This window comes from Helianthus annuus, chromosome 2 (assembly GCF_002127325.2).
Source record: "Helianthus annuus cultivar XRQ/B chromosome 2, HanXRQr2.0-SUNRISE, whole genome shotgun sequence".
Lineage (NCBI taxonomy): Eukaryota > Viridiplantae > Streptophyta > Magnoliopsida > Asterales > Asteraceae > Helianthus > Helianthus annuus.
The window spans coordinates 32,660,576-32,732,664 of NC_035434.2; the positions used below are offsets into that span (position 1 = coordinate 32,660,576).

Here is a 72,089-nt window from a genome sequence, read left to right on the forward strand (position 1 = left end):
TTTTACATTGTTCCCGTCTCGTTATTCTTATCACTATAGGTCTTAACACATGATAAAACTTGCTGTGGTTTTTGTGCACTGAATTCCATAATTACGTATGCATCCATAATTACGTAATTCCTTGCACAGTCCGCACAGTTCATCTCATAATGTGTAGGGTAAAATCAATTGAATTACCATGAAATGACTTGACTAGACCACCAAAGGATATTTTTAACTAGATCAATGAACGATCCTTTTAACCAGATCAACACATGATCTTCCTTAACTAGACCGTTGTATGATCTCTTTAAATAGACCACTTAAGGGATCTTTATAACTCGGAACCAAATAATCGTTTTGAATCAGCACTTTGGAATCCAAGGTTCTTACTATTTGCATAGAAGCCCCTTAAGGATTTAAGACAGTACTTTGAGTATCCTTCTGAGAATCTAACATATGAAAATACGGAAGATTCCACCAGGACTTAGATAACGAGCTTTGGAGTTACACATAAACACAAAATCACCAAATTATGTATTCGTTAATTTAGTTATTAGCTCGTTTGTGAATTTGAAGTACACTAGAAATCCAATCACGGACTTCAATTAGTACTTTAAAATATCCTCAAGAATCTAACTATGAAGATAGGAAGATCTTATAAGGATTTGGAATTTGTTTCTGTCGTGTTATAACATTCGTATTAGGATAAATAAAGAATCCAATTAAGGACTTACGACAGTACCTTTATCAAATCAAAGATTTGAAATGGTACTTCAAGTATCTGATTAAGAATTGCACCCGTACTTTGTTTCTTAAAAGAAACTAGTACTTAGGATTTTTGGGGAGATCACAAATGATCATAGAATGAAGGAACCACACGAGTAGTTTGTTCTGGAAAGAACATGGTTCTTTGGTGTCAATATTGTAGAGGTATGCCAACACATACATAATCATATCAGTTTTGGAAATAAAATTGGAATAACCATTTTATTTATAATAACTGAATTGTCTCAAATGTCAAAAGATAACAAACAAAGGAAATACAAAAGACTAATTGTTCACTGCTGCATTGTCATTTGCATTTGCCTCGTTTATGTTAAATGCTCGTCCGCGCTCTGGATTTGCATTAACAAGTCTCGGGCAATTGTTCCGGTAGTGAGTAAGATCACCACAGTTATAGCACGATCCAGGTGGAAATTGTGCTTGAACAGCAGCAGGATTTGCAGCATTCTGGTTTTGGATAACATGACGGCAGGTTTCAACCAAATGTCCCAATCGCCCACAGTGGGTACACTTGAGACACGGTGTTTGATTCACATGATGACGGTTGCATTTGTTGCACAAGGGTGCAGTACCAATATAGTTCTTCCTAGCACGAGGCTGTGCTGGCTGATTTGGTGCAACCTGATCATTCTGAGCGACCACTGCGAAGTTTTGTGAAGCCTTACGCTTCTTCGACTTCTTAGAGGACTCGATCTGTTTATCCTTTGGTTTTTCTTGTGCCAACTTGTCAGAGGGTTTCAGATCGCCTTTTCGGAAAAGCTTACCCTTCCTGATTTGAGATTCAGTCAGGGTAGCAGATAGTTCAATGGCTTGTCTGACGGTAGTAGGGTTGCTACCAGTAACAATATCCTAAACTGGGTCAGGAAGACCATCGATGTATCTTTCAATCGCCTTATCCAAGGGCGTAACCATGGTAGGACATAACAGACTCAATTCCTCGTAACGATCAGTGTAGGGTCGATGTTCACCGCTGTCTTGTTTGAGATCATCAAATTCCCGTTCCAAAGCCCTAAGCTCATGACGAGGACAGAATTCCTTCATCATTAGAGCCCGAAGCTCTTCCCAGGTTTATGCCATTGCTACATCGGCACCTCGATCCCTCATTATTCCATTCCACCATGTGAGTGCTCTTTTCTGGAATACACTCAACGCAAACTCAACTTTTCGCTCGTTTGGGCATTGCACATGACGAAATGTGCTTTCGAGACTCTCAAACCACTGTAGGAGCCCCGTGGCCCCTTCAGACCCAGTAAATGTGAGTGGCTTAGCTGAGTTGAATGTTTTAAAGGTGCACTGAACATTGTTATTGTTATTGTTTGCCTGATTTATCTGGGTGATAAGGTTCGGGAGCACAGCAGCGAATTGCTGAGCGATTAAGGCTGCCAAGGCGGCATCCTGAGCTTGATCACGTCGAGGAGGCATATTCTAAAAGGGCAAAGAAACATGAGGGAAAAACGAGTGAGATGTCATTGGATATTCAAAACTGGATGTTTAAGAATATCGACAGAGCATAAGGATTGTGATCATTCGTTCGTTACTTAAAACAAACAAACGACACTGTGACAAATCAAAGTAAATGGGTCAACATAATGTATCACTGAAGACATGCTCGCCTATAAGTGAACACTCACCCCAAGAGTTCCCAGGTAAGAGTGACTGGTCCGATACTGCGGATTTGTACGAACACTCTAGCCTTAGACAGAAAACTCAGGGTACAGGAATTCACCCTTCCAGTTTGCACGTGTTCACATTATTTAGACCCAAATTTTGACGAGATTTTAAAAACACCAAAGGCTTAAAAGTCTAAAAACAAATCATCTAAGGATAGATGACTTCTTGTGATGTTTTGAAAAATTTTGACTCGAGAGAACGAATTGTGTTTTGTTTTTGTTAATCACCTAAGGATAGGTGAAGTGTATTGTCTTTAGACTAAACACAAGATACTTGTGTTAGGGTCCTAGGAAGGTTATAGTCTAGGTCAAAGCATTGCTAATAACCTAATTCCCTATAACCATTGGCTCTGATACCAACTTTTCTGTCACACCCCGACCACGTAAAACAACAAAACGTGGCGGAAACGTCGGGGAGTGTTGTAACAGAATCATTGTTTCACAACCATGGATTAAATAGTTTTGTTTTATTGAATTATTGAATTCGATGTTTTGGTACAATTTATAATAAAACAAATAATTGTTTCTCAGTTTTAAGTCGCTAAGGCACAAGTCCATCCTATATGTAGCGTGTATCAACAATCATCACATAGCAGTACCTGAAACATATATGAAAATATGGTACGTCAGCATAAAAATGCCTGTGAGTAACATAGGATTTTGTGTATTAGATTCATGGCTTTAGATAATATGAGAAAAGGTTTTATGTTTTCAAAATAGCCATGAATCTAATGTAAAAGTTTTGTTTCTGAAAATGTGTCGTTTTGGAAAACGGGTTTATAGTATAGACAAAAATATACTTTGGTTTTGAAAAGTTTGTACAAATAGTATATCATAGTATACTTTAGTTTTGAAATAGTTAAATGGATAGTATATCAAAATATACTTTAGTAATTAAAATAATAGTTTCGGTAGTATATCCCAAGTATACTTTGGTTTAAGAATAAAAGTATTGGTAGTATATCAAATTATACTTTGGTTTGTAAATAGCATATCAACTATGCTTTGGTTAAAAGTAGCATATCAACTATGCTTTAGTTTAAATAACAAAGTAGGGGTGTTAAAACATATGTTGGATTTTTGTACATAGTATATCAAAATATACTTTGGTAGATCACATTTGAGAGCACATCAAACTGTACTTTTGTAGTATATCAACATATACAAAGAGAGTGTGATTTGGTATTCAACCAAGCCTTAGTGTATCAAACTACACTTTGGAGACTATAGAAATACCACGAAGGCAATTTCTATTTGGCTTAAATTTGGTTTCTGACATTCCATACAACAGGAATGGGGTGTCTAGTCCTATAGCGCTATATCATACTACCAATCGGCTGGGTGAATGTATAAAAATGGTACAATCCAACAATTTGTTTATTAAGTTTTGGAAAATCAGTGTTTAAACCATAGGTAATTGTTTAATTTGTCAAAAGAATATGTATTAAGCATGTGTAATCATATAGTTTAAAATCAGGAAAATAACAGATAGGCATATATGTTTCACCCCAAAACAATTGAAAACAGTAAAAGAGGGGACTATGTACTCACTTGAGATTGCAAGTATCCTTGATTAAGTGTCCTAACAAAGCTCGGGAAATCAAGGAATCAAGTGGCACCTAGTATGGATCACTATGTTAAACAATCGGATCCTAAATCGGAAGATAGGATAGAATGAAGTTCTATAAATCAAATGAGTATTGCAACTCATATGGCATGATTTAATAGACCTAACATTCTGATTTGGAAGTTTACCTAAGTGCTTTTGACCCGTTTCGACCCATTATGGTAGTATAAGCCACTATAATGCGTCGTTTGCGTAAAACTTATGTTCGGATGCTTAACTATGTGCTATGTCAAGTCTTACATGCCCAATTATCCCTAAACATGTTACTAATTCAGATTATATGTCAAAAATATGTTCACATAATCAAAATATGGATTTTAGCTTCAAAAGGGCATTTTGGTCATTTCCCATGGGCATACAAGCTAACTAGCATACGACTAACCAATCCTATGTGATCATAAGGTATAACCTTAGTGGTTATTCCCTATGCAACTATGATCACTAACTAAGCTTGGTCGGATCTTAAAGATCGACCAAATGGGTCGGGTTCGAAAGGCTAAGCGGTTGTTTAGACCGCTTACCTTACGACCCTAAACAAGCACTAATCTAATAGTGTCGAGTTAAACATGTCAAAACATGTCTAACCTACTGATTTGGTATCAAAACAAAGTGTTTTGATACCCTAAAGTAGTTCCGAGGCAAAATGCGTGCTAAAACGCATTTTGACCGAAACTTTGACTCGACACTATAACTAGCTAACGTGGTAATCAGCAGCTATAATCACGAAGAATTATAACTATCGTGACTACAATCACGTTTCAAAGTTCAATTGAACTTTGACTTGACCAATTGATGGTCAAAACCGAAAGTCAAACTGTTGGCCAAACGTTTGACTTTCTGCACTACATAAGGAAAAAGCAATAAAAAGAATGAAAGAAGCTCACTTAGGGTCCTTGCTATCTTTTCAACAAAGAAGACAAAGTCCCAATTCAGCTTAGAGAGCTTCCAAGCAGATGAGAAGGAGAGAAATGATGAATGAGCAAGGAATTGAGGAGGTTTGGCATGCTATTTATAGTTGTGGTGAGGCTCTAGGATCATTCCAAGTGGTTTGTTTAGCTATTAAGCAAGAAATCTTGACCCTCCAATTGTCACAAGCAGGTACAAAGCCTTGGTGACCACTTAAACTTGCTTAACACACCAAGAATTTACCAAAACAGCCCCTGAATTTGCAAACTGTTGCTGAAAACAGACTTTCTGCCCAGATGTGATCGTCGCGTAGCGCGACGAAATAGGCAGGGGATGGTCGCGCTACGCTACCATGTGTCTGATTCAGCAAAGTTTCAAAAATGACAGAAATGGTCCCTGCACGTGTTTAAGCTTGTTTTTGACGTTTTTAACCTCCGTAAAGTCATTTTCAAGGCTCCACAAGGTCGTTAAAGTGTAGGGGACCTGAAATATGCTCGAAAACATCTCGGATGTCGGTTCGTTTGGTCTTACGGTCACGTTGTTCGGTTATTTACGATGAAACTCGAACGGACGCGAAAACGATCCAAATTACGCGACGAATGGAATTTTTGCATGCCGATCACTAAAATAAAAATATTTTAGTGTGTACAAAAATTTTGGATGTCCAGATGTGTCCAGAACGTAAGATATGCGCGAAAATGCAAACTTACGTCGTTTTTGACACTTTTAGTCCCTGTAAGATCATGTAAGCATGTTTTTGCACACCGAACCTATCAAAGCTTATTTCTAAGCCATGTTTAGGTTATTTATGGTATGTTTAACTTATGATCAAGTTCTGGACTATTCGTTACCTTACGAATCGGTATAGTTTCGTAGTTTGACGCAAATAGTCCCTGCGATCGAATAAACTTGTTTTCGCCATACCAAACCTTCCAAAACTTATTTCTAAGTTATGTAAAGGTCATTTAAGGTATGTTAAGCCTATTTCACTATTCCGGTGTGTTTGTCGTGCTAAACTGATTACGTTTACGCACCAGTGCGCGTATAACTTTCCAGAAAGCGATTTAAAGCTCGGAATTGAACGAGAAATGATATGTGCAAAAGATACACATATTTATACAAATCCCAAGTATGAAACACAATGTTTCATAGGTTTGGCATTTGTTTGGTGTTCGTGGTGACACAGGTGTCACACCGCTCATATGTCATCTATAGGACCGCTTATAAGTCATTTTGGACCGCTCATAGAACCATGTCAGGTCCGCTTTTAAGGCAGTAATCTATTGATTCGCTTATGTGGCTAGGGATGGTTCGCTTTTTGTGCATTTTCTAAGTAAGTTCGCTTTTTAGTCACTACAGTGGTTCGCCTATAGGGTTGTGAAGTGTTTGGTTCGCTTTTAATGTACTATGCAGGTTCGCTTTTTAGTCAGTGTTAAAAATGTGAAATTTTTCTAAGTCTTGATTTCTGTTGTTGTTGTGCAGGCATCGCCAAACGTGTTATTTGATCCAGTACACAACAGTTGTATTGATTTAGATGTGGAGAAGTGTCCTTTATTGTCAGAATTCAGCAGCATTTTGGATTATATGAAGCGTTATCAAGTGAAGAAAAAGTATTTTAAGTGTGAATCTTCTGTTTCTACTCCATTCTATTACGTTTTTCTTTGTATCATGCTGAAAATGTGTTTTCGCCACATTTTCAGTAAGCACTAGCTCTGATTGACTCACTCGAGAGGTCAAAACTGATCCTACAATTGGTATCAGAGCCAGTAGCGAGTTAGTTTGCTAGATACGAAGCGTTTTACATGGACTTTTGTAGATTTGGACTGTTTGAACGGTGGAAATGGACTGAAACTTGGACAACAGGTGTGAAATACACTAATAACAAACCCTCGAAAGACTCAGGTCAAAATACGGTCTAAAAGTGACCCAAAAACTCTCGTGAAGTAGGACCGCGCATTTGTCAGTCTTGTGGTTCGCTTTTCTGGTTCGCTCCAACGTACAAGTTATGCTGGTTCGCTCATGTTTTTAGTTCTGGTCCGCTCGAAATGTCTATTTTAGTTGCTGGTTCGCTCGTCTGGTCCGCTTGAACGAAAGTTCCTGGTCCGCTCCAAAGATAATTTGTGGTTCGCTCGAAAGTCAGCTGTCTGGTCCGCTCTTAGTGCAACATCCTGGTCCGCTCGAAGTGCTTATTTCTGGTTCGCTCTTAGGGTGATTTCTGGTTCGCTTTTGGTTACAGTTGTGGTTCGCTCAAAAGTCATTGTGGTTCGCTTATTCAGCCACTGTGGTTCGCTCATTCAGACTGTTTGAAAAAATTTTTCGTTACGACTGAAAATGGAAAGCCAAGATTTTTACAACATGTTTGCGGGTAGTGGTGGAGTTACTCAGAGTCCTGCTAGCATCATTCAGAATGTGAATCTGGAATACGAGCTTGGAACGATGCAGAAACCTCCTAAGTTGATGAGTTTGGATGAATATTCAGGATGGTCCGGGAGATTCAAAAACTGGGTGCAGGCCAACCATCTAGAGTGCTGGATAAAAATCGAAAGAAAGTATGTTCCTCCGGTAGACGGGTTGAATATGTTGAAGACCATCGCAAGTCTTACAGAGGCAGAGCAGATTGAATTCAAAGCAGAAAAGAAGATGGTTAGCATCCTACAGCAAGCGATAAAAGAGGATATTCTAGTTCTGCTACAGCACGATGATAGTGCACAGTCGATATGGCAAGCTTTGGAACAGAAATTCAAAGGCAGTGCGTCGATGATCAAGAGTAAGAAAGCACTGATAAAGAAAGAATTTGATATATTCACGGGAATTAAAGGTGAATCGACAAAGCAGCTTATCGAGAGGTATTGTCACCTGGTGGTAGAGATGAGAAGGTTGAATATCGAAAAGACGAATGAAGAGTGGATAGACAAGTTGTGTGATGCACTTCCCTATGAGGAATGGGGAACGTACTTGATGATGTTGAAAAATAGTTCAGATTTCGTGAACTATAGTTTGAGCGTGTTTATAGAGAAAATTGAAGCTCATGAGTTGGAGTTGGTAAAAATCAAGAAGATGAATTCAGCGAATATGCCACAGGATGTGTCTTTGTACTACAAGAACAGTCCGGCAGCTACTAATGTTCAGAGTCCGAAGATTCAAACCGGGTTTAGTGCAGACAACACTTCATCTGTTGCTCTGATACCAATTGTAGGACCGGTTTCGACGCCGTTCGATTGCGTAACGAACGTTTCACGTGCGGAATCCGTGAACGTACGTGACCGAACACACAATATCGTACTACTAACGTGATTCCATTGAGAAATATGACTTGAACGGTACAAGAATCACGATTACAACTACTTTCTCTCTCTAGACTTTCTCTCTCTAGAAAGTCTTTCTCCAAGTCTTCTACTTCACCAAAAGTCTCTCCAAAATCTTACTAAAATCATGACATAACCTCCTATTTATATGGTCAAGGCAACTTAATGAAAGTTCTCATTAATTACAAGTTTGCCACCTTGCCATTTCTAACTAAATATGACATTATGCGCTTGATTTCTTCCGGCTTCTCACTACGACTCGGATTGACGAAGGCGATAGACAATAAATGCATCAACACTACATAACTAATATAATTCACAATGATTAAAAATATATTTTTATTGTACATTATTTTTCTTGTAACTTATAAAAAGTTTGTTTATTCTAAAAAAGCATAACATATATGGGGGTATAAATACATAAATGATGTGCAATGTTTAAACGGGTAAATTAAACTATCATGCATGATGCACGTTATATGCATGATCCAACGGGTAAATTAAAACATCATGCAAGATGCATGTTTAAACTGGTAAATTAAACCATCACCATTCTATTGATGTGCCTATAAATACGTTTATTTTGTCCATTAAAACACTACTTATCTTAAATATTCATAGAATAATACAAACATAAAGTTATACCGCACAATGATGCAGCATGTGAAATCACATACGATGGTAGTTCTCCTGTTACTACTGATTTGTTACACCGGTAAGCTCTAGTTATCGTAATATTTTTGCATGTCACATGTTTTAAATAAACATCTAAATCAACATCTTGGCTTTTGGATTTTAAGGTGGGAAAAGGGATCTCAATGACGTCAAAACCCTTGAGGGTCTACTACAACAAAAATGTGATTTTCAATGTGATGGAAATGGACTTGTTAGTAAAAACTTTTGTTGTCAATCGGTGAAAAATGAAATTTGTTGCTTCATAAAAGTAAAAATGTATTTAGAAATATGTCCTAAAACCAAAAACAATTGTTGTCCAAAGTAAATAATATTGATATTTTGATGCTATAATCATACTGTAATAAAGAAAATAATGTATACTTAATCAACATATAGCTATTTGAAAAATCATGTTGTTGCAAATGATATTATTTTATAGAAAGTGTAGAAAGATATAACATTCAACAAGGATAAATGCATTGTGATATAATTTTTATTAAAAACATTTTTTGTTGTTTTTTTTTTATAAAGATTCATCATATTGCTACCATTCCGTAACATACCGAACAACATCAGTAGCAGTATTTGTATTATTTTTATGCAACATTGTGACATATTTTTTTATTCAATAAAAAAATAATACAAATACTGGTACTGATGTTGTTCGGTATGTTACGGAATGGTAGCAATATTGTTGGACCGTTGTATGACCCTAAATAGTCAGTTAAGGCAGTTCATCTTTGTGTACAAAGGCGGAATCAGTGTAAACAAAGTAACAACAGCTTTTCCTCTTAATTTCCTCTTATATTACTGAAATCCAAGCTTTTACAATGTATTCTGACAAAAATACGGCACCACCTCAGCTTAGATTTCGCTCCAACGGATACCAAATGAGATCACACATGAGGGTATTTATAGTAAACCTGATTTCACTCCAAACACTATGAGCAAAACCCCATGTGAACCATTCGGGCGAAATCACAAACTAACATGCACAGGAGCGAAATTACAACTTCCGAAATGACACAGATGTCATTTGGGGAGAAATTAACTCCTAACTTTACAAAACCTGTTTTTCGACTCGTACAACCTATCTAGACCCAAGACTCGATATAGACGTAGTTAACAGACATTCAGTGCACCAACAGACTCCCCCTTGGATGTTGACGAAGTCTTCGGCTCCGAGTCTTCAGTCTTGGTCTTTTCTCCAACTCTGTCTTTTCATCGTAAAAACTTTATCTTCACAGGTTCAGGTTCTTGTCCTAGCTCCATCTTCAAACTCCCCTTTGACTGTTGATCCAGACTCCCCCTTTCACAGACTCCCCCTCTCAATATGCTAGAATCTGAGGTCTTGATCTGGTTCAAGCTTTGACAATTAGTTGCCGTGGGAATGATGAAGTTCAAAACCTGTGTCTCAAACATCAAACATTAAACAATTAGAAAATATTTTTCTAAACAAGTGTTACCAATATATCTTATAACTTGTGTTTCAAATACAAACTTCGCCATAAATTTTGTTACGAAATACAAAGTATCGGAGGTTGGTTTTCGCCAAATAAAAATGGGTAAACATATATTTAGAATATATATTTTATGCTGAGACACTTGTGTGATTGTTTGTTATTTTGTGTACTAGATATATTATTTTTAGGGTAAAAATAATATAACTTGAAAATACCATGAAAGTACGATTCCAAAATAATACCAACGCTCTCACAAAAATGATTATTTAAGTTACACAAATAATGTTATATTACGAAACGTTGGAAAGTAACTTACGTAATTTTTCAGAAAGTCCCTTTACACATATGTTTTTGGTGGAATATTATTTTGGAAATCAAGGAAGTAAAAATATATAACATTTGGGAAAAATACATATATTTTGGAAATAAGTTATTTTGGACAAAAAGGTTAAGTATATTTTCTAAGTGGGACTTTTAATATATTTTCGGAATTATAAAGCATACATGTATTAAAAACCCCCATCCTTGGGAAGGGAACACAAATACGAATACTCGAGAAGTACTAATACAGAAATATTGTATAAACAATTATTCCAAAACTAAATACAATTATTATAACTTCGAATAATACTGGAATCGTAACTCAAAAACATACATACTAAGACAAGGCATGACCCTTTCGTCTAATAGACGTTAGACCATTGTAGGTAGTCGTGTTTGCCGCGGAGATTTGGGTTACAAGTACGAAGACGCAATACAGTGAGTTCATGTCCCCCTTTTCTCTTAACTGTTTTCAGTTTTTATACTTCGGGGGTGAAATACATGTTACAATGATTACGGATACTTTTATACATGGTATGGTTATCTTAAGGAGGGTTACTACTTAGATCATGTGAGTGGGTAGGCGGAAACTAGAGGCCATTAATCCTCGTCGTAGGACCGAGGGATATTAGTGATAGATCTATTTGGGTGTAGCGAGCCCCACTCCTGAGTCCACTGAGTGAACCAGGTGGTGACTAAGTGTCCAACACACAAATCCGCTAGGTTTGAGTCTTCCTGCATCACTTCACACATATCATTGGCTTTGCAACCCAATGGTGATCTCTTTTTCCTTAATTGCTACATACCAGGGATTTTCATATATACAGACTTTTTCAAAGGTTTATACATATTCACTTACACATGAACTCGCTCAACTTTATGTTGTTTCAGGGAACTAATGGATCTGGCACGGTATGCACATATTTTCAAGTTGCGTTTGAATAAAGAAGTCATCCAGGGTTTAGAAGGTGTAACCTCTTCCTGGACGGGTTACATAACTCTAAACCTAGTATTGTTTAAAGTCTTTTGCTAAGTTTTTGCGAACTCATTAAATCAAGTCAAGGTTTGTAACTTATTTTGGGATTGATGTTTTAAGACAAGTATAATATGGTATTTTTCTAAACTCTATTAACGGGTGAATATCTCATGTTTTTATCATATAGCATTGTTATGATTGTTGCTATGGTATTAAGAAGTCACACCAAATAAACCCACACTTCCGCAAAGCCAGGGTGTGACACAGATTCTTCAAAAAACTACTATTAATGATCAAATTCTGAACAATTGTTTTATCTTTGCACTCATCTGTTCACCATCAAACCAACCCTTGATACTATTAAACCTCTGTTGACTTACCAAACAGATGTTTAGACACAATTCAACATCAACATAATTTGCTCACCATCAAACCAACCCTTGATACTATTAAACCTCTGTTGACTTACCAAACAGATGTTCAGACACAATTCAACATCAACATAATCTGTTCACCATCAAACCAACCCTTGATACTATTAAACTTCTGTTGACTTACCAAATAGATGTTCAGACACAATTCAACATCAACATAATCTAAATCAAACTCAAGCACTAAATAAGTAAAACTAAAACGCAAAATAGATTCATAAGATTAAAATTTATTCATTTATTCATGACATTAAAAGTCTAATAATTACATAACATACTGAACAACATTAAAGTTCAAATCTAACAATAACAGCAAGAATTAAGAAACTTTAGCTTCAACTCCATCGATTGCTGAACCACTCGATGTATGTCCTTCAGCATCGCCATGAACCCCACGTCTCTATCACCGCACTCTATATTACTGACAACACAAAGCTCACGAACGGAAGTTGAAGGCATCCGCATAAGATTTCTGGAAACCTGCTCTCTCGTGAACAGGCCAACTTGCAATACATCAAAACATCTCTTCAGCTCTTGAAGAGTAGCCCTATCTTCATACAGCTGTTCCTCGATTTGCCTGACAAAATTTAAATCATCTGATTTTATAGAAGTGAATGACGCCATTTGAATAAACTATATTACTTGACTTTCCTGAAAGTATGATATCTTCATAGGAAAACGTGACGAAAAACAGGTGAAGTGACTATGAGTTTATATACTGAAATATCTAACAGTGAAAACGTGTAGATTTAATATAAACATATTAATGTATAAATCAAAACAACAGTCTTTTAATGCAAAAACCTTTTCAAACCGCAACTTTTATGGGAAAACTGTAAAATTAAATACCAAAAAACCCAAGGGACAAAATTTCGAAGTTCAAAGAACAAAAGCAGATTATCACAATTACAATTAACCTCTTCATTTACCATGTAGACGCGTTTTTAAACTCTATAAAAGACTGATGATTACTTTTGATTCAAAACATTAACAAATTGTCCTACAAATCACTTTCTGTCAAAAATTGTTCCAAGTCAGAAAAACCAACAAAAATCTACTGGCAAACTTCAGCTTCTACCACTGGTCAGACACCAGCGATGTTAAAACACAATTCTCGATGTGGCCACTCAAAGAACAAAGACCAGACGAAGAACTAAACAGGAAAGTAGACATAATCAATAACACTAATTACAACAAAACCTGGAATAACATAGCATTGCTCGATGAAGTCCTCCACTCTCCTCCATTAGATTTCCAGAAGAATGCAGAAGAGTTTCTGACACAACTTCTAAAACAGGATCAGAAAATCTGCAACATGCTAACTGACCTGAAATTCAAAAGAGAGCAAGAAATCACATGGAGAAAGGCCAGAGTCTACGAAATCCTAGCAAGTGTTAACTCTAGCGTGTAATACTTTATAAATATTTCATTAAATTTCTATTTTTCTATATAGTAGTTCATTTTAATAATATCAACATGCATCTTAACATATTCTAAAATGTCAGTGTCAATAAAAACTCTCAACATCATCAACAGTTAATCAAAATAAGAAACAAACCTAAAATGCAAAGGTCTCCTCTTAACTATTGTAGCACACCTGACTTTTCACAATATTGCACGAATCTCTACTTTCTATAAAAGGAGAAAATCTTACTGACGCAAGAAAATGTTGGTGCAGTAATGTCTATCGCCTTCGTCAATACGAGTCGTAGCAGAAACAGTTTAATTCAAGTCTTTATATTGTAATATGTAGGAAAAGGCAAGGTGGCATTTATGTAATTAATGAGATCTCTCATTAAGCCCCTTGGCCTATAAATAGGAATCTAATGTGTTAGATTTAAGACTTTTGCACATTTGGAGACTTGGAGAGCTAGAGGCTAGAGAGAGAAAGTCTAGAGAGAGAAAGTGCTCCAAGGTGACTCACAGTGCTTTGTAATTGTCGTACGATCAATGGAATCACGTTTATAGTAAAAAAATCTGTTTGTGCATTAATGTCTATCGCCTCCGTCAATCCAATTCGTAGTTGAAATAGATTAATTCTAGTGTTGTTATTGTTATAATTAGATAGAATTAGCAAGGTGACATTTTGGTAATTAACGAGAAGTATCATTAATTCCAAGGCCTATAAATAGGAGGCTTATGCCTTAGACTTGAAACTTTTTGCCATTTGGAGACTTGGAGAGCTAGAGGCTAGAGAGAGAAAGTCTAGATAAAGAAAGTGCTCCAAGGTGATTCACGGTGCTTTGTAATTGTCGTACGATCAATAGAATCATGTTTATAGTACGGTATTGTGTTCGGTCACGTTCGTGTACGGATTCTGCACGTCACACGGTTGGTTCGCAATCGTTTCGGAGTCTAAAACCGGTCCTACAGAAAAACTGACTTTCGATTTAACGAAAATCGAGTAATGCAACTCTCCCATCAAAGAAGGTAGCACATGCAACTTTTCACGATGTTGCAACAATGATACTGCAACATCGATATTGAAAGGTTGATGTGTGATGGGAAGCTTCATTGAAACGACGATGTTGGAACAATGATACTGGAACGATAACATGTAAACAGAATCATCAAACATTCGAACAAAGAAGCAGTGGCGAAGCTTGGCGTTTTCGACTGGGGGGTCGGAAAACGTATATACCTAAAATTTCTATAGAATCGGGGGGTCGAAAACGTATATACCTAAAAATTTCTATATGAAAACTACATATATAACACTACTGAGTGAAAAGTTCGGGGGGGTCGGGCGCCCCTCCCGGCCCCTTCAAAGCTTCGCCAATGCAAAGAAGTGTAATCGGAGATTAGCGGCTGAATCACGAGAAAGATGCATTTGAGAGTGAGAGATACGCTCGCAGATATGAGCGAGAGAGATTTGAATGTGGAGCAAGATAATTATATATTATTTATAGGATTAGAATATATGGTTTGAATTTTGAATTTTGAATGTGGAGCCAAAATTTTGAATTTGGACAGATGTTTGATTATAAAATGTTGAGGGCAGATGTTTAGACAAAATTTTAAATGATATTTTATATTAGGCTTTATGATGTTTATTGTGCTGTTTTGGTCGAGATTGGGCATTAGTTTTCCAGATTGAGACATTTTTAGTGGTGATATGAGATCGATCAGACTCCTGTTGTTCAAAACCCTAAACCTTGAAGATGAGACATTTTTAGTGGTGATATGAGATGAGAGAAAATTGAAGCTCTGAGTTTTAGAGAGAGAGAGAGAGAGAGAGAGAGAGTTGAGAGTTGATAAGCTCAGAGGAATAAAAAAGAACGTCTTATACGTAGGTTTGAATTTTGAATCTGGAGCCAAAATTTTGAATTTTGAATGTGAGCAGGCGTTTTTTGAATTTTGAATGAACATCTGTGCTTTAAATTATGAATGAGGGCAGAGGTTTGCCCATTTGTATGTGGGCAGACCTTTGAAAAGGTGAATGTGGGCCACCTTTGATTTTTAAAGTCTTTTAATATTAAGGTTTATGATTTAAATATGACATAAGAAAAGCCTTGTTGGACAGCCTCTCCAGCTGACACATCAACTTTTCTTACTTCATTGAAGTTTCTTCTTTTATAGAAAGTATAGATATAGATAGATGGTTATTTTGATATTCAATTATTTTATATCGACATATATATATATAAGAATGTCATTATATTCATATATACCTATGCATATGAGTGTGTCTACTACAATTTCGATTGAAATGGATATTTGGATTCAAAAATAAAACCCAATAAAATTCAAAACGGGTCGGGTTTTGGAAGCCCATTTTGTCAGATGTTACAACGTGCGATTTTAATTTTTTTTTTGTAACATAAGGTGCGATTTTGCCATTGCGTATGCTTAGTACGTTAAACATATTGTACGATACACTTTTTCTATATATATATATATATATAGTAGGGATCATGCGGAAAGTGTGTTTTCCTTGAAAGTGTAGGAAGCAATATGTGCCATCAGATGAGTGTGTTTAATGGTTGAGATTATTTTGATGGCATTTTTGTAATATACGAGTCTTTAAAATAGGTTAATTTAATTGATTGGGGGTAAATGTGTCATTTAAGTTGTTTTAAATAAGGAAATAACTACCAATCATAAAACCACCTCCAAAAATGCCGCAATTTTTTTTTCTCTCTCTCTAATCCCTCACATTTGAAAACACCAAATCATACAAAAAATAACGATAAATCAGATCTAGATGTGTTCATAGTAGTGTGTTTTAGCGATAAAACACAATGTGACGAACTAGTGACTGACTGCTAAAACACAACATCAAAAATGCCAAAATCATATCAACCAGTAACTGATAAAACACATTGAGATGAAACAGTAACTGAAACCATTAACTAATAAAACACATTATGATGAAACCAGTAACTGATAAAACACAACGAAAAAAATCCTCTAATTAATCCAATCATAAACTATTAAAACACAATGGTATTAGTCCGTTTGCTGATAAAACACAATGTCAAGAAATCCTCTAGCAAGTCAAACCAAAAATCAAGTTAATACTCAATGGTAATAGTTTGTTTTCTGGTAAAACACAATGTCAAGAAATCAAGAAATCCTCCAGCAAAAATCATTAAATGGATTGTATGATTTAAATTAAAACTATTAAAACATAATGGTATTAGTCTGTTTGCTGGTAAAACACAATGCCAAGAAATCCTCCAGCAAATCAAACAAAAAACTAAGTTAATACTCAATAGTAATAGTCTGTTTCTGGTAAGACACAATGTCAAGAAATCCTCCAGCAAAATCAAAAAAAAATCAAGTTTAATACTTAATGGTATTAGCCTGTTTGCTGGTAAAACACAATGTCAAGAATTCCTCCAGCAAATCAAACAAAAAATCAAGTTTAATACTTAATGGTATTAGCCTGTTTACTGGTAAAACATAATGTCAAGAAATCAAGAAATCCTCCAGCAAAAATCATTGTTGGTAAAGATGTTGTGAAAGACCAGATTTATGAATTCCCTGTGAATATGTTGTATGGATTGTATGATTTATATTAAAACTGTCAATTTGAATTAAATGGATATTTAGTTTCCATAATTACCTGGTAAGTTAGTTATCTTAATAATATAATCCATAATTAAAATAATATTCAATTTACACAAATGCTCTTTTTATTAAAAACCCTCCATGTCACATGTCACCTTCCTATTGCTTCCTAGACTTTCTAGGAAACTTAGGCTTTCTAGCCAACTCTCACTTTATATATATATAGGGTGGGGTTCCTCTACAAAGTATGTTTTTCCTACAAAGTGTAGGAAGTGTTCTGTGCCATTAGATGAGTGGTTTTAATGGTTGAGATTAGATGAGTGGCATTTTTGTAATATATGTATTTTAATTAATGATTGATTTAATTGATGAATGGCATTTTGGTAATTAAGCATGTTTTAAATAAAGAAACAACCATCATTAATTCTTTCTTTGATAACTCTCCACACATTCTCTCTCCTCATTAAACAAAATCCCCTAAAATCATGGATGGAGTTGAAAATAAAAGATTTAATTGTGTTTAAAAACTAAAATATACTAAATTGGAGTGTGATTTGCTTTTTTATCGACGAGAATCAGAGTTCAAACTTTTTTAAAAAGTATTGTGTTTTATATTAGTGATAAAACACACTGTGAAGAAACTGTGAATTAAAATTTTATGGAACTAGAAAACCAGAAATTGATAAAATACACCGGAAGAAAAACACACTGTGAAGAAAAACACATAGATAAAACACATTTGTGACGAAACTGTGAAGAAAAACACAATGATAAAACACATTATGAAGAAACAGTGAATAAATACATATTGATAAAAACACATGGTCAGTAAATACAAAGACATGTCCTTCATGAAACATAAACTACTATAACATATTTTGAGTAAACCTATAACTCATAAAACACAACGTCAAGAAATTGTTCAAGATCGATAAACTTATGTGTTACATGTGAAGAAACCATAAAACACAGCGTCAAAAATACATGTACATGCAAAATGATAGCTTAATCAACTACTTGGACGCCGAACAACTAAAACCGGATGCATTTTTCCATTACCACAATCAATCATTACATTAGACATCGACATTTTTTATTTGTAATAGAAAAAAAAAATCATCTCAAGGATAAGAGAATGATGCGTTTTGAATTCTACGTAAATCGTAACTGATACAAATCCATGAATAAGATATATGGTTTCCTTAAAAGTCTCATTTTATTGTTTTAGATTTATCTTTTCCAAAAATAACTTATTTAAGAATTACTATTATACCCTTTTGTTAAAATTCTCTACATGACACATGTCATAACCATATCACTTCCTACACTTTGTAGAAAAATATGACTTTGTAGCCAACTCCTTCCCTATATATATATATATATATATATATATAGAAACAGGATTAGGAGAAAACGCCTAAAAGTGTGAAAATGGTGAGAAAGATTTTTAGCCATAAGATCTTTATGATTTGTGGCTAAGATGATGCGGTGACATTTTTGTAAATAATGAGAACCTTAGAACAGCAGGAGTGGTAAGATTGGAAAATCCAAACAAGGGTGCACATGCTAACCACATGCCATTTTCTCCCCATCATATTTAAACGACAATAATTTTTTTTATACGTGATTATTTTTCTAAAAAAATTACACCATAAGACTCAACGTTTTTTTTATCTTTCCATCGAGTATACTATTGATATATTTTTCGAAAATATGAACTGGTTTTTTATGGCGTTTTGAACTTTGTTTCTTTATGGAGTTTTCAACTGGGTTTTTATGACGTTTTTTCTGAAGTGGGTGTTTTTATGACGTTTTCAACTAGTTTTTTTTATGACGTTTTCCGTACTGAGTGTTTTTATGGCGTTTTCAACTGGGTTTTTTTCTGAACTATGTGTTTTATGGCATTTTCAAGTGGGTATTTTCATGACGTTTTTCTGAACTGGGTGTTCTATGGCGTTTTTATTTGAACACCCAGTTCATGTCATTTTTTATTTTAAAAGTATAGCAATAGTATACTCGTTGGAAAGATAATAAAACACTCGATTTTATGGTGTATTTTTTTTAAATAATCACGTATAAAAAAGTTACGGGAGTTAAAAAGGACGGTGGAATATGCATGTGACATGTATGTGGATGGTTTTTTGAATTTGAGTGGCATCTGCATCAACTTTTTGACAATATTATTCTTACTGTACGTTAGCACCAAAGCCACATGTCAACACCAAAATCGTTTTCACCGTTTTCACACTTTTAGGCGTTTTCCCTAAATCCCACCCCTATACACACACAGTGTGTGAAGTTTATTGGGGGACACTAAAAAGGGAGAACCGGCGAACACTCTTAAAAGTTCAACTTAACTTGTTAAAAATCATGGTTTATATGTAGGTTATAATGGTTTAGTGGGTTGGGCCCAGGCCCGTTAGCGTTTTTTAAGCGACACAATCACATTCCCGAAGCACGTTTTCGAACCCGATTGCCATAATATGTCGTAAAATATAACGTTAGTCCAGAATGCTAAAAAAATACGTCGGAAATTCAGGTTTGACACGTATTTTGTCGGTTACATTAAAACGCGTGAAATGTTCCGTATGTCATTTTTAAATCCATTTTTCAATCCGTTTTCAACTACGATCATTAAAATTCAAAAACGAAGCTAAATATATCGTAATATATTAATATCGAGATGAAATTCGAGTCTGGTGCTTTGTTTCGTCGTTGACTGTCGGTGCGTTACTGTTTCCGTGTTTTTCGTTCACGTTTGCGTTTTGTGTCGTTCAAAAGCATGAAAATTTCTCAAAATAAAATCCTTATATATAAAATATATGTGCAAAATTTGTATTTGTCGCCGTTGTCAGTATTTTGTACGGTGTCAGTTCGTATTCGTTTAACGCTCAGCAGGTTTCCCGAAAATCCTCATACGCGCACTGTAACGTCCGATAAGCGTTCTAGGCATACCAAGAGACTAATTAAATTAAATTCGCCTTAAACACTTGTTACGCGTAATTAAAAACTGCTAATTACCGGTTGTCACAATTAATTAATTAAGTTGATTAGTGATGATTTTTCTTTTTCTAGAGGGGAGATTTTGAAGGCCTCTAGATGGGAGATTTTGAAGGTCCGATAGAATTCTATAGGTTATAAATTATAGGATATGTTTTGATCTTTTGAAATTCACAGAATCCGAAAAACAGTCATATAATATCAACAATAAATCTTCATAATACATAAAGAAGGGATTCGTACCTTTGTGATGATGACTTTTGATTATTAGAATCAGAAAAGAAAATCGATTGAAGATGAAGAACCCTAAATATGAACAAATGCAAATAGATGAACAATCAAAATCAACATTGAATGTTTTTTTACTCAGAGATCAACATGATTAATTGAAAGTATCTGTGATCTAACCTTGATTTGAAGATTGATTTGAAGATTAATTTGAAGATTCTTGATGATCGGCTGAGAAGAAAGCGAGAGAGAATAATGTGAAACCCTAGATGCGATATGAAAAGTGAAGATAGTCCGAGTTATATGGCTTTTATACCGACATCGTATTTTGACCTGTATATGTAAAACGGGTCCGCGATACCCGAGATTTGTATAACTTTTCATTTGAATGGGAAAACACCAACAATAGTGCCATATGTCAAAGTGTAGCCTAAAAAATGCCATGTGTGAAATGGAGGCTAGAAAAGTGTCATGTGGCACCCTAGGTATGTTCTTTATTAGGACGTATAGATATATAGATATAAATTGTCACACCCCCAAAATACCACCTAGGGAATGTCCCTGTTAGGCGTGCGACATACCAATAACGAGCCACTAATTACATTGAACGCGTACAAGTTTCAAAATAAAATCCTTAATTATTAATAAAATACCATCAACAAGTTTAAGTGAAAACCAAAGTATTTAACGGAAGCAAAATTAAACAATTTCAACACCAAAGTATTGTATCAAGAAATCATTAACATAAATCCATCCAGTCGACCCATGACCGCTCCAGCTACTCCAGACAGCAAGTTCCAATGCAAAACATCTAACGACCTACAAGCATGCAAACAAGTGCGTCAGACGACGCTAGTGAGTTCAAAGTTTTGTTAACGAGTTGAGTTACCAGTTACATGTATAAAACAGTTTAACAATTTGATTTGATGTTGTTATTAACTCGATTACCGAAATGGCTACAAGATGTGTTTGCCCAACCCCAATGTCTCTATCAAAACATTGGTCATGCTTTAAGGAAATTAGTTCACGCCCATCCTCCCCGGTACGGTATGAGGGTGCCAAACCTAATAGCGCTATCAACTAATAACCTCGTTGCCTCCCCGGCAACTGTCGGTAGATGTAAGGGGTCTTGTATGATAGAAACTGAGTAATAATAACAAACATCCCAATAAACTAGCATTCCTCCCCGGAACGTTACCCGTTATCCCTCCCCGGGATGCATGCTTGGAAAAAGAGCAGTGAACTCACCTGAGATTGCTCGGTATGATATATTTTGTTCCAAATTAGTCAACCAATCCCTACCGTGTTTATCAAAGCCAATAAGTTTTGTATGCACATAAATCACGTCTCATTCGTACACATTACTCAAGTAGCGTGCAAGTAAACATTCATCATTATGCAAGTCATTCAAGACATCGTATAGTACAACAACCCATAATGTCATTTAACATGTATTCGAGTCATAACATGTCTCATCACAAGTTCATGTCTCACAAGACACTGAGCAGTTAATTCGTTGTTCAAAAGAGTGTGATAAATCCTGGTCCGTGCGGTCTCTAAGTTGTCTCGACCCATATTAAACATACGGCCCAACATAAGGTGTGACCCAAAAGTGAGTGTGTGTGTGTGTGTGTCGGTCCGTTTCGGCGTATGGCCCACTAGCATATCCCAGCCCATTAATGCTAGTGGCTGGATCCCGCCTGTGCGACCAGTAGGGTTTGCGGCCCAACATCATTGATGCAGCCCAAAGACATACGTTGCCCAGTAAGAAACGACCCATCCCGAGTGTACATTATGTCAACTTGTTCGGCCCGATGCGCATGCCAACCTTAGGGCATTTTTGTGCAACAAATCCCAAACCCATTACATCCCTGTTTCCCGTAATCACAATTATTCCACCTTGATTCATGGCCCATCAATCCACATGATTTGCTCAGTTACTTCCCCACAATTTCCACAACTGACAACTATCATTAATACTTACTTTAACTTAGATCGAGATCAATCCATGTGATTTCTTTTTAGGAACCAAAGTAACAGTTTAGGTTATTATCATTACAAATCAAATAGGGCCAATTATTACTAGTTCTTGAATCACACTAGATCGAATCATTCATCATGACTTCGTATCACCCTAATCATTACCTACTGATTCATTATCCCTTGTCATACTTATGGAAACATTTATAAAAGAACCTTAAACCTCGTACAATCACCATATACATTTGTAACCACATTTAACGATCACAACAAACACATATCCAAGGTAATTATCAATTTTAATTACATGCCAAATATTACAAGAGTTGACATAATATCGCCTGTCATATCTTATTTACTCACAATTTCCACAACTGACAACTATCATTAATACTTACTTTAACTTAGATCAAGATCAATCCATGTGATTTCTTTTTAGGAACCAAAGTAACAGTTTAGGTTATTATCATTACAAATCAAATAGGGTCAATTATTACTAATTCTTGAATCACACTAGATCGAATCATTCATCATGACTTCGTATCACCCTAATCATTATCTACTGATTCATTATCCCTTGTCATACTTATGGAAACATTTATAAAAGAACCTTAAACCTCATACAATCACCATATACATTTGTAACCACATTTAACGATCACAACAAACACATATCCAAGATAATTATCAATTTTAATTACATGCTAAATAGTACAAGAGTTGACATAATATCGCCGGTCATATCTTATTTACTCACAATTTCGAACCCTATTATTTATATCTTCAAAACTATGTTCATCAATCATAAATAACAGCATAGATCTACACATATATATTCTACTCCATTACAACATACCTAATCAATATCATAAACCCTAAACATATTTAACATGCAAGAACATATCATAATCTTTCACGCGTTTAAGATCCAACATACAATACACATAATCACAAGCATCAAGTAAACATACTAACCCACAAGATTTGATCAACAAGCTGATGTATTCGAATGGGGGGGTCTGCTACGGTCGCACGTATGGAATCTTTAGAGATATAGAGTTTTGTTTAGAGTTTTATGATAATAAGGATGTGATACGTATACATAAAGGGTATTAGTTTGGGGGCGGTTGCTCATTTAGCCGATCATGGGCTCAAGCCCAAGTGACAAATATATAATGAACAAATACATATATTGAATTTGATTAAGTGGGCTGCCATGGTAAACACTTACATAGATATCAAATAGAATTAAGTGGGCTGCCGACCCCACTTATGTTTACATCACTTGTTTGGGCTTTTTTTTTGGAACTAGGCCGGAGTATAACAACTCTAAGGTGAGCCGGTTCTAGCACGGTTTACGTAAAACAAGTTTAACACGATTATCAATATGGACGATGAATAATGAAGATCAAAATTACAAAACTAACCTTAGGAGTTCGAGTTGTCACATCATCCCCAACTTGAAAGAAATTTCGTCCCGAAATTTGATAAGTAAGCACAGAGGAGTGAAGTGATAAATCAAGATTGTTGCGGATTTTGCTTAGGTGCCACGTCACCCCCAACTTGAAAGGAATTTCGTCCCGAAATTCACTAGTTTCCATTGGATTTGTTTCAGTTGTTTTGAACAGTTGAGGATGCCTGAGTTTCATCTAATCCTCACGCTCCCACGTCAACTCCGGTCCACATCTTGAGTTCCAACGAACTCGCACGATTAGGATTCGACTATGCTTACAAACCTTGACTTCCCGATCCATGATTTCGATAGGTTCTTCGACAAACTGCAACTTGTCGTTAATCTTCAGCTCTTGGAACGACACAATCAATGTTTCATCAGACAAACACTCCCTCAATTGCGAAAATTGAAAGACATCGCGAACATTCCCTAACTCAGTAGGTAACTCGAGCTTATAAGCCACTTTACCGATCCGCTCTAGGATTTTAAATGGCCTAACGTAATGCAGGTTAAGTTTACCGCGCTTTCCAAAGTGCACCACACCCTCCCAGGGTGAAAACTTCAGCAAGACCCACTCGCCTGTAGCGAACTCCCAGTGTTTCCTAAACTTATCAGCTTTCCTGTCGGTCGCGCGTTGCCGCCAAACAATTCCCGATCTAAGCAATCTTCCCAAGAGTTTCGAGTACGAGTTCTGGACTTATGATTAGATTGTCACCCACCTTAGTCCAACAAGGAGATCGATATTATCATCCATGCAATACCAAACAGTTCTCTTGATTGCAAGAAAGTGTGCTGGTAACGGGAGTCCATCAATGATCACCTAGGTGATATTGTTTCCGTTTCGAGTTGTAAGTAACTAGTGACAGAATCCAAGGCAGTCTGTCCCCATTTCCCTATGGGTGTTTCTGGTTGCTGATACTTCACCTTGACTTTCTCACGAGTCAACCATCATTCACATACCTAGCTAGGTGGGCCTTCATGCTCGATCACCAGTACCAGGTTCATAACTCCTAATGACTCTCATCAAAACCCAGACGACTAGAATATCGAGGCCGGGGTGCTTTGCTCAACACAAATCCCCTACCGTTACTGTATAATGAGATCCACATTCGTTCCACGAGGTAGCGAATATCGTCCGACTTGCCAGAAGTTGCTCTTCCATGCCCCGCATGAACCCTACATGAAATTCCTCTTCCATTAGTGCTTCGGTTAGAACATGGCGAATCTGATCGGGTGGGCTAGAGTCGATAGTGAGTTGCAAAGCTCGTGCACATTCAGGTTTCACAGTCGTAATCATCCAAAAGTTCCATCCAGCGATGCCATCATCTGTTTTAGCTCTTTCGAAACCAAGGTACACCAGGAGGCCCTTGTGATCGGTCTAGGTAGTGCATCCGGTACCGTCCAAGTAATGCCTCCAACTTAAATCCAAAGACTACGGTTTCCACCGTAGGTTATGTGTCGTGCAGTTCCTCTTTGTAACTCCATTATGTAAGTCATCACTCTCTCGTGTTGCATCTGTGTGTAACTAGGACTCTGATTTGAAGCATCGTGGTATACCACTAGATCATATGTACCCTTAGGTAAAGACGATGTGCAGCGCGTTGTAGAGTTAGGATTCGAAAGATGAAAAGACGTCTTCCTGTTTTGCCTTCCACGAACAGAGCACCCTGCTGTGCTAAAGAGATTTATGTTGCGTGATCTTCGAAAATCCTGTGACGAATCCGTGATAGTGTCTAGTGAGGCCAAGAATTTGCTGCATCCTTGAAGGGATCTCTAGTGTCGATGAGTTTCTAACAGAATGGATCCTAGCGAGATCTACGTGTATTCCCACTTCATTGATTACATGACCAAAAATGCACTTCTCGAATCCAGAAGTCACATTTAACAAGAGTTCGCGCGGAGTGGCTCTTCCCTCAGGAGCTCTAAAATAAGATTCAAATGTCGTCCATGATATTCCTTTCTCCTGGGAATAATCTAAAACGTCATCGATAAACATGGTCGATTCATGTGGTCCATAAAACTGTTGGTGTGTTGATTAACCCAATGGTTATGGTGTACTAGGTCGCATTGGCCGTATTGCGTTTGATATGCCGTTCCCGGAACAATACATCTGTCGACTTCGTCTTGTATCGAGTCTTAGATTAGATAAGATAGATCAAGGCACATAGATCGAGAAAATAGGAAAGTTTATGTGATTTTGTAGCTGATTTCGCTCCTACAGCTGATTCCGCTCCAAATGTCATGTGGACACTTTCGAGCGGAATCACAATGTTTTAATTTCGCTCCAACTGTGTTGTGTCATTCCGAGCGAAATCAAGAACCCTATAAATAGGTGTTCTGAGTGAAATCAGTAAGAACAGTTCTTGTTTTCCATACCGAAGTGCTGTCGGTGTGAAGACTGATTGTATTTGAGATTTTTCAATCTAATCAGTGGTTAAAGTGAAGATTAAGTTGTTTCTACCTTTGTTTCTTGTTTTCCGCACCTGAAACAAAGTAAAACTCCTCTGAAGGACTCATTCGGGTCAATCGCACGATCCTACAATTGGTATCAGAGCTCAGGAGGAGGAGTTCTGCAGAGATTAGCTGGATTTCATCAAGATTTCTTACTTCTACACCTTATTTCTTCATCATAACGAGTTTTAACGGTCAAAACCAGATCAATTTTTCACAGACTGTGTAAAAGTGAACATTAACAAATCCCTGAAAGTTTGAGACTAAAATTCACATTAAAAATGGACAAAATTGACCTCCGAACTGATTTCGCTCGAATGGACTATTTCTGATTTCGCTCGAAATAAGTGTTTGATTCCGTCCAGGATACCATTCATGTAATTTCGCTTCAAATCTGGTGTTGATTCCGCTTCAAAGTTTAGATTTCGCTCCAGAGTTTTCTGATTTCGCTCCAGACTGCCAAATTTGAGATTCCGCTCCAAACTGATTGCTAATTCCACTCCAGACAACCAAAACTTCTGATTTCGCTCCAGTGTACATTGTGATTTCGCTCCAAGTGTATAAATTGGTGATTTCGCTCTAGAAGTGTTGTTGGTTATTTCGCTTGAAAAGTTTATTTGCTATTCCGCTCGAAAGTTACTGTTTTTGAAAAAAAGTGATACATAATCATGAGTGAAGAGTTCTACAATGCGTTCGCTTCATCCCCGACTACTCCGGCATCCATTGCTCAGAATATGAACTTGGAAAACGAGACCGGAACGTTACAAAAGCCCCCGAAATTGATGAGTATCGAAGAATATTACTGATGGAATGACATATTCGAAAACTGGGTTCAGGCAAACCATTTGAGATCATGGGAGTGTATTCTGAAGAAGTATGCTTTGCCACGTACTGATTTGCAAGTTGTGAAAACAATTTCTGAGTTTAGTGATCAAGAACGAGATATGTATCGTGCTGAAAAGATAATGATAAGTTTGCTTCAACAAGCCATCAAAGAAGACATTTTTGTGTTGCTACAACATGATAAAACTTTAAAGTCAATCTGGGATGCTCTACGTGTCAAGTTTGAAGGTAGTGAGAACATGATTAAGAGCAAGAAGGCATTGCTCAAGAAAGAGTTTGATCTATTCAGTAGTTTACCGGGAGAGGATACGAAAAAGCTGATTGAATGATCTTGCCACTTGGTTAGATCCATGTCAATGCTGAGTATAACAAAAGATCGTGAAGAGTGGGTAGACAAGTTAGCTGATGCGTTACCACAGAAAGAGTGGGGAACTAACTTGATGATTTTGAAAAACACTGGGGTGTATGATGGGTTAACGATTTCACAGTTTATTGAAAAGATTGAAAGTCAGGATCTGGAACAGCAAAAGATCACGAGGATGAACAGTCCAAGTGGTCAACAAGATGTAAAAATGTATTACAAAGTGTCACACCCCGACCACGTAAAACAACAAAACGTGGCGGAAACGTCGGGGAGTGTTGTAACAGAATCATTGTTTCACAACCATGGATTAAATAGTTTTGTTTTATTGAATTATTGAATTCAATGTTTTGGTACAATTTATAATAAAACAAATAATTGTTTCTCAGTTTTAAGTCGCTAAGGCACAAGTCCATCCTATATGTAGCGTGCATCAACAATCATCACATAGCAGTACCTGAAACATATATGAAAATATGGTACGTCAGCATAAAAATGCCTGTGAGTAACATAGGATTTTGTGTATTAGATTCATGGCTTTAGATAATATGAGAAAAGGTTTTATGTTTTTCAAAATAGCCATGAATCTAATGTAAAAGTTTTGTTTCTGAAAATGTGTCGTTTGGGAAAACGGGTTTATAGTATAGACAAAAATATACTTTGGTTTTGAAAAGTTTGTACAAATAGTATATCATAGTATACTTTAGTTTTGAAATAGTTAAATGGATAGTATATCAAAATATACTTTAGTAATTAAAATAATAGTTTCAGTAGTATATCTCAAGTATACTTTGGTTTAAGAATAAAAGTATTGGTAGTATATCAAATTATACTTTGGTTTGTAAATAGCATATCAACTATGCTTTGGTTAAAAGTAGCATATCAACTATGCTTTAGATAGTATATCAAAATATACTTTAGTTTAAAATAACAAAGTTGGTAGTATATCAAACTATACTTTGGTAAACAGTAGCATATCAAACTATGCTTTGGTAAATAACAAAGTAGTATGTTAAAACATATGTTGGATTTTGTACTTAGTATATCAAAATATACTTTGGTAGATCACATTTCAGAGCACATCAAACTGTACTTTTGTAGTATATCAACATATACAAAGAGAGTGTGATTTGGTATTCATTCAAGCCTTAGTGTATCAAACTACACTTTGGAGACTATAGAAATACCACGAAGGCAATTTCTATTTGGTTTAAATTTGGTTTCTGACATTCCATACAACAGGAATAGGGTGTCTAGTCCTATAGCGCTATATCATACTACCAATCGGCTGGGTGAATGTATAAAAATGGGTACAATCCAACAAATAGTTTTATAAGTTTGGAAAATCAGTGTTTAAACCATGGGTAATTGTTTAATTTGTCAAAAGAATATGTATTAAGCATGTGTAATCATATAGTTTAAAATCAGGAAAATAACAGATAGGCATATATGTTTCACCCCAAAACAATTGAAAACAGTAAAAGAGGGGACTATGTACTCACTTGAGATTGCGAGTATCCTTGATTAAGTGTCCTAACAAAGCTCGGGAAATCAAGGAATCAAGTGGCACCTAGAATGGATCACTATGTTAAACAATCGGATCCTAAGTCGGGAGGTAGGATAGAATGAAGTTCTATAAATCAAATGAGTATTGCAACTCATATGGCATGATTTAATAGAGCTAACATTCTGATTTGGAAGTCTACCTAAGTGCTTTTGACCCGTTTCGACCCATTACGGTAGTATAAGCCACTATAATGCGTCGTTTGCGTAAAACTAGGTTCGGATGGTTAACTATGTGCTATGTCAAGTCTTACATGCCCAATTATCCCTAAACATGTTACTAATTCAGATTATATGTCAAAAATATGTTCACATAATCAAAATATGGATTTTAGCTTCAAAAGGGCATTTTGGTCATTTCCTATGGGCATACAAGCTAACTAGCATACGACTAACCAATCCTATGTGATCATAAGGTATAACCTCAGTGGTTATTCCCTATGCAACTATGATCACTAACTAAGCTTGGTCGGATCTTAAAGATCGACCAAATGGGTCGGGTTCGAAAGGCTAAGCGGTTGTTTAGACCGCTTACCTTGCGACCCTAAACAAGCACTAAACTAATAGTGTCGAGTTAAACATGTCAAAACATGTCTAACCTACTGATTTGGTATCAAAACAAAGCGTTTTGATACCCTAAAGTAGTTCCGTTGCAAAATGCATGCTAAAACGCATTTTGACCGAAACTTTGACTCGACACTACGCCTAATTAACGTGGTAATCAGCGGTTATAATCACGAAGGATTATAACTATCGTGATTACAATCACGTGTCAAAGTTCAATTGAACTTTGACTTGACCAATTGATGGTCAAAACCGAAAGTCAAACACTGTTTGACTTTTTAAACTAGTAAGCAATAAAAGAATGAAAGAATGCTTACAAAGGGTCCTTGCTATCTTTTCTACAAGAAAAACCAAGTTCCCAAAAGAGATTAGAAAGCTCCAAACTCTTGGGAGCTCTCCAAATCAGATTTGAAGGAGAGAAAGGAAGGAATGAGCAAGGAATGAAGTGAACTTGGATGGCTATTTATAGTGTTCATGAATTCACAAGATCATGACACTTGTTTTGCTTGGTCATTAAGCATTAAATCCTAGCCATACATGTGTTTAGGGACAGCTAGCATGCCTTGGAGAAGTGTTAACTTGGTCACCACACAAAGGAATTGCAAGAAAGGTCCCTGAATTATCAAACTGATGCTGAAAACAATGTTTCTGCCCAGATGTGATGGTCGCGTAGCGCGACCATAAAGCCATATGGTCGTCGCGCTACGCGACGGTGTAGGCTGAACTTTCAAAGTTTGGCAGAAATGGTCCCTGCACGTTTTTAAAGCCTTTTTCGATGCGTTTAAACCCCGTTAACCTCATTTTAAGGCTCTAAAATGAAGTTAAAGTATAGGAGACTCAAAACATGCTCGAAAACATCTCGGATGTCGGTTCGTTTGGTCGTACGATCGCGTTGTTCGGTTAATTACGACGGAACTCAAACGGATGCGAAAACGAACCAAATTAAGCGACGAATGGAATTTTTTTGCATGCCGATCACTAAAATAAAAATATTTTAGTGTGTACAAAAATTTTGGATGTCCAGATGTGGTCAGAACGTAAGATATGCGCGAAAATGCAAACTTACGCCGTTTTTGACACTTTTAGTCCTTGTAAGATCATATAAGCATGTTTTCGCACACCGAACCTATCAAAGCTTATTTCTAAGCCATGTTTAGGTTATATATGGTATGTTTAACTTATGATCAAATTCCGGACTGTTCGTTACCTTACGAATCGGTATAGTTTCGCAGTTTGACGCAAATAGTCCCTGCGATCGAATAAACTTGTTTTTGCCATACCAAACCTTCCAAAACTTATTTCTAAGTTATGTAAAGGTCATTTAAGGTATGTTAAGCCTATTTCACTATTCCGGTGTGTTTGTCGCGCTAAACTGATTACGTTTACACACCAGTGCGCATATAACTTTCCAGAAAGCGATTTAAAGCTCGGAATTGAACAAGAATTGATATGTTCAAAGGATACACATATTTATACAAATCCCAGGTATGAAACACAATGTTTCATAGGTTTGGCATTTGTTTGGTGATCGTGGTGACACAGGTGTCACAGTCTCCCCTACTTTAGGAAATTTCGTCCCGAAATTTAATTCTAGAGGAAACTTGTGAAGACAACTGTGATCGTTTCACTTTCAAATGAATCCTTCGTTTCCCAAGTAGAACTCTAGGTCACGTTTGGATTCTTAGCGAATCTGTTAACTGCCAAAATGTCGTTGTTGTAGTACCAAAAACATGGGGTTTTGAACAACGGATAGGAGAATGGTTCCTATGAAGACTATTATAGGAAACTTGTGTGTGCTCGAAATCAGAGTCGGAGAATGCAAAATAAGATTGACATTGGTCAAGGTCCAGGACTTCTAGCAATTTAAATAACGCTACTTTCGCAATGTAATAAGGAACACTTATATATAGGAAGTACCAGCGGCGTATCCACCATGCCCTTTTACATTGCTCCCATCTCATTATTCTCATCACTATAGGTCTTAACACATGACAAAACTTGTTGTGGTTTCTGTGCACTGAATTCTATAATTACGTATGCATCCATAATTACGTAATTCCTTGAACAGTCCGCACAGTTCATTTCATAATGTGTGGGGTAAAATCAATCGAACAAACATGAAATGACTTGACTAGATCACCAAAAGATCTTTTTAATTAAATCAACGAACGATCTTTTTAACTAGATCAACACATGATCTCCTTATCTAGATCGTCGTATGATCTCTTTAAATAGACCATCTAAGGGATCTTTATAACTCGGAACCAAATAATCGTTTTGAATCAGCACTTTGGAATCCAAGGTTCTTACTATTTGCATAGAAGCCCCTTAAGGATTTAAGACAGTACTTTGAGTATCCTTCTGAGAATCTAACATATGAAAATACGGAAGATTCCACCAGGACTTAGATAACAAGCTTTGGAGTTACACATAAACACAAAATCACCAAAAATTGTGTATTCGTTAAATTTAGTTATTAGCTCGTTTGTGAATTTGAAGTACACTAGAAATCCAATCACGGACTTCAATTAGTACTTTAAAATATCCTCAAGAATCTAACTATGAAGATAGGAAGATCTTATAAGGATTTGGAATTTATTTCTGTCGTGTTATAACATTCGTATTAGGATAAATAAAGAATCCAATTAAGGACTTACGACAGTACCTTTATCAAATCAAAGATTTGAAATGGTACTTCAAGTATCTGATTAAGAATTGCACCTGTACTTTCTTTCTTTAAAGAAACTAGTACTTAGGATTTTTGGGGAGATCACAAATGATCATAGAATAAAGGAATCACACGAGAAGTTTGTTCTGAAAAGAACATGGTTCTTTGGTGTCGATATTGTAGGGGTATGTCGACACATACACACAATCGTATCAGTTTTGGAAATAAAATTGGAACAACCATTTTATTTATAATAACTGAATTGTCTCAAATGTCAAAAGATAACAAACAAAGGAAATACAAAAGACTAATTGTTCACTGCTGCATTGTCGTTCACGTTTGCCTCGTTTATGTTAAATACTTGTCCACGTGCTGGATTTGCATTAGCAAGTCTTGGGCAATTGTTACGGTAGTGAGTAAGATCACCACAGTTATAGCACGATCCAGGTGGAAACTGTGCTCGAACAACAGCAGGATTTGCAGTATTTTGGTTTTGGATAACATGACGGCAGGTTTCGACCAAATGTGCCAATCGCCCACAGTGGGTACACTTGAGACACGGTGTTTGATTCACATGATGACGGTTGCATTTGTTGCACAAGGGTGCAGTACCAATATAGTTCTTCCTAGCACGAGGCTGTGCTGGCTGATTTAGTGCAACCTGATCATTCTGAGCGACCACTGCGAAGTTTTGTGAAGCCTTACGCTTCGTCGACTTCTTAGAGGACTCGGTCTGTTTATCCTTTGGTTTATCTTGTGCTGTCTTGTCAGATGGTCTCGGATCGCCTTTTCGGAAAAGCTTACCCTTCCTGATTTAAGATTCAGTCAGGGTGGCAGATAGTTCAATGGCTTGTCTGACGGTAGTAGGGTTGCTACCAGTAACAATATCCTGAACTGGATCAGGAAGGCCATCGATGTATCTTTCAATTGCCTTATCCAAAGGCGTAACCATGGTAGGACATAACAGACTCAATTCCTCGTAACGATCAGTGTATGCTCGATGTTCACCGCTGTCTTGTTTGAGATCATCAAATTCCCGTTCCAAAGCCCTAAGCTCATGACGAGGACAGAATTCCTTCATCATTAGAGCCTGAAGCTCTTCCCAGGTTTGTGCCATTGCTACATCGGCACCTCGATCCCTCATCATGCCATTCCACCATGTGAGTGCTCTTTTCTGGAATACACTCGACGCAAACTCAACTTTTCGCTCGTTTGGGCATTGCACATGACGAAATGTGCTTTCAAGACTCTCAAACCACTGTAGGAGTCCCGTGGCCCCTTCAGACCCAGTAAATGTAAGTGGCTTAGCTGAGTTGAATGTCTTAAAGGTGCACTGAACATTGTTATTGTTTGCCTGATTTATCTGGGTGATAAGGTTCGGGAGTACAACAGCGAATTGCTGAGCGATTAAGGCTGCCAAGGCGGCATCCTGAGCTTGATCACGTCGAGGAGGCATATAAAAGGGCAAAGAAACATGAGGGAAAAATGAGTGAGATGTCATTGGATATTCAAAACTAGATGTTAAGAATATCGACAAAGCATAAGGATTGTGACCATTTGTTCGTTACTTAAAACAAACAAACGACACCGTGACAAATCAAAGTAAATGGATCAATATAATGTATCACTGAAGACATGCTCTCCTATAAGTGAATACTCACCCCAAGAGTTCCCAGGTAAGAGTGACTGGTCCGATACTGCGGATTTGTACGAACACTCTAGCCTTAGACAGAAAACTCAGGGTACAGGCATTCACCCTTCCAGTTTGCACGTGTTCACATTATTTAGACCCAAACTTTGACGAGATTTTAAAAAACACCAAAGGCTTAAAAGCCTAAAAACAAATCATCTAAGGATAGATGACTTCTTGTGATGTTTTGAAAAATTTTGACTCGAGAGAACGAATTGTGTTTTGTTTTTTTCAATCACCTAAGGATAGGTGAAGTGTATTGTTTTAAGACTAAACACAAGATACTTGTGTTAGGGTCCTAGGAAGGTTATAGTCTAGGTCAAAGCATTACTAATAACCTAATTCCCTATAACCTTTGGCTCTGATACCAACTTTTCTGTCACACCCCGACCACGTAAAACAACAAAACGTGGCGGAAACGTCGGGGAGTGTTGTAACAGAATCATTGTTTCACAACCATGGATTAAATAGTTTTGTTTTATTGAATTATTGAATTCAATGTTTTGGTACAATTTATAATAAAACAAATAATTGTTTCTCAGTTTTAAGTCGCTAAGGCACAAGTCCATCCTATATGTAGCGTGCATCAACAATCATCACATAGCAGTACCTGAAACATATATGAAAATATGGTACGTCAGCATAAAAATGCCTGTGAGTAACATAGGATTTTGTGTATTAGATTCATGGCTTTAGATAATATGAGAAAAGGTTTTATGTTTTTCAAAATAGCCATGAATCTAATGTAAAAGTTTTGTTTCTGAAAATGTGTCGTTTTGGAAAACGGGTTTATAGTATAGACAAAAATATACTTTGGTTTTGAAAAGTTTGTACAAATAGTATATCATAGTATACTTTAGTTTTGAAATAGTTAAATGGATAGTATATCAAAATATACTTTAGTAATTAAAATAATAGTTTCGGTAGTATATCTCAAGTATACTTTGGTTTAAGAATAAAAGTATTGGTAGTATATCAAATTATACTTTGGTTTGTAAATAGCATATCAACTATGCTTTGGTTAAAAGTAGCATATCAACTATGCTTTAGATAGTATATCAAAATATACTTTAGTTTAAAATAACAAAGTTGGTAGTATATCAAACTATACTTTGGTAAACAGTAGCATATCAAACTATGCTTTGGTAAATAACAAAGTAGTATGTTAAAACATATGTTGGATTTTGTACTTAGTATATCAAAATATACTTTGGTAGATCACATTTGAGAGCACATCAAACTGTACTTTTGTAGTATATCAACATATACAAAGAGAGAGTGATTTGGTATTCATTCAAGCCTTAGTGTATCAAACTACACTTTGGAGACTATAGAAATACCACGAAGGCAATTTCTATTTGGTTTAAATTTGGTTTCTGACATTCCATACAACAGGAATGGGGTGTCTAGTCCTATAGCGCTATATCATACTACCAATCGGCTGGGTGAATGTATAAAAATGGGTACAATCCAACAAATAGTTTTATAAGTTTGGAAAATCAGTGTTTAAACCATGGGTAATTGTTTAATTTGTCAAAAGAATATGTATTAAGCATGTGTAATCATATAGTTTAAAATCAGGAAAATAACAGATAGGCATATATGTTTCACCCCAAAACAATTGAAAACAGTAAAAGAGGGGACTATGTACTCACTTGAGATTGCGAGTATCCTTGATTAAGTGTCCTAACAAAGCTCGGGAAATCAAGGAATCAAGTGGCACCTAGAATGGATCACTATGTTAAACAATCGGATCCTAAGTCGGGAGGTAGGATAGAATGAAGTTCTATAAATCAAATGAGTATTGCAACTCATATGGCATGATTTAATAGAGCTAACATTCTGATTTGGAAGTCTACCTAAGTGCTTTTGACCCGTTTCGACCCATTACGGTAGTATAAGCCACTATAATGCGTCGTTTGCGTAAAACTAGGTTCGGATGGTTAACTATGTGCTATGTCAAGTCTTACATGCCCAATTATCCGTAAACATGTTACTAATTCAGATTATATGTCAAAAATATGTTCACATAATCAAAATATGGATTTTAGCTTCAAAAGGGCATTTTGGTCATTTCCTATGGGCATACAAGCTAACTAGCATACGACTAACCAATCCTATGTGATCATAAGGTATAACCTCAGTGGTTATTCCCTATGCAACTATGATCACTAACTAAGCTTGGTCGGATCTTAAAGATCGACCAAATGGGTCGGGTTCGAAAGGCTAAGCGGTTGTTTAGACCGCTTACCTTGCGACCCTAAACAAGCACTAAACTAATAGTGTCGAGTTAAACATGTCAAAACATGTCTAACCTACTGATTTGGTATCAAAACAAAGCGTTTTGATACCCTAAAGTAGTTCCGTTGCAAAATGCGTGCTAAAACGCATTTTGACCGAAACTTTGACTCGACACTACGCCTAATTAACGTGGTAATCAGCGGTTATAATCACGAAGGATTATAACTATCGTGATTACAATCACGTGTCAAAGTTCAATTGAACTTTGACTTGACCAATTGATGGTCAAAACCGAAAGTCAAACACTGTTTGACTTTTTAAACTAGTAAGCAATAAAAGAATGAAAGAATGCTTACAAAGGGTCCTTGCTATCTTTCCTACAAGAAAAACCAAGTTCCCAAAAGAGATTAGAAAGCTCCAAACTCTTGGGAGCTCTCCAAATCAGATTTGAAGGAGAGAAAGGAAGGAATGAGCAAGGAATGAAGTGAACTTGGATGGCTATTTATAGTGTTCATGAATTCACAAGATCATGACACTTGTTTTGCTTGGTCATTAAGCATTAAATCCTAGCCATACATGTGTTTAGGGACAGCTAGCATGCCTTAGAGAAGTGTTAACTTGGTCACCACACAAAGGAATTGCAAGAAAGGTCCCTGAATTATCAAACTGATGCTGAAAACAATGTTTCTGCCCAGATGTGATGGTCGCGTAGCGCGACCATAAAGCCATATGGTCGTCGCGCTACGCGACGGTGTAGGCTGAACTTTCAAAGTTTGGAAGAAATGGTCCCTGCACGTTTTTAAAGCCTTTTTCGATGCGTTTAAACCCCGTTAACCTCATTTTAAGGCTCTAAAATGAAGTTAAAGTATAAGGGACTCAAAACATGCTCGAAAACATCTCGGATGTCGGTTCGTTTGGTCGTACGATCGCGTTGTTCGGTTAATTACGACGGAACTCAAACGGATGCGAAAACGAACCAAATTAAGCGACGAATGGAATTTTTTTTGCATGCCGATCACTAAAATAAAAATATTTTAGTGTGTACAAAAAATTTGGATGTCCAGATGTGGTCAGAACGTAAGATATGCGCGAAAATGCAAACTTACGCCGTTTTTGACACTTTTAGTCCTTGTAAGATCATATAAGCATGTTTTCGCACACCGAACCTATCAAAGCTTATTTCTAAGCCATGTTTAGGTTATATATGGTATGTTTAACTTATGATCAAATTCCGGACTGTTCGTTACCTTACGAATCGGTATAGTTTCGCAGTTTGACGCAAATGGTCCCTGCGACCGAATAAACTTGTTTTTGCCATACCAAACCTTCCAAAACTTATTTCTAAGTTATGTAAAGGTCATTTAAGGTATGTTAAGCCTATTTCACTATTCCGGTGTGTTTGTCGCGCTAAACTGATTACGTTTACGCACCAGTGCGCATATAACTTTCCAGAAAGCGATTTAAAGCTCGGAATTGAACAAGAATTGATATGTGCAAAGGATACACATATTTATACAAATCCCAGGTATGAAACACAATGTTTCATAGGTTTGGCATTTGTTTGGTGTTCGTGGTGACACAGGTGTCACACAAAGGCAGTGTTCTGGAAGCTGAGAGAAGTCCGAAAATCCAAACTGCATTTAGTGCTGGGGATTCTACAGAAAAAGTTGATCAAAATTCAACCAAAAGTAGTGGATTCTCTTCATTTCCGAGTGTTAATCCAAAAGATTCAACTACAAGCTTTCATTCTCAGAGTACAAAAAATGGAAATGGTTATGTGATCCAGTGTAACATCGCATTGAATCTTCCAGAGGGTCAAAGTTTTTCTGAAGAGGTTGCGAAAGATCATATGGCTCTACTTGGTTCAGTGTTGCTATCTTATGAGGGTTTAGTGGCTGGGAGGATCGGGAATCCTATGCTAACAAAGGAGGATTACGATCAGATAGACGCCGAAGAAATGGAACTGATGGACATTAAATGGTGTCTAGCTAGCGTTCTTAGACGAGCTAAAAAGTTCAAGCTGATTACTGGGAGAAATGACTTTCTTGATGCACATGTTTCTACTTTAGGTTTTGATAAATCTAAAGTTACTTGTTTCCGATGCAGGGAGAAAAGGCATTTCAAGGGAGAATGCAAGAACAAGGAAGCTAGTGGAGCTCAGAATCCGTTCAGAAAAGATGATTACTACCGGAAAGCTATATACCAGCAAGTTGGTCAACAGCAAGAACCGCAAGTAGCTCATGGTAGAAAAGCGATTGAGGATTCAAAGAGAGCATGTTTGGTGGATTTTAACTGGAACAATTACATATCAACCGAAAACAAAGCATGCTAAGTCGATCAAGATGATGAAAGGCTACCTGAAGGCTTTAGCTGGGATATGTTTGCTGATGAAAAGGGAGAATTTAAAGCTTTCATTGCTAAGATCGTTAAAGAACCAGATATGTTTGCCACATGGATGAAGTCTATTGGTGAGACTGTGAAGAATGTGGAGGAAGAGTCTGTTGCATCCGATGAAAGCTCACAAAGTGCAGATGAAAGTTTACAAAGTGATGACAGTTCTGAAAAAGAAGTTGTTTTTTATAAAACTCCATCTGATACTGGTTCATCGGATGATAGTTCTGAAAAATTTGTAGAGTTTGATCAGTCACCAACTGATGACAGCAATGATGATGAGGAAGAAAAACATATTAACATTGCAAAATCTCATCTGTCTCCTGAAAGTTTTCATTTCTATTTTGCAGATCGCTTGGAGAAGCTAAAAGAGAAACGAGCTGCAAAAGAACAATAGGAAATGAAGACTGAAAGTGATGCTGAGAAGGATGAAATTATTAAACATGAAGAAGTTAAAGTTGCTGCTGAAAAGACGGAGCAAGTGAGTGAAGAAGAAAAGGTGACTGAAGTTGAGAAAGTTGTTGAAGTTGAAAAGATTGTAGACGTTGTCAAGCCGTGCTTGAAGTGTCTTGAACCTTGCAAAGAGTGTACAGCCAAAGATGAGAAGCTAGCTGAGTAAGAGAAGAAGAAGGAGCAGTTACTGTAATCTCAACTATGTGAAAGAATCGTATGATTTCAAAAGAAAAACTCTGAAAGAGAAGATGCTTTGACAATGATGAATGCTATGATGATGTCGAAGCAGGAAGCTATCAACTTCTACATCGAAGAAAGTGCTAAGTGGAAGCAAGAGTTGGAAAGATTGAAAATGAGAGAATCAGACGATTATTGCAGAGTTATTCTAGTTATGATTATCTTATTGATAGAATTTATCCGACTGTTGTAGGTATGGAAGCTTTCCAAGAGGACAAGCCAAAGAAGAAAGATAGTGGTAAGAAACCGACTATTAGCTATAACAAGTGTCCGCCTCCAATCTGGGAAGGGTATTCCCCTAGAAAACCAAACGAGGAGCAACTGGAAAAAGCAGTCAATATAAAGTTAAAAACCGACACAACTGATGAATTACCAGAAAACATTGACGTTACTTTCACATCGTCTGACAGTGATCATGAGTCTGAGTTAATCAAAAAGGTGGTCGATCAGGTGTTAGATACTGATGAGGAGTCTGAGTCAAAGTCAAAGTCTGGAGGTTCAAGTTCGTCAGTCAATAGTCCAAAATCGTCGGTTAAACAGTCTTATAGTAAAGAATTTTTGTTATCAAAAGCAAAATTGGATGATGAAACATTTGAAGTAGCATACACTTTAAATGATTCTGACAAATTATACTCTGACAAAGAGTTTCTAATAAGAAGTGTTCGTTTTGAAATGATCAAAAAGGTTTTCAAAATGATAGAAATTAATATTTCTGAAATAAAAGATTTAAATCTTACTGGAAAACCTAAAAGGTACTATTCACGAGTTCAACAACGTTTAAACAAGAAAAAGGGTTACAGTTCTGGTTCTGGTTTTCAAAAGAAACCAAACCAAAATGGTAGCTACAAAAAGAAAGGTTTAGGCTTTATTTCACCAGAAAATTATAAAAATGAGAAAAATTCTAAAACAAAAACAGAATTTGTTTCAGGTGGAAGTGCTGAGGATGAACAAAAGGAACCGTTCTGGAGACAATCAAACCAGGAGTTTCTTGCTGAAAAGAAGAGGAATGGAACTGGAGTGTTTCATCCAAAAGAAACTCGTACCTATTTCAAATGCAGTGAAGTTGATCATATTGCATGGAACTGTCCAAAGAATATCAAGACAAAACAGGGGGTTTCTGAAAACCTCAAAGAAAAAGTGGTTGATGTTGAACCCACCAACTGAGAATTTTAAAATTTTTGAAAATTCGATTCATGAAGTTGGTGAATGTTCTAAAAAGAATTCTTACAAAAAGAAAGCAGAGAACAACCAAGTGTGGGTTGTTAAGAATGTTGATGAGAAAATCGGCGATGAATCTGGTTCCACAAAGCCAGAAGAGCCACAAGTTGAGGTAAAAGATTCAGTGAATGATGATGAATTTCCATCACTGAAGTTTGCAGAAATTAAACAGAAAGTTGGTAAAGTTAAGATCTCGGATCAGTTTTACTCCGAGAAGATTGAGTTTGATGTCGAGAAAGTTTTTAATGGAAATGTTAAGAAAATTTTTAGGAAAATGCTTAATGGGAAAGCAAAAGGGGTTAAATATTTTTACGCAACTAAAAAGGCAACATATAACCCTACTGAGCAAGAATTGAAAACACTTAAGTCTGAAAAGACTTGGGTGGAAATTCTCTTTCCCTGAACATCAGGACTATGCCAGAGATCCCAAGTTTGTAATCGCGGATCAGGAATCGGCATCATTCTAGTCTTTAAATAGATTGTTTAAAAATGAAGTTTAAAAAGTTGAATTTTTACAGGTTGAAGGACTACGCCGGAGCTTCCAGGTTGGTAATTGCGAAGCAGGAATCGGCATTTAGATTGGTAAAATGACGTGTGTAGATGTTTTATTCCTACACCTGGTACAGATGTTTAATGTTTTACTTACAATTGGTATTGTTTGTGTTATTACAATTGGTACAGAAATTGATTGGACTTATATGCAAGTGGTAAATCTGTTGATGCACAATGTCTAAAGCCTGCGTCTTTGTAATGCTAGTTTAATGTATAGGGTCCAGATAGGTCATTTTGTATAAGTCCAGGGGGTTAAAATGTAATTTTATGATTGTGATGTTGTAGGTCCGCTTTTGTGGCATGTGTCCACAAAAGCGAACCAGCTTTGTTGTCTGGTCCGCTCTTGTGGACATGTCACATGAGCGGACCGTGTAGCCTATATATACCCCCTGTGCAGTCTTCATTTGTAACGTTGTTTGAGATCCCACGTCGAACTGCTGTCCGTACGGCAAGCGTTATAAAGTGAAGAAAAAGTATTTTAAGTGTGAACTCTCTGTTTCTACTCCATTCTGTTACACTTTTTCTTTGTATCATGCTGAAAATGTGTTTCCGCCACATTTTCAGTAAGCACTAGCTCTGATTGACTCACTCGAGAGGTCAAAACTGATCCTACAATAGGTATCAGAGCCATTTGCGAGTTAGTTTGCTAGATACGAAGCTTTTTACACGGACTTTTGTTGATTTGGACTGTTTGAACGGTGGAAATGGACTGAAAATTGGACAACAGGTGTAAAATACACTAATAAAAAACCCTTGAAAGATTCAGATCAAAATACAGCCTAAAAGTGACATAAAAACCCTCGTGAAGTAGGTTCGCGTATACGTCATGTTCCTGGTTCGCTTTTGAGGTCCGCTCCAAAGTACAAGTTTTGCTAGTTCGCTCCTGATTCTTGTTCTGGTCCGCTCGAAATGTCTATTTTGGTTGCTGGTTCGCTCTTCTGGTCCGCTTGAACGACAATTTTTCTGGTCCGCTCGAAGTACAATTTCTGGTCCGCTCCAGAATTCATTTGTGGTTCGCTCGAAAGTCAGTTGCCTGGTCCGCTCCAAGTGCAACATTCTAGTCCGCTCCAGAGTTCAGTGGTGGGTTCGCTCATTGTTACAGTTGTGGTTCGCTCCAAGGTCACTGTGGTTCGCTTATTCAGCCAGTGTGGTTCGCTTATTCAGACTGTTTGAAAAATTCCTTCGTTACGACTGAAAATGGAAAGCCAAGATTTTTACAACATGTTTGCGGGTAGTGGTGGAGTTACTCAGAGTCCTGCTAGCATCATGCAGAATGTAAATCTGGAAAACGAGCTTGGAACGATGCAGAAACCTCCTAAATTGATGAGTTTGGATGAATATTCAGGGTGGTCCGGGAGATTCAAAAACTGGGTGCAGGCCAACCATCTAGAGTGCTGGATAAAAATCGAAAGGAAGTATGTTCCTCCGGTAGACGGGTTGAATATGTTGAAGACCATTGCCAGTCTTACAGATGCAGAACAGGTCGAGTTCAAAGCAGAAAAGAAGATGGTTAGCATCCTGCAGCAAGCGATAAAAGAGGATATTCTAGTTCTGCTACAGCACGATGATAGTGCACAGTCGATATGCCAAGCTTTGGAACAGAAATTCAAAGGCAGTGCGTCGATGATCAAGAGTAAGAAAGCACTGATAAAGAAAGAATTTGATATATTCACGGGAATTAAAGGTGAATCGACAAAGCAGCTTATCGAGAGGTATTGTCATCTGGTGGTAGAGATGAGAAGGTTGAATATCGAAAAGACGAATGAGGAGTGGATAGACAAGTTATGTGATGCACTTCCCTATGAGGAATGGGGAACGTACTTGATGATGTTGAAAAATAGTTTAGATTTCGTGAACTATAGTTTGAGCGTGTTTATAGAGAAACTTGAAGCTCATGAGTTGGAGTTGGTGAAAATCAAGAAGATGAATTCAGCGAATATGCCACAGGATGTGTCTTTGTATTACAAGAATAGTCCGGCAGCTACTAATGTTCAGAGTCCAAAGATTCAAACCGGGTTTAGTGCAGACAACACTTCATCTGCTGCTCCAAATGCCTATTAGTCGAGTCAGTCGACTCCGTTTGCCAACTACGAGCCAAATGTCAAATTTTCAGAGCAGAATTCTCCTCAAAGTTCTACAGGTTCAAATCAACAGACGTTTGTGTCCGAGGTTCAATGCAACATAGCAGTCAACATCAAGAATGGGAATGAGATCACCGAGAATGCAGCCAAGCAGCACATTGCTTTACTGGCATTAGTTCTGGAAGCTTATGAAGGGTTGGTAGCTGGAAGGATCGGTAGTCCCGATATGACTAAAGAGGATTACGATCAGATCGATCCGGAAGAACTTGAACTGATAGATATAAAGTGGTGCATGGCGACTCTGGTTAGGAGAGCTCAACGCTTTATGGAGATCATGGGTAGAAGCAGTCTGTCAGGACCTGATCAGAAATTAGCGTTCGATAAGACAAAAGTTACATGTTTTAAGTGCAAAGAAAGAGGTCATTTCAAGCGCGAGTGTCCGAATCGTGAAGTGCAGAATCATCAGAACCCGTTTACAAACGATTATTACAGACAAGCTATATATCATCGACCAAATCAACAATCTGCTGTTCAGAGACCTCAGATTGAGAACAAACCAGAGAAGGCACTTATCGTAAACCAAGATGATGAGAAGGTTATGTCTGGGTTTAGTTGGGACAAGTACATTCCAGGAAAGGATGATCAAGCAATGATGGCTGAGGTAGTTGAGATTACTGAGACAATTGCAGAGTCGAAGGTTATCGATGAGGTAGTTACTGAGAATGTCGGTGAAGTAGTTTCTGAGAGCGTTGTTGAGTCTGGTTCTGAAATAGTTGAGGAAGTAGTTACTAAGATGGTAGATGAAGTTTCTGAAGTGGTGGTTGAAAAAGTTGTTGAGGTTGTTGATCAAGTGATTCCGGAGGTTGTAGAAAAGGTTTCTACAGATAGTTCTGCAAAAGCTGAGGAATCTGTGACAGAAGTTCTCAATTTTCAATCACGACAGGAGGAATTTGTCTATACTATGAAATCAATTCTACCTTCTAACGTTTTTAATTCTTTTGCAGATTATTTTGAAAAGCCAAGAACCAGAACATGTCCGAGATTTGAAGCAGAGAAAGAAGAAGTCGAGGAGATGATCGACGTGTCGAAGGAAATGACTGAAGAAGCTCTAAAGGAGATTGCAGATAAAGCACTGATGAGCAAGTTAAAAGAGGTAGACTCAGATATCCAGGAGTCGGTTGATAAAGTGTCAGTTCTAGGAGAGGAAACTGGAGTCATAGAGGTCAACGTGGTCAAGTCGTTTGAGTCGGAGTCAAATCCTGTTGGTAAAGTTGTTTGTAAGGATGAGATTATAGTTGAAAAAGTTTCAATCCCCGATACACTGTGTCTAAGTTGTTCACAACCATGCACGGGGTGTCTTGAAAAAGACACCAAGTATCAGGAATTGAAACAACATGCAGATTTGGTGAAGTTTGACTTAGAGCAAGTAAAAGAGGCATACGACACATTGTCTAGGTCAATAAAAATGATCCAAAAAGAGAGTCTTGAAAACGATAAAGCAACCAAGCTGGCACAATCAACTTTATTTGATAAACAGAGAGAAGTCAACCTTCATTTAGATACGATCGCATCTTTGAGAAAAGAGCTTGAGTTGACTAAAATTGAAAATGATAGAATTGATCAGAAATTGATGAGTTATGTGGCGTCATCGTACGTGTTAGAGCAAATAGTACCACAACAGCCACATGCTTCACCTGCCTTCAACAGCGTTCCACCCCCAATGTGGAATCATTATACACAGAAATATCCAGATGGGGTGGAAGCTGCTTTAAACATCAAACTGAAAACACTTGAGAATGATTTACCTGATAACATTGATATCACTTTCACTGCGTCTGACACTGATAACGAATCCCAGGTTATCAAAAATGTTATTGATCAGGTGTTGGATGATGAGAGTGAGAAATCTGAGAAGGCAAAATCAGTGGAGTTCGGTACTGATTCTAAGGAGGACGGAAACTTTTTAGATCGTTATTTGTCAAAAACGGATAAAAGTGCGGATGATGATTCGATTATGGTGGCTTACACTATGGTTGGGTCTGACAAACTTTATTCCAACACCGAGTTTCCGCTTCAGAATGTTAAATTTGAGAATGTTCAGAAAGTGTTTAAGCTGGTTGAGCTGAGCGTAAATGAGATAAAGAAAAATGATTTCTTTTCAAAACTGAATAAGTTAGTTGGTTCGTCACGTCCTACTAGTCCAGAAAAGGTAGAGGGGGTGGGTAAAGGCCAAAACAAGAAAAATCAGTTAAAGAAAAAAGGTATCGGTTTTGAGAAGAATATGGCTAAGCAGGTAGTCAAGCCGAAAGATAGGATTGATGATGTGTTTGTCGCTGGTCCTAGCACTGAAAATGAAAAAGAATATATCTTTAGTCAAAGAGTTGTTGACGATTTCAATGCAGCACAAAAGCTGAAAGTGGAAACTGTTACTACCACTTTTGTAGAGTATGATAAACGTGTGTGCTACCGCTGCAATGAAATCGGACATATGGCTAAACAATGTCAGAAAGTTTTTAAGAAACCGGTTGTTGAAAGATCTGTTCAAAATCAAGTGGTTGAGAAGTCAAAGGTTGAAAACCCTAAGGTTCAAAATAAAAATGTTTCAAAATAAATTGTTCAAAAACCTCGACCAAAATCACCGGTCGTTGCAAAAGATAAACAAGTGGTGGTTTCGCCGATCTGAATTCTTAAACGGGGTGAAAAGTTGAAGTCGGATGATAAGCCAAAATCGACTTTCAAGATTGGCGAGTCTTCTAAGTCTCCCAAGACTTCGAAATTTTACCCTAAAGCAAAAACTTTTGAAAAATCAGTCATGGGTCGCGAAATCTAAAAAATCTGGTGAGATCAAAAAGATGGAAAGTGTGTTGAAAAATGAGTCACAGTCTGTGAAAGATGATGTTGCTGTGTTTGAGTCTGAACTCGATCAGTTTTTGTCGGAATTTCCCAAACTTCATAACAAAGTGAAACAAGATAAAAAGGAAATTGAGTCAAATGTCACATTTAACTTTCCGAAAACAACTGAGAAATGCAATGTAGTTTTTGGTTCAGTGTCGGAAGTTAAAAAGTCGTGGGCATCATTGTTTAACTGATGTGTTTGTGTGCTGATTGCAGGAGCTGCCCAAGTCTGTGCTATCAAGGTGGATTATGGACAGCGGAGCGTCACGACATATGACGGGATCCTTAGCACTATTATATGATGTCAAAGCAATTAATGGAAGCTACGTTGGATTTGCTGGTAACCAAGGTGGCAGGATTGTTGGTCAAGGAAAGCTCACAAACGGCATCATATCTTTTGACAAAGTGAATTATATTGTTGAATTGACGAACAATTTGTTAAGTATTTCACAAATTTGCGACAAAGACTTTAGCGTACATTTTACAAAAACAGAATGTTTGGTTTTAAAGCCAGGGTTTAAAGTCCCTGATGAGTTGGTGCTGTTGCGCGCACCTAGGGTTAATGATCTTTACATTTTAGACATGAGCGCTGCAACACCAACAACTCCTCAAAAACAATGTTTTGTGACAAAGTCTAAAGCAACTGAGAAAGAGTCAATTATGTGGCACAGAAAAATGGGTCATATACACGTTCGTAAAATGAATTTTCTTGTGCACAACGATTTGGTAGAAGGTGTGAATGTTAAGAATTTTCATTTACCTGACGATTGTGTTGTCACACCCCCAAAATCCACACGCGGAGTATCACCGCTTGGGAGCGTGACTGACCAGGATTAAGCCACCAATCATATTGAACATAGTATATAATAATCAAAGTAGTTTGTAAAACCCAATTCAATACAATTGATGTTCAAACCAAACATAGTTTAAGTAGCGGAAGCGTAATAATGAGAATCCAATGTATGTAAATATATCAAGTGTTGTAAGTGTAACATAACATCCACGATCCAAGCTCCACAACGACCTGCTCCTCCCTGTGCAAGCTCCATATGCACCTAATGTCCTGCAAGGCATGCAGCAGAGAGTCAACAACTAGTTGAGCGAGTTCACAGTTAACAGTTCAGTAATAGTATAGTATGAGTGGTAGTATGTTCGTTCGTTATGTCATGTATCCTATTAGTTTCCATCGCGGCCTCCCAGGCAGGTATGCGAAGATATTAGGGGATGTTCATCCCGTGTATTCTAGACTAGGTTTACCTGTATCGCGGCCTACCAGGCAGGTGTGCGAAGATTAGCAAATTCCAGTTCGCGGCCTTCCAAAGGCAGGTGTGCGAAGTCAGTCATAATATCGCGGCCAACCCTTGGCAGGTGTGCGAAGATCAGTTCAATAAGTGTTACTAGTCTAGTCGTATCCTTATCGTTAGGTTCTATCAACTGAGTATGTACAATAAAGTAATCCAATCCCATTCCCACCCTGGGAACCCCATGCCTTGGCTGTGTGAACTCACCTTGGTTTGCTCGGTATGTTATTGCCTCTAGGGTTTATCAAACGTCTAAGTCCGTTACACACGACCTAGGATATGTTGCACATAATACGATGTGAGTGTTTGCATCAAATTATGGTTTGCGAATGATTGGTAACCACGCAACTATGTTTTGTGTGTTTATTGTGTACATGGTAATATCACATAGAATGTTCACACATGCGAAATCATACAATTGCATTCAATATCATACTATCATATACATAGAATCATATGTCACGTAAGCAGTCAATCATATTCTCATAATTCATGCGTCGCGTCTCTGATTTCACGGTTTAATCTGACGTGGATGTTAATCCAATTGCCACTGATAACATACTTAACATGTTACATCGCTAATAAGCTTAACAGGTTTAACAGAGTCGCGGCTTCAATTAAATCATACACCTTAACAGATTTACATCACTAATCGTACAGTTCACTAATCATACAGTTCATTGATCCACAGAATTCATTACACATCCTCGGACTGGGCCTTGCCCTTTGCAAAACTCGGACAAGTGTGCGTGGGGGGGGGGGGGTTTCCCCTGTTCAAAAGTCGGACCAAAGGTCCCTAGCATGAACTTGGACCCTTATGTGCCATTAAAGTCGGGTATAAAGTGTGGGGGAGGTTAAAACTCGGACTCAATGATATACACAAAAGAAGTTCGGACATCATCAACCATCTAAAAGTCGGATCAATGGTCTCCTTTAAAAACTCGGACCAAGTTCATCATATAAGAACTCGGACACCCATTAAAGGTCGGACAAGATAAGGTGTCACAAAGCTCGGACCAAGAGGAAATGGGGTCATAAAGTCGGACCTGAGGAAAGCCTATCAAAACTCGGACCTTGTGAGGGAAGTTAAAAAAACTCGGGCAAGGTTTTGGGGGCCAGAAAACTCGGACAACACCCCCTTAAACAAACTCGGACCAGCAATGTTTTAAGGAAACTCGGACAAAGTGTTGTATGCATATAAGTCGGACTAGGGTTTCACATTAAAGAAATTCGGACCATATCCCTTGTTTAAAAGTCGGACTTATATGTTTCATGTTTAGCTCGGACTTAATGTTTTCATTATAAAACTCAGACAAACGTTTAAAACAATCTTCGGACCTTGCGTATCATTCAAAAACTCAGGCAAACATATCATAAGAAACTCGGATCAACCTCAACTCATGAAACTCAGACAATTTCTTTCATTCACAAACCTCAGGCAACTAATTAAACATAGAAATGTTCCTGTTTCAAGAAATTGTATCAGTTACGTTTTCTTTCGATCAACAATTTCATTCATCCTTCTAAAAACCCTAATTTCATTTGCTTAACGGCAGAATCATAAACAATCGATCAATGCTTAACAACAATAATCATCACAAGAACAATCTATCAAGCATGCAACCTATCATCGTCATCATTATCACAATATTTCAGAATCAATCAAAAATCACAGGATAATTATATGAAGAACTAGGGTTTGCAAGGATTTCAAGAATTAAGAATTGGTATCAATCAAATAATCAACAAACAATCATTAACAATTACCTTGTACTGATTCTAGAGAAATGTGGAATCAAGAGTGATGAATATCTTGCCAATGATTTGGTGATGATTGCCAGAGAATGTGAAGTACGTGCTTTGGTTTTGTCAAATGATTAGTGAAAAGGGATTAGGGTTATAAATCTCTAGGATTTCACTAATTACTCTTTTCCTCCCTAAGTATCATATTTTACACATGTACACCATCTCATAACCATTTCATAGTTTCACCACTAAGTTTATATATTTGACAGGTTTATCACAATTAACACATAACCATGCACAATCACACAATACACTTCATTGCATCAAAACGTATATAATTCCACAGCAATTAATTGTGCAAATAATCAACCAAACAATTCAAGAACGTGCCATAAATGCGAAATAGAAATCTTGGAAGTTCGAGTTGTCACATTATCCCCAACTTAAAAGAAATTTCGTCCCGAAATTTGGTACACACTCACTGAGGAAGCTAGGTAAGCTGTATTGTTCACTGGTTTTCCTGGGGTGTCACATCATCCCCCCGTTGATTTGGAATTTCGTCCCGAAATTCAGTAGTAGTAGCTTCAGCCTCAGTGGTGGTTGCATTGGTTCCGAATAAGAGGGATTCCCTGGTGTACTCTGGGCCACGTCGGGAGTTCCAACGAACTCGAACAAGAGGGATTCTCTTGCTTTTGAGGACCTTAACATCCCGGTCCGTGATTTCAACTGGTTCCTCGACGAACTGCAACCGCTCGTCGATAGTGAGTTCCTTAAAAGGGACTATGAGGGTCTCATCTGACAGGCACTTCTTCAGATTCGACACGTGAAATACATTGTGAACTGCACCGAGTTCAGCTGGTAGGTTCAGTCTGTAGGCTACTGGGCCTATTCTTTCAGTGATTTCGAACGGTCCAACATACTGTGGATTGAGTTTGCCTCGTTTACCAAATCGAACCACACCCTTCCAGGGTGAGACTTTAAGTAAAACCCGGTCCCCGACTTGAAATTCCAATGGCCTCTTACGCTTATCCGCGTAGGCTTTCTGACGGTCGCGTGCTGCCGCCATGCGTTGTCGTATTTGTGCAATCTTTTCTGTGGCGTCCACTACAATCTCTGGACCCGTAATCTGACTATCCCCCACCTCTGCCCAACAGAGAGGTGACCGACATTTACGTCCGTACAATGCCTCGAATGGAGCGGCTTGTATGCTGGTGTGATAACTGTTATTGTAAGAAAACTCCACCAAAGGGAGATGTTTTTCCCAGCCGTTGCCGAAATCGATAACACATGCCCGAAGCATGTCTTCAAGAGTCTGGATTGTTCGCTCAGACTGCCCATCCGTCTGAGGGTGATAAGCTGTGCTCATGTCTAAACGGGAGCCAAACGCTTTGTGCATCGCTTGCCAAAGCTCTGACGTGAATCGTGCATCCCGATCCGAAATAATGGAGGTGGGCACCCCGTGCCTTGAAACAACTTCTTTAAGATAGATGTCTGCGAGAGTGGAGAACTTATCCGTTTCCTTAATAGCCAGGAAGTGTGCAGACTTGGTGAGTCGACCCACGATCACCCATATGGTATCATTCCCACGCTGGGATCTGGGTAGGTCGGTAACAAAATCCATAGAAATCTCTTCCCATTTCCACTGTGGTATCCTGGGTTGTTGAAGTAGACCCGCTGGTTTCTGATATTCAACCTTGACTCTTGCACAGGTCAAGCACTTGCCGACGTAAGTAGCGATGTGAACCTTCATACCAGGCCACCAATATGTAGTTTTGAGATCGTGGTACATTTTATCCGACCCTGGATGTACCGAGTAGCGAGACTTGTGTGCTTCATCCATCACAAGTTCTCGTAAACCGCCATAAAGTGGGACCCAAATACGCCCCGTTACATAGTAGGCGCCGTCTTCCTGTTGTTCCATACGTTGCCTTGAGCCGCATAAGGCTTCAGCCTTGACGTTTTCGGGTTTCAATGCTTCTATCTGAGCAGCTCGTATCTGTGCAGGAAGACTGGACTGAATGGTAAGCTGTAGCGCTCGCACGCGCTTCGGTAAGGTGTCCTTTCGACTAAGGGCGTCAGCCACAACATTGGCTTTGCCTGGATGGTACTTGATAGCGCATTCGTAATCGTTCAGTAGTTCAACCCATCTCCGTTGACGCATGTTCAAATCCTTTTGCTTAAGAATATGCTCGAGACTCCTGTGATCGGTGTAAATCGTGCACCTGGTACCGTACAGGTAGTGTCGCCATATCTTAAGCGCGAAAACAACAGCTCCCAGCTCTAAATCGTGCGTCGTGCAATTCCGTTCATAAATCTTGAGTTGCCGCGAAGCGTAAGCAATAACCTTATCCCGTTGCATCAATACGTAACCAAGACTCTATATCGATGCGTCACAATAAACCACGAAGTCTTCCGTGCCCTCCGGCAATGAGAGAATAGGTGCACTGCAAAGCCTATCCTTTAGGTACTGAAAAGCGGTCTCTTGGGAATCTCCCCAACGGTAGGTGACACCTTTCTGTGCCAGCATAGTAAGCGGCTGCGTGATCTTCGAAAAGTCTTTAATGAACCGTCTGTAATACCCTGCCAAACCCAAGAATTGGCGTATTTCCGTCGGTGTACGCGGTGCAGGCCAGTTCTTGATCGAATCCACCTTGGATGGATCAACATGAATCCCATCCCTGTTCACCACATGGCCTAAGAAGTGGACTTCGCGAAACCAGAAGTCACATTTTGAAAATTTGGCGTACAGTTGTTCCTTTCGAAGAAGTCCAAGATAAGACGTAAGTGCTGCTCGTGTTCACCCTGACTCTTGGAGTAGATTAGAATGTTGTCGATGAAGACAATGTCGAACTTGTCAAGATAGGGTTTGCACACCCTGTTCATAAGATCCATGAGAACTGCAGGCGCGTTCGTAAGCCCAAATGGCATGACTAGAAACTCGTAATGGCCGTAGCGAGTTCTGAATGCTGTCTTGGAGACGTCCTCATCCCGGACTCTCAGCTGATGATAACCAGACCTTAGATCAACCTTGGAGTAGTAACTCGACCCTTGCGACCGGTCGAATAAGTCGTCAATGCGTGGAAGAGGATAACGGTTCTTCTCTGTGACTTTGTTCAGTTTACGGTAATCAATTTCACATCCTGAAGGTGCCATCCTTCTTCTTCACTGATAATTGGTATCCAATAGTTCTTGTAGCTCCCCAAGGCGAAGAGATAGGTCGGATTAATCCCTTATCCAAAATTTCTTGTAGCTGCGTCGATAGTTCTTCCGATTTGATGGAGCTAAGCGATACGGTGCTCGAGCTATGGGTGCTGCTCCTGGAGCGAGCTCGATTTGAAATTCGACCTGACGATGAGGCGGTAGACTAGGTAAATCTTTAGGAAACACCTGAGGAAAGTCGCGTACAACTGGGTGGTCCTCCAACTTCTTTTCTTTCGCTGATGCGTCAGTAACGAGAGCCAAAATTGCGGTGTGGCCCTTCCGCAAACATTTCTGATCCTTCAAGAAAGAGGTGATGCCAACCACAGCACCACTTTTGTCGCTTTGATCTTCGAGAGGTTCTTGACCAGAACGAGAAATGCGAACAACCTTTTCTTTGCATAGGATTTCTGCTTGCTGTTGCTGCTAGCGATTCCGATTTGCAAGCCGTGGGCTCCTGAATCCTTAGCTTCATGGCCCATCTTGAGGCACCTCTGGCAACGTCCCTCGTTGCACTAACCACCGTGGTGTCTGTTGCATTAGTTACACATTGGGTGAATTCCCCGATATCCACCCTGCCCCTGACCACCAGAAGTTGGCTGACTCGGCTCTGGTGATCACTATTCTTGCGCTGCTGCTGTGCTTGAGACTGAACGGTAGCTGAACCCTTGCTGGAATACCCATCCCATTTCCGCTTGTTGTCACTAAGAGTAGCGGGAGTAGCAGAAGTGATAGCGGTAGTAATAGTGCTGATACAACTAGGCAGCCTGTTCTGTTCCACTGCCTGATCCGTGAGGCGATGAGCAAGACACTAAATGTCTTGGATATTGTCGAGGTTAGCCGATGTAGCATGGCTCTGAATCTCTGAGGCTAGACCGTTGAGGTACAATTCAATACGCTTGCTTGAAGGGTCCACCATGGTTGGACACAAGATGGCCAGTTCGTTCGACCGTTTCGTATAAGCTTCAATTTCTGACCCCGTCATTTTCAAATGGTAAAGCTCCACGTCCAACTTGTGGATGTCATCACGCGTGCAGTATTCCCTTTTTAGTGAGTTCCTTAAAATCGTTCCAAGGGGTGGCGTTAGCAGCTGCCAGCCCTAGGATTTGTACTTGCGCGTTCCACCAAGTTAACGCGATTCCTTCCAATGCGCCAGTGGCGTACTTGACCCTGCGAGCCTCAGGGCATTCACACATCTCGAATACTGACTCGAGCTTCCCAAACCAATGGAGTAGTCCCACCGCTCCTTCTGTGCCACTGAATGTGCTTGGACGACAGTCCATGAAGTTCTTGAATGTGCGGACAGGTTGTTGTGCGTTCTGACCCGTTGCGCGAGAAAGATAGGTCAAGGTTAAGCGCGAAAGTTGGGTCACGAGAGTAGGATCTAACGTCCTAGGATAGGTTTGGAATAGCAGGTTATACCTCCTGCCGGTGCGGCTGCAAGCGCCGCAGCAACTTGTTCGTTAATGAGAGCCGTCAACTGGGCTTGAGTCATGTTAACACGTCCAGACATGATCGAACAGTAAAGGTAGCATAAGTATGAATGGTTCGCGAGTAGTGCGATGACAGAAAAGTGTAGGCACATAGGTGTTCTTAAGCAGTAACAAGTAGTGAGCAAAGAAATGTAAGCATACTACGAGCAAAGTTCTATGCAATTCTAGCATGTAGGCAATAAACATAAACCTTATTACCTAGAATGTTGAGTCTTGCACGTGGAGCAAAGCGTCGTTGTGGATCGTTTGAGAGCACTGTTCTGGTTATAGTCTGGTTTTAATAAAAACGTTTTCCCATATTAAAACCAAGTTCTCTATAACCAATGGCTCTGATACCAATCTGTCACACCCCCAAAATCCACACGCGGAGTATCACCGCTTGGGAGCGTGACTGACCAGGATCAAGCCACCAATCATATTGAACATAGTATATAATAATCAAAGTAGTTTGTAAAACCCAATTCAATACAATTGATGTTCAAACCAAACATAGTTTAAGTAGCGGAAGCGTAATAATGAGAATCCAATGTATGTAAATATATCAAGTGTTGTAAGTGTAACATAACATCCACGATCCAAGCTCCACAACGACCTGCTCCTCCCTGTGCAAGCTCCATATGCACCTAATGTCCTGCAAGGCATGCAGCAGAGAGTCAACAACTAGTTGAGCGAGTTCACAGTTAACAGTTCAGTAATAGTATAGTATGAGTGGTAGTATGTTCGTTCGTTATGTCATGTATCCTATTAGTTTCCATCGCGGCCTCCCAGGCAGGTATGCGAAGATATTAGGGGATGTTCATCCCGTGTATTCTAGACTAGGTTTACCTGTATCGCGGCCTACCAGGCAGGTGTGCGAAGATTAGCAAATTCCAGTTCGCGGCCTTCCAAAGGCAGGTGTGCGAAGTCAGTCATAATATCGCGGCCAACCCTTGGCAGGTGTGCGAAGATCAGTTCAATAAGTGTTACTAGTCTAGTCGTATCCTTATCGTTAGGTTCTATCAACTGAGTATGTACAATAAAGTAATCCAATCCCATTCCCACCCTGGGAACCCCATGCCTTGGCTGTGTGAACTCACCTTGGTTTGCTCGGTATGTTATTGCCTCTAGGGTTTATCAAACGTCTAAGTCCGTTACACACGACCTAGGATATGTTGCACATAATACGATGTGAGTGTTTGCATCAAATTATGGTTTGCGAATGATTGGTAACCACGCAACTATGTTTTGTGTGTTTATTGTGTACATGGTAATATCACATAGAATGTTCACACATGCGAAATCATACAATTGCATTCAATATCATACTATCATATACATAGAATCATATGTCACGTAAGCAGTCAATCATATTCTCATAATTCATGCGTCGCGTCTCTGATTTCACGGTTTAATCTGACGTGGATGTTAATCCAATTGCCACTGATAACATACTTAACATGTTACATCGCTAATAAGCTTAACAGGTTTAACAGAGTCGCGGCTTCAATTAAATCATACACCTTAACAGATTTACATCACTAATCGTACAGTTCACTAATCATACAGTTCATTGATCCACAGAATTCATTACACATCCTCGGACTGGGCCTTGCCCTTTGCAAAACTCGGACAAGTGTGCGTGGGGGGGGGGGTTTCCCCTGTTCAAAAGTCGGACCAAAGGTCCCTAGCATGAACTCGGACCCTTATGTGCCATTAAAGTCGGGTATAAAGTGTGGGGGAGGTTAAAACTCGGACTCAATGATATACACAAAAGAAGTTCGGACATCATCAACCATCTAAAAGTCGGATCAATGGTCTCCTTTAAAAACTCGGACCAAGTTCATCATATAAGAACTCGGACACCCATTAAAGGTCGGACAAGATAAGGTGTCACAAAGCTCGGACCAAGAGGAAATGGGGTCATAAAGTCGGACCTGAGGAAAGCCTATCAAAACTCGGACCTTGTGAGGGAAGTTAAAAAAACTCGGGCAAGGTTTTGGGGGCCAGAAAACTCGGACAACACCCCCTTAAACAAACTCGGACCAGCAATGTTTTAAGGAAACTCGGACTAAGTGTTGTATGCATATAAGTCGGACTAGGGTTTCACATTAAAGAAATTCGGACCATATCCCTTGTTTAAAAGTCGGACTTATATGTTTCATGTTTAACTCGGACTTAATGTTTTCATTATAAAACTCAGACAAACGTTTAAAACAATCTTCGGACCTTGCGTATCATTCAAAAACTCAGGCAAACATATCATAAGAAACTCGGATCAACCTCAACTCATGAAACTCAGACAATTTCTTTCATTCACAAACCTCAGGCAACTAATTAAACATACGAAATGTTCCTGTTTCAAGAGATTGTATCAGTTACGTTTTCTTTCGATCAACAATTTCATTCATCCTTCTAAAAACCCTAATTTCATTTGCTTAACGGCAGAATCATAAACAATCGATCAATGCTTAACAACAATAATCATCACAAGAACAATCTATCAAGCATGCAACCTATCATCGTCATCATTATCACAATATTTCAGAATCAATCAAAAATCACAGGATAATTATATGAAGAACTAGGGTTTGCGAGGATTTCAAGAATTAAGAATTGGTATCAATCAAATAATCAACAAACAATCATTAACAATTACCTTGTACTGATTCTAGAGAAATGTGGAATCAAGAGTGATGAATATCTTGCCAATGATTTGGTGATGATAGCCAGAGAATGTGAAGTACGTGCTTTGGTTTTGTCAAATGATTAGTGAAAAGGGATTAGGGTTATAAATCTCTAGGATTTCACTAATTACTCTTTTCCTCCCTAAGTATCATATTTTACACATGTACACCATCTCATAACCATTTCATAGTTTCACCACTAAGTTTATATATTTGACAGCTTTATCACAATTAACACATAACCATGCACAATCACACAATACACTTCATTGCATCAAAACGTATATAATTCCACAGCAATTAATTGTGCAAATAATCAACCAAACAATTCAAGAACGTGCAATAAATGCGAAATAGAAATCTTGGAAGTTCGAGTTGTCACATGTGTTGCGTGTAAGAAAGGTAAACAGGTACAGAAGTCTCATCCGCCAAAGATGCTCAACACCATCCGGTTACCTCTTGAGACATTGCATATGGATCTCTTCGGGCCGGTCAACGTCAAAAGCATCAGTGGAGATTCTTACTGTTTGGTGGTTACGGATGATTATACAAGGTTTTCATGGGTTGTTTGTTTGGAGAAGAAGGACGAAACGTTCGATGCTTTAATGGTTTTATTCAAAAAGATGGAAACGTTGTATAAGCTGCCTATCCGGAGAATTCGAAGCGATAATGGAACGGAGTTTAAAAACAACAAAATGTACGAGTTCTGCAATGAAAAGGGGATACTACATGAATTCAGTGCACCGTACACACCACAACAGAACGGCTTGGCTGAACGAAAGAATAGAACCCTGATCGAGACCGCACGTACTATGTTGGCCGATTCAAAGCTTCCGATTTTCTTCTGGAGTGAAGCAGTGTCAGCGGCTTGCTATACATTGAATAGAGTTCTGACAGTGAAGAAATATAAAAAGACTTGTTTCGAGCTGCTGCATCGCTATAAGCCAAATCTTGAGTTCTTAGAACCTTTTGGCTCTCCATGTACTTTCATAGATGCTGATGGTAAATTTGGAGCGAAAGCGAATGAAGGATTTTTCGTAGGTTACGCCAGCCCGTTAAAAAGGGTCTTTGTACCGTGTCTAGGGAAAGTGATTCAGGTCCATCATGTGGATTGTCAGAAGCACACGCCGTCGCAACAACTTCCCGGACAAAGATTCCTATTCGATTACGACAAACTCTGGGAATCATTTCATCTGCCGTCCGAGCCGAGTGAGGAGGAACTTGCTCTCATATATTTGTATCAGCAAAGTCAGTTGCAAGAGCCGGAATCTAGACCGCTAGATGTTCCTACGCCCACCGTGGGTACTCACGATGATGAAGCTGGACCAAGTGGAACCGTTCATATACCGCCAGAGGAACCAGAGGAACCAGCTCCGTCGTTTGACGTTTCTGACGACTCAGAGGAGGAACCCGCTCCTTCCTTTGACGAGGAACCAAATGAGATATCAGAGGATGCTGTTGATCAAATCATTGATCTCGACATTTCAAATCTGGAATCGGAAGTTGTGGTGCCTAATACTGTGATGCCACGGACACTGTCTTACCACCCTTCAGAACAAATTATCGGCGATCTACAGAGTGGTGTCAAGACGAGACATCAGATAGACCAAGCTTTTACATGTTTTTATTCATCTATTGCTGATATGCAGAAAGAAGTCTCACTTAAATGTTTTATTTCGCAGATAGAGCCCAGGACTTACAAAGAAGCATTGACCGAGGATAGTTGGGTGAATGCTATGCAGGAGGAACTGCAACAGTTTGAGAAATTGGGCGTCTGGAGACTTGTTGATCTGCCAAAGAACCAGAAGTTGATAAAGACGAAATGGGTGTTCAAATGTAAACGTGACGATAGAGGAGTCGTGGTGAGGAACAAAGCACGTCTAGTGGTCCAAGGCTTCAGCCAGCAGGAGGGAATAGACTATGAAGAGGTTTACGCGCCGGTCGCTAGGCTTGAAGCAATTTGTATTTTTTTAGCCTTTGCATGCTGGAAAGATTTCAAAGTCTATCAACTCGATGTTAAATCAGCTTTTCTGTATGGCAAGATTCAAGAAGAAGTTTATGTGGGGCAACCACCAGGGTTTGCAGATCCACTAAACAGAGATAAGGTGTACCTACTGGATAAAGCATTATACGGTCTACACCAGGCCCCGAGAGCCTGGTACGAGACGCTTTCGACCTACTTGCTAGACAACGGGTTCACAAGAGGAACAGTAGACAGCACCTTGTTCACGAAAGAAGAAGCAGGCCACTTGTTGATTGTGCAGATCTACGTTGATGATATCATTTTTGGTTCCACCAACGACGATTTGTGTAAAGAGTTTGAGAGAGTAATGAAGATGAAGTTCGAAATGAGTTCGATGGGGGAGATGAAGTTCTTCCTCGGGCTGCAGGTAGAACAAATGCCCGACGGAATCTTCATTCACCAGTCAAAGTATGTAAAGGACGTGCTAGACAAGTTTGATATGACAGATTGCAGTCCTGCATCAACCCCCCTCGCACAGAACCATGGTATTTGTCCGGATGAACAGGGAGTGAAGATGGATGAAACGTTATACCGATCGATCATTGGTTCTTTAATGTATCTCACAGCGTCCCGTCCTGACATCATGTACCCGACATGTCTCTGTGCACGATATCAGACGAATCCGAAGCAGTCACACCTGACGATCGTCAAACGCATCTTACGGTATTTGAAGGGCTGCCCAAGCATTGGCTTGTGGTACCCTCGTTCGGGTGACTTTACTTTATCCGGTTTCGCTGATTCAGATTTTGGTAGCTGTAAGCAGAACGCAAAGTCCACCACTGTTGGGTGCCAGTTCTTCGGAACTCGGCTCGTTACCTGGCAGTGCAAGAAGCAAACTGCAGTTGCGCTCTCCACGTGTGAGGCTGAGTACGTCTCAGCCTCTAGCTGTTGCTCGCAGATCCTCTGGATCCAACAGCAGATGCGCGACTTCGGTCTGCAATTCTTGGATACGCTGATATTTGTGGACAATGAAGCGGCCATAAATGTTACTAAAAATCCGGTTCATCATTCGAAAACAAAACACATTGAAATCTGTCACCATTTTATTCGAGATTGTCACGAAAAGAAATTAATACGGATTGAACATGTGGGCACCGATGATCAGAAAGCTGATTTTTACACAAAACCGTTTGATAAAAAGAGATTTTATTATCTTTTAAGGTTGAATGGGATGAAAAATCTGCAATCTGGGAGGGTTATCGAGTGTGAAGCCGAATTGGGCGGCGATCTGACTTGAACCGTATCGGGTTGTCAACTTTCGTTTGTACAGTTGTTTTTTTTCTGCTTTTCGTTAAAAACAAAAACACAAAAAATATGTTTTAGTTTTAGGGGGAGATATTCGCAGAAAAATACAAAAACCTGATAAAACCATAAAAAATAAAAAAACATTAAAAATGCAAAAAGAGCTGTGTAGTATAGGGGAAATGATAGTACATCAGCTAGACGGGCACAGTACGCTAAAGATATGTAATGTATAAATGCAATTAAGCAGTCTCACTAAAGATGTGCCGGTAGGTTCTTACAGAATTAGTAGATCAGTTTGGGATATAAACTAAATTTAACTTGCGTTTTCGTGGGAAACACCTCCAGGATATATAGGTAACCCCTGAAATCCTGTTTGAAAGGTCCCGTATTCTGAGATACTAGGTCTTTATGCTCGGTGATATCTGGGGTATTATCCCGGGACTTCTGCTGTATGGAAATACTGACCTAGTCCCCGGATAATACTTTTCGCAAAAAGCTTTGAAACATAAGCTTCACCCTCAGCATGCTGATGAAACAATAAAATTGATAGTCGCTGCTGTTGAAACATAAAAGATCCTCTAAAGGGGACCCACCGAAAAGTCGAGCCGTCATATCTCTGCTGAACGGAAGTTCTGACCTGAGCTCTCACGGTTTCGCACCTAACCCCGTACAGATATCAGCCGTGGTATATTCACCTGTAAGACTGAATACTGGGATCCGGATACGGGAGTATATACTGAGGTGGGAACACGCGTTAACGTTTAAGTCTCTAAAACACTAATCACGTATCCCGAACAGGTTGAAATTTTTTTGAGAATTTAAAATGGATCAATATACCGACAATCAACGCGAATTGCTTAATGCTTAAAATGAAATAAGCTTAACGGTGCTAGTGTTCTGTCGGCAGCTGATATGATCCCCTAACACGCTCACAAAAATATTGTGTGTATATATTTCAGTTTGTACAGCTTAAAACTCAAAAAGATTTTTTTTCCATTTTATTTTCGACAACTGATACCGGGGATTGGAAGATCAAAGCCCGTGTGCAGATCATGTCATTGTCTGATGAGGGTTGGGTAAGCTGTGGTTGCAAACAAAGATCTGGTATGATGTTTGAAAGATAAAATGTGCAAATGTTTAAAACGTTGAAAAGTTCATTAATTTGAACTGTTTTTGAAACAAAACGACAGAGTACTTCATAAAACTGATCATCCAGTGCCATTAACTTGGACTTGGTAGGTCGAACAGTTGTCCAGGGTCATTAACTTGGACTTGGTCAACTGGGTGTCAGCGTGTGAAATCGAAAAAGTTGAAAAAATAAATAAAAAATGAATTTCTTGAAAAATTAAAGTTGGATCGCTTTTATGACAACATTGGTCCGTTTTTCTGTCAAAGTAACAAAGATGGTCCGCTCGTATGGTTCGTGTCGAATAAGCGGACCAGACCCCCATATAAATAGAACAGGGGTCCGCTTTTCTTGACATAACCCGGTTCGCTTATCCGTCATTTTCTCTGAGCGATTACGAGCGATCTTACCTGTTCATCAAGATTTCTCATTGTTTGAGCCCTGTTTTCATCAGATCTTGATAGATTCTTAATCTTTACATCATGGGCAAGGTAAGTCCCTAATCAATTTCATCTATTTCATTGTTATTTGTATCAGTCGGCATGTTTTATGAATAAATCATGTATTCGAACCTTTAAATGTCATATTTGTCTAATTTGGTAGCATGATTGTTGTCGTCTGATGATATTGAGAGTTGTATTACATGTTAATTGCTGTAATTTGAGTGTTTGATGTGTGTTGTCAGTAATGAGGGGTTTCAGTTTTAGATCTAGGGTGATTTAGGCAAGTTTGACAAAAACAAAAGACACCTCTAGTCTCGGAATGTTGTGTAGATTGTGATTTTGGAATTAATTTTAGGGTTTAAGCAGTATTTACAAGTTTTGTATTAGGACCGCTTTTACAGACAATCCATCTTAGGTCCGCTCATAGATCCATCTTAGGTCCGCCTTTAGGAACACTTTCAGGTCCGCTCATATGTACCATAGCAAGTTCGCTTTTAAGGCAATAATTTTAGGGTATCGCTTATTGGTACAAGGGACGGTTCGCTTTTTGTGTATTTTATAATGTTGGTCCGCTTTTTAGTCATCTTATTGGTCCGCTTATAGGGTTGCATTGTTTATGGTTCGCTTTTAAGTGTAATATCATATCTGGTTCGCTTTTATGGTAGTACAGTGTATGGTTCGCTTTTACTGTATATTGTTGGTTCGCTTTTTGGTCAGTGTTCAAAATGTCAAAAATTTTTCTAAGTCTTTGATTGTCTTGTTGTCATGCAGGCATCACCAAACGTGTTGTTCGATCCAATACACAACAGCTGCATTGATTTAGATGTGGAGAAGTGTCCGTTATTGTCAGAATTTAGCAGTATTTTGGACTACATGAATCGTATTCCAGTAAAGAAAGCAATGACTGACCAGAGGCCGTTGTACAGATCACATATTAGTCGATTTTGGATGAATGCAACGTATGATGAGGCAAGCAAGGTGATTTTGTCAGTGGTGGAAGTAGATGGAAAGACGGAGACTATTCTGGTGACTGAAGCATTAATTCGAGAAGTTATGAACTTTCCTGATGAGGCCAACTACCCCACAAGATTTCCGGAACGTTTGGTGAAGGGCTGTATGCTGAGATTGGGATACAGAGGTGCTTTGAACACCGGGAACTACTTGAAGTCGAAGTTTCAAAAATCTTTCAAGTTCTTAATTCATTGTATTCTGATTACATTGAGCCACACAAAGGGCAGTTTCGACCAGATGAGGGATTACCAAATGAACATGTTGACAGCGTTGGTGTTGAATAAGAAATACAACTTTTCGCACATAGTTTTTCATTATATGGCGGAGAATATCACGTCGGATGTTAGAACCTGGAGGTATCCGCGTTTTGTACAAATGTTGATTGATCGTGCATACCCTGGGATTAATAGAGACATTCAGGGTGATCTTCTTGTTCAAGCTCACATGTCTAATAACACTTTGAAGAATCTGGTCAAATATCATCCTAATCATCCAGAGCCTGATTTAGTGATTGAAAACTTTGGATTACTTAGAGATGCGAACTATGTGGATCCCGATCCTGAAAATCACCAAAATTGGAGAAATCAAGAGGAAATGAAAGAGGCGTTGTATGCTGTAGAGTTGAAAATACTTCAGAATTTCAAAGCAACCAAGAACGAGTGGTATGTAAAGGAGTTAGGACGCAGACGTAGATTTGCAACTCCTGTAGCTGAAGGTGAAGGTTCTTCTTCAAAACTGAAGAAGAAACAAAAGAAGAAAAAGCAAACAATGTTAATTGATGAATCTGATGAAGATATTTCTGAGATGAATGTTGAAAATGAACAAGAGATGACTGGTGCTGAAAATATTGTAATTGAGACAGATTTGTTTACGACAGAAGCATATTTTGTTGATAATGTTGTGGAAACGGTTACTTCTGATATCCAAAAGGAAAAAGAGAAGGTGTTAGATGATGTAGAAGGTGATGACGTTGATAAAGACACTACTAGTTCTTCTAGTTCGTCTGAATATGAAGTGATTGATGCAAAAGAACGTGAAAGACGAATGAGAGAAGAGGTAGAACAGGAGAAGTTGATTAGAAAGAGGAAGAGGGAAGAGAAAGAAGATGCACCTTATGTACCTTCTCCGGAGCATGTTTCAGCGTCACAATCTACTCCGAGAGGTAAAAAGAAAGCTGCTGGTCGAAAGAGAACTACACCAAAGATTAAAGTGTCGAAGCGCCCTCAGAAGATCATGCAAACACATCCTACACCTCCACGTCAACCAACACCTCCACAATCTCCAATACATCAATCTCCTCCCAGACAACCAACACCACAACAATCACCAAGACAATCTACTCCTCCATCACACTCAACACCACCCAGACAACCTACACCGCAACGACAACCATCTCCTATTTCTCAATCAACACCACCTCCACAACAACCATATTATACTTCACAAGATCTCTTTGGCACACCTCCACTCACCCAAGTACAACCTGGTTCTTCGAGTAAAGGTCTTCCGATACCGCAAGATAATCTACTAGACGTTGATTTCGACTTTGCAAACAATTCGCAAGTGTTGAAATTGGAAAAGAGAATTGAGGATGTGATAGCAGAGAATAAAAAGTTGGCGGCTGAAAGCAAAAAGATTGCTGATAAAGAAAAGACTCTTGCTGGTAGGGTGCAGAAGTTGGAAGGTGAAAACAAAGTGCTGACACAGAAGGTTGAAGCTGATCAGACGGAAATCGACATTCTGAAAGTTCGAGTGTCTGAATTAGAAGAAGACAAGAATCGTCAAGAGAGTGAAAATGAATACTATAAGTTGAAAAATAAAGAACTTACGTCTGCTAAAGCGCTACATGAACATAAGTTCTACATGCTGAATAGAGATGTGGAAAGCATGTTAGGGACGTCAGTGGAACAGAAATATGAAGAGTTATAGGTAGAAGACCTTCGTGCAGAACGTCAAGCAGAATTAGAAAGGCAGATGAAAGATAAGGGTAAAGGGGTTGAAGGAAGTTCAGCTATGCCTGAAATATCTATTGTACCTTCGATGGTGATAGAAAATCCTGAGCCTATATCTGCAGTTCCTGGCTTATTCAAAGAAGAAACTCCAATGCAAGAATTAATTGGTGGCGAAGATGAAGAGGATGATGAAGATGATGATGAGGATGAGTTTGTATATTCTGCGAGCAGTCACAGTTCTAAAGGTGATGATGATAATGACGCTGCAGGAGGTTCAGGTGTTAGAGTGACTGAAGCCTCAAATGAAAAAGTCGTTGAAGATCTGTTGAACGACACAATCAATGAAGAAAGTGGTGAAGCTGAAGGTAAGGGGGAGTCGAGTAAGACGCAGATTGTTGAGCATCATGAGCCGTTGTTCGTGCGTCTAGAGGTGTATAAGGAAATGCTTAAAGATGTAAACCCTGAAATTCCCTTCGACTTCGAAGAGGACTTAGAATCGTTTGATATCAATAAACAGCAAGATTATAAGTATGATTATGTTGAAGATGCTGATATCTACAATAGAGTTGAGGTTGAAGAATGTTCGGATAATGAAGAGGTTCCTGAAGATACTTCGAAACCTCCAACGTTAATGGAGTTCTTTGCTGCTGAGAATAGAGATGAATTACGTCAAAAAGTGACTGAAGCGGTGAATGATAATGTTTTTGAATGTTTGAGGAAAGAAGCTGAGCAGGAAGGCCAATCTAATGTTGATAAAGAAGGTCAATCGAATGTTGAAGAAATTGATCGTTCTAAATGGTTTAAAGATTCTCATGAAAGAAAATTCAAGAGGCCGCTGAAGTTCTTCCAACGAGATCGAAATGTTTCGCATGGCGATATTATTAGTTGGGGTTTTCTTCCACAAGTTAACGCTTATGCTATTCGAAGAGAATATGGCGTCCAGTATTTTGAACGTTTATATGACATAATGTCATTACCGTGGTGGGACGTTGATGAATTGGCAAAGGTGAGAGTCTTGGATTACAAGGTGAGAAAGAATGATACCGCGATGTGGGGCTACATCAAATATGAACAATTGAAGTCATTTCGAAAGTGGAAGCCACATCATCCAAGGCGTGTTCAGAGAGTTGATCCGGAAACTGGGGTTGTAGAAATTATTCTGAATGTGAAGCCTCCGCGTACAATGAAGACAATTCCGATGCCAGAAATGGAGCAGGAATTCTATAAAGGCTTTATTGATTGGGTTTACAGTTGCAGAACGACCGAAGCAATAATCACGTACAGAGCTGGTGGAGAGTTGAGAGATATTCATGTTTACGACCCGATGTGGTTAGTTAATTGCTCAGCGAAAGACATCGAATGTCTATTCATTAACAAGATTCGCTACTCGCCAGCAGATAAAGAGCAAGCTCTTCAATTCCAACGTGTTGTATCACTGTGCTTTCAGAAAGGTATCAACTCTGAAAATAAGTGGAAATCTTCGTGGTGGTCTTTAGACGAGAAGATGAAGAAGAAAGCGAAGTGTGAGCGTGAACGTGAGAATCAAAAGATGGAAGAAAATAGAGGTAAGTTTATGAAGCAACAAGAAAAGGAAGAAAAAGCGAGGAAGATAAAGAATGAAAAGATCAGAGTTGCGCTGGGAAGAAAGCCAAAACCGAAGGAAGAGAAATTCAAAGCTATCTGAAGACCAACTTTCAAGACAAAGACTGCGGCTTCATCCAAGGGGGAGTTTGTTGATGCACAATGTCTAAAGCCTGCGTCTTTGTAATGCTAGTTTAATGTATAGGGTCCAGATAGGTCATTTTGTATAAGTCCAGGGGGTTAAAATGTAATTTTATGATTGTGATGTTGTCGGTCTGCTTTTGTGGCATGTGTCCACAAAAGCGAACCAGCTTTGTTGTGTGGTCCGCTCTTGTGGACATGTCACATGAGCGGACCGTGTAGCCTATATATACCCCATGTGCAGTCTTCATTTGTAACGTTGTTTGAGATCCCACGTCGAACTGTTGTCCGTACGGCAAGCGTTATAAAGTGAAGAAAAAGTATTTTAAGTGTGAACTCTCTGTTTCTACTCCATTCTGTTACAGTTTTTCTTTGTATCATGCTGAAAATGTGTTTCCGCCACATTTTCAGTAAGCACTAGCTCTGATTGACTCACTCGAGAGGTCAAAACTGATCCTACAAAATCAGGGACATTAAATTGTATCTTATTTACTACAATCAGGTAAAAAGATGAACAAGATGATGAACCCAAACCTTCATGTGATTAAAACAAATTCATTTTCCGGAAAAATCATTTTGATTAAAACAAACTTAAGTGTTTTGAGATCTAAATGAGAAAATGGTTTGTTGATAGGGGGAGTTATGATTGTTTATGCCAAAAGAATGGTGATCTGAGGTGATTCGATGTCAGTTGTCAATTTACTTGTATAGTTTTATTTTACATTTGGTTCAAGAGCTTAGTTTGTTTCCAATTTTTTCTTTAATGTGTTTGCATTTTAGGGGGAGTAGAAATTTTCTGAAAATTCAAAAACATTAGAAAATTTGAAAAATACAAAAACATGATAAAATCAAAAATGAGTTTTGTTGTATAAAAGAGGAAATGATAGTACATCAGTGGACTATCACAACATGCTAAAGATATGTAAAGTTAAAATGTGATAAACAATCTCACTACGGATATGTCAGTAGGTTTTTGCACATTTAGTAGATTGTGACGAGATATAAACCTAAATATTCAAACTTGCTTAGATCGTGGGGAACAACTTCTTGGATATATGGGTAACCCCCGAAATCTTGTTTGAAAGGTCCCTCTTTCTGAGATACTAGGTCTTTATGCTTAGTGATATCTGGGGTTTATCCCGGGACTTCTGCTGTATGGAAATACTGACCTAGTCCCCGTATAATACTTTTTGCAAAAAGCTTCAAATACAGCGCCGCCCTCAGCAAGTTGATGAAACAATATAATTGATAGTCACTGTTGTTGTAACAAAAAGATCCTCTAAAGGGGACACACCAAAAGTCGAAGCCGTCATCTCTTTGGGTATACGGAAGTATCGACCTGAGCTCTCACGGCCCTCGCAATTTAACCCCTTTACAGATATCATCTAGGTATACTCACCTGTAAGACTGAATATTGGGATCTGGATACAGGAGTATATACAAGTAGTGGGACACACGGATAAGTTTAAGTCCTTAAGACATTAATCACGTATCTCGAAACAGTTGAACTTTGTGTGAAAACTTAAGTGGACCAATATACTGACAATCTAGGTGAATTGTTTAGAACTTAAAATGAAATGAAGCTTAACGCTGTTGGTGACTTGTCTCATAAACTGATATGATCCTCTTACACGAACTCACAAAAATATTGTTTGTAAATATTTCTTTACTGCATTTCATTTCTCTTATTTCAAAATCCAAAAAGATTTTTAGTTTGTTTTAGAATAAATTTTGAAAAATACAAAAAGATTTTCGACAACTGATGTTGGATAGCTGGTTTTCAAAATTCCGAGTGCTGAACATGATGACCATCTGGTGAGGGGGAGTCTGTGTTTGAATTCAAAATGTTTTTAATCTATAATCAAGTGGTTCATCAAATTACTTAATGGATAAATCTTTTAGGATAATCTGAGGGAGAGTTTGAGTGATAGTGCATAAATGTGAAATTTATTGTGAGGTAGAGATTGTGAAGGGACTAGTCTGAGCCAAGTTGATCGATCCTGAGAAGCTTATGTTTTAGAAAGCCAGGTTACAATACCTGAGGACTCTGATTGAAGAAAGTCAGGCTAACGATCATGGGCTTGAGAAAGTCAGACAAAGATCCTGAAGCTGATGATGCTTAAGAACTAAAGGAATGCCAGCATAACACAAAGGGGAGTATGAAGATATGCAGAAAAAGATAGAGAGAGTAAAGCCCAGAGACTGATCAAGACTGAAGATGCAAAGACTCGACACGTAAGACTCGTCAACATCTGAGGGGGAGTCTGTTGGTGCATACATCTGTCGACTTCGTCTTGTATCGAGTCTTAGATTAGATAAGATAGATCAGGGCACGTAGATTGAGAAAATAGGAAAGTTTATGTGATTTAGTAGCTGATTTCGCTCCTACAGCTGATTCCGCTCCAAATGTCATGTGGACACTTTCGAGCAGAATTACAATGTTTTAATTTTGCTCCAACTGTGTTGTGTCATTCCGAGCGAAATCAAGAACCCTATAAATAGGTGTTCTGAGCGAAATCAGTAAGAACAGTTCTTGTTTTCCATACCGAAGTGCTGCCGGTGTGAAGACTGATTGTATTTGAGATTTTATCAATCTAATCAGTGGTTAAAGTGAAGATTAAGCTGTTTCTACCTTTGTTTCTTGTTTTCCGCACCTGAAACAAAGTAAAACTCCTCTGAACGACTCATCGGGTCAATCGCACGATCCTACATCCTTCCCTTGGACTTCCATCTGATAATAGCTTGTTCGTAAATCAATCCTCGAATGGTAGCTTGTCCCTCGCAACTGGTCAACAGGTTGTCAATACAATGGTCGAGGCAAACAGCTCTTGACTGTCGCCTTGCTGAGTTCTGGATAATCAGTACACATACAAAAAGGCTTATCTTCACGGATATAACTGGGGCTCCCCAAAGCGAAAAACTAGGTCCGACAAACTCTTGTCCAACAGTTCCTGAAGTTGATTAGACAATTCTGGCAACCCTCGTGGCGCAAGAGGGTATGAGTACAAGTAATCATAATCAAAGCTGCCGCTGGCTTGAGGTCAAACTGAGATTCAGCCTAACAGTTATGGAAGCAAGTCCGAAAGCTCCTCGTGTAGCACGCCGGGAGGAATCACGAACAATTGGTGGATCCTCGATCCTCTTTTCCTTAGCCTTAACATCAGTAACGGTTGCTAACGTTGTGGGTTAATCCCTCTGTAGACACTTCTGGGCCTTCATTGCCGATATGATGCTAACCCTTACACCACTCTGACACTTCAAAGTATAAGTGACGCAAAATTTTCCTTCCTCAAGGTATATTTACACGATATCCAGATAACCAATCTGCACTACTACTGCATCGAGACCATCAAGGATAGCGAAAAGGAAGGTCGATGTCGAACACTTGTCCCACAAGGTCGAGTTTGCACCCCAATGAACATACAAGGCTTCAATTGGCTTGCGATCAGCCCGTTCCATAAAAGGTTTGGTTTCGAGAAGCATCAAGGTTAAACGGAATCGAGACGAAGCGGTTAGCTACCCATGCAAGCTACCATGTTATTATTATGCCTGGCGTCGCCTACGTCAATCCTAAATGCCCTTCCACAAGCACCACTACCAGTGTTGTTACGATCACGTGGATTTCCCAGTACTGTTATCGTTCCCCCTTAGTTGTTGTTGTTGTCTTAATTTAACAACGGCCAATCCATGTCGTAGGCACCTTCATTTCCATCCTGTAGGCCACGACTACAAGTAACTTGATGTTGATGTGACTGCTGCCTCTAATGTCATTGCTTGAAACGGAATCCTACGATCTTTCATCGACAAAGTCCGTCTTGTCACATTTCCGTGCCACGTACTAAGACGCTACTCATTGTGCTAGCAGCTGCACGTTCCACACCGTAGCCGATTGTCATTGCTTATGTCCCGATTATTTCGTAGGAGTTGGCTCCCATGAGCTGCTGACTAGGGTTAAAGATTCCGATTGGCGTCAAATTGCTGGTGTTCGTTGTTGGTAATCGGGGTCGTCCAAATACTAAAGTCGGTAAAGTACTACTCTCATCCTTTTGTCCACTGATGCTACAAGTTGCTTGAGTAATACACGGTTTGTTACGAGAGTGTTGCAGAAGTGATCGCACCTCGGGATCTAAGACGTCGATACATTAAGTTCCAGCAACAGAGAGAAGTGAGGGAGGTATAGACCAATCATTTGACGCTGTGACATCCAACTCAGGGATGTCCGTACAAGCACCTTGCATTCTACACAGTTCGCTAGACGTTCGGATGGGTGTTCAGGTAACACTCGATGGCATTGAGATGCGAAAGGGTTCAGAGAGGAGTGAAAAGATCATGTTCGAGTAGGAGACAATCACTGCTATGACTCCTATAGACTGTTGTGTTTCACATCGATCAAATAACGGAACGGAACCCATTTTCCACTTGTTAAGCCTCACTGGGACTCGCATGCACCCCACATTATTATTATGTGTGCACCCACAATAATATTGCGATTTGCATGCTCATCTCAGTTCCTTCTAACTCATGTCAAATGGTTCCTCAAACTCGAATGCCAAACAAAGGTTATCAAAATGTTAAGATCACAGGAACCTAAGGGCTATGACATGCTACCAATGCATCATAATGTAAGCAAACAATTCGTGTAATCATGCTATAGTGACGAGGGTGTGTTTGTACGCTACAACATAAAAAGATGTGCACTACTCATGTAATGTATACCACAAATGAAAAGATGAACCTTGCAATCTGGAGCTGAGTGTCATGGTCGTATTCTCGTTTTCGGAACTATTCGGTTATAGTCTGGTTTTATAAAAACGTTTTAAAACCAAGTTCACTATAACCAGTGGCTCTGATACCAATCTGTTACACACCCAAGCTACCACCTAGGGAATGTCCCTGTTAGGCGTGCGACATACCAATAACGAGTCACTAATTACATTGAACGTGTACAAGTTTCAAAATAAAATCCTTAATTATTAATAAAATACCATCAACAAGTTTAAGTGAAAACCAAAGTATTCAGCGGAAGCAAATTAAACAGTTTCAAAACCAAAGTATTGTATCAAGAAATCATTAACATAAATCCATCCAGTCGACCCATAACCGCTCCAGCTACTCCAGACAGCAAGTTCCAATGCAAAACATCTAACAACCTACAAGCATGCAAACAAGTGTGTCAGACGACGCTGGTGAGTTCAAAGTTTTGTTAACGAGTTGAGTTACCAGTTACATGTATAAAACAGCTTAACAATTTGATCTAATGTTGTTATTAACTCGATTACTGAAATGGCTACAAGATGTGTTTGCCCAACCCCAATGTCTCTATCAAAACATTGGTCATGTTTAAGGAAATTAGTTCACGCCCGTCCTCCCTGGTACGATGTGAGGGTGCCAAACCTAATAGCGCTATCAACGAATAACCTTGTTGCCTCCCCGACAACTGTTGGTAGATGTAAGGGGTCTTATATGATAGAAACTGAGTAATAATAACAAACATCCCAATAAACTAGCATTCCTCCCCGGAATGTTACCCGTTATCCCTCCCCGGGATGCATGCTTGGAAAAAGAGCAGTGAACTCACCTGAGATTGCTTGGTATGATATATTTTGTTCCAAATTAGTCAACCAATCCCTACCATGTTTATCAAAGTCAATCAGTTTTGTATGCACATAAATCACGTATCATTCGTACACATTACTCAAGTAGCGTGCAAGTAAACATTCATCGTTATGCAAGTCATTCAAGACACCGTATAGTACACCAACCCATAATGTCATTTAACATGTATTCGAGTCATAACATGTCTCATCACAAGTTCATGTCTCACAAGACGCTGAGCAATTAATTCGTTGTTCAAAAGAGTGTGATAAATCATGGTTCGTGCGGTCTCTAAGTTGTCCCGGCCCATATTTACATACGGCCCAACATAAGGTGCGACCCAAAAGTGTGTGTGTGTGTGTGTGTGTGTATGTGTCAGTTCGTTTCAGCGTATGGCCCACTAGCATATCCCAGCCCATTAATGCTAGAGGCGGGATCCCGTCTGTGCGAATAGTTGGGTTTGTGGCCCAGCATCATTGATGCGGCCCAAAGACATATGCTGCCCAGTAAGAAACGACCCATCCCAAGTGTACATTATGTCAACTTGTTC

The 72,089-nt window shown here is 38.7% G+C and overlaps 1 long non-coding RNA gene across 2 annotated transcripts; it reads left to right on the forward strand.

Moving 5' to 3' along the window:
- The first annotated feature begins 8,839 nt into the window (after window positions 1–8,839).
- Window positions 8,840–11,634, forward strand: LOC118488889. 2 transcript variants are annotated; one of them, XR_004885355.1, is made up of 4 exons: window positions 8,863–8,988; window positions 9,074–9,159; window positions 11,119–11,170; window positions 11,624–11,634. It is a non-coding gene; the product is annotated as an uncharacterized LOC118488889 (long non-coding RNA). The 2 variants fall into 2 exon arrangements; XR_004885354.1 differs by lacking the exon at window positions 9,074–9,159 and having other exon boundaries at window positions 8,840–8,988.
- Window positions 11,635–72,089: the final 60,455 nt, after the last annotated feature.